This window comes from Salmo trutta, chromosome 2 (genome assembly GCF_901001165.1).
Source record: "Salmo trutta chromosome 2, fSalTru1.1, whole genome shotgun sequence".
Lineage (NCBI taxonomy): Eukaryota > Metazoa > Chordata > Actinopteri > Salmoniformes > Salmonidae > Salmo > Salmo trutta.
This window is the reverse complement of record NC_042958.1, coordinates 13912517-13984605: the sequence shown is the minus strand read 5'-3', so window position 1 is coordinate 13984605 and position 72089 is coordinate 13912517. Positions and strand designations below refer to the sequence as shown.

At 45.0% G+C, this 72089-nt stretch overlaps 1 protein-coding gene across 1 annotated transcript; it reads right to left on the bottom strand.

Annotated features, from left to right (window-relative positions):
- Positions 1-36390: 36390 nt before the first annotated feature.
- Positions 36391-69270, bottom strand: flt1 (fms related receptor tyrosine kinase 1). Its single transcript, XM_029695104.1, has 11 exons — positions 68979-69270; positions 54534-54678; positions 53679-53890; positions 50758-50882; positions 44912-45074; positions 44555-44691; positions 43060-43231; positions 42615-42732; positions 42298-42467; positions 39666-39813; positions 36391-37560 (listed from the first exon to the last, which is right to left on the bottom strand). The coding sequence occupies exons 1-11, from the start codon at positions 69034-69036 to the stop codon at positions 37539-37541; spliced, it is 1470 nt and encodes a 489-aa protein (XP_029550964.1). The 5' UTR covers positions 69037-69270; the 3' UTR covers positions 36391-37538.
- Positions 69271-72089: the final 2819 nt, after the last annotated feature.

Below are 72089 nucleotides of genomic sequence, written 5' to 3'. Positions count from 1 at the left end.
AGCTCGCATTGATGTGCCATCCTGGATGAGCTGCACTACCTGAGCCACTTGTGTGGGTTGTAGACTCCGCCTCATGCTACCACTAGAGTGAAAGCACCGCCAGCATTCAAAAGTGTCCAAAACATCAGCCAGGAAGCATAGGAACTGAGAAGTGGTCTGTGGTCACCACCTGCAGAACCACTCCTTTATTGGGGGTGTCTTGCTAATTGCCTATAATTTCCACCTGTTGTCTATTCCATTTGCACAACAGCATGTGACATTTATTGTCAATCAGTGTTGCTTCCTAAGTGGACAGTTTGATTTCACAGAAGTGTGATTGACTTGGAGTTACATTGTGTTGTTTAAGTGTTCCTTTTATTTTTTTGAGCAGTGTATATTGATTTAATGATCATTGACTGCAATTGAGCCAATATCTTCCTGCAGCCTTCCTTGACATAATCTCATGACGTTAACATATTGTAAATAAATAGCTAAAACACTAATCCATAGTTTCCAATGAATAAATTCTTCCAGCATACAAGTGTGTAGGAACATCATGGTCAACATCAGGGAATGAACATCAGGGAATGATGGAGTGATATAGACAGGGAAAAGGGAATGATGGAGTGATATAGACAGGGAAAAGGGAATGATGGAGTGATATAGACAGGGAAATGGACTGATAGAGTAGTTAGAGGGAGGGGTAAAGGACTGATAGAGTAGTTAGAGGGACGGTAAAGGACTGATAGAGTAGTTAGAGGGACGGGTAAAGGACTGATAGTGTAGTTAGAGGGAGGGGTAACGAACTGATAGAGTAGTTAGAGGGAGGGGTAAAGGACTGATAGTGTAGTTAGAGGGAGGGGTAAAGGACTGATAGAGTCCTTCCCATCCTTATCACACACAAGCAGCTGGGTGTGTGCATTCATGTGTTTGTTACCTGTTGAGCCCGTGCCTCCAGCAGATCTCCCAGTGTTTCCAGTAGGCCAGTGAAGGTGGGGCGGGCTGAGGGGTTAGCCTCCCAGCATGCCAACATGGTGCTGTAACTACAGACAAACACACACCAGTTATACTCAAGCCAAGTCTCTCTATGAGGTGAGGAACTCCGTGCCTCGAGCCACCTGTAAACTGTAGGACATGAGATTCTCCAGAAGAGGAGACTTGGAGACAACTGGAGAGAGATCAAATGATGTGTAGATATACCTTTTGGCTCGTCTCTCTCTTACCCCCCTCCTCTATACTCTTTCTGCTCCTTGAACCCTGAGCTGGTGCTGCTCTCACTGCTGGACACACCTGTGAGTGAGTGAGTGAGTGAGTGAGTGAGTGAGTGAGTGAGTGAGTGAGTGAGTGAGTGAGTGAGTGAGTGAGTGAGTGAGTGAGTGAGTGAGTGAGAGAGAGAGAGAGAGAGAGAGAGAGAGAGAGAGAGAGAGAGAGAGAGAGAGAGAGAGAGAGAGAGAGAGAGAGAGAGAGAGAGAGAGAGAGAGAGAGAGAGAGAGAGAGAGAGAGAGAGAGAGAGAGAGAGAGAGAGAGAGAGAGAGAGAGAGGAGAGAGAGAGAGAGAGAGAGAGAGAGAGAGAGAGAGGAGAGAGAAGAGAGAGAGAGAGAGAGAGAGAGAGAGAGAGAGAGAGAGAGAGAGAGTTGTGATTAGTGTGTTTTGGTAGTCAATATAGAGTGATAGTCAACTTAAGGTTCTAACGCAGTTTGTTATCCCACTGGTTGAATCAATGTTTCCACGTCATTTCAACCCCAAAAACCTATGTGATGACGTTGAATCAATGTGGAAAACTGATTGGATTTGCAAAAAGTCAGCAACATACGGGCATTTCGTCTTTTCTTCTCCCAACGTTTAACCTAAATCCAATGACATGGTGATATTTTGTTGTTGATTTCAGGATGAATTCACATCAGTTGACAACCCAACCAAATGTAAATCAAGCATGGTGTGTTTATTGGTGTAAACTAGAGTTCAGTGTGTACAGATATGGAACTGAGCTGATTCTAAAAACACACACTGTGAGTGTTTAGGACTAGATACTCAGAACTACAGATTTGAGGATAATGTCACTCTTGCTCTTATTACAGATAATACCACAGAACATACATTGATTGCAGAAGTGAGTCTATCTGTTTGCGTGCTTGAGGTTAATTTTGTAGCTCCATAAGAGGAAATAGGAGTTGGCTGTGAGATAGGTCTGTTAGTGTGACATTGACACCTTCTTCACAGCATAGAGATAGTCACAGCATAGAGATAGTCACAGCATAGAGATAGTCACTGAGTATTCAAAACATTAAGAACACCTGTTCTTTCCATGACATAGACGGACCACGTGAATCAAAATCAAAATCTAATTTTATTTGTCACATACAGGTGTTTAGCAGATGTTATTGCGGGTGTAGCGAAATGCTTGTGTTTCCAGCTTCAACAGTGCAGTAATATCTAACAATTCACAATACACACAATACATACAACCTAAAAGTAAAATAATGGAATAAAGGAATATATAAGTATTAGGATGAGCAATGTCAGAGTGGCATAGACTAAAATACAGTAGAATAGAATACAGTATATGCATATGAGATGAGAAAAGCAAAAATACACAAACATTGTTAAAGTGACTAGTGTTCCATTATTAAGTGGCCAGTGATTACAAGTCTGTGTATATGGGGCAGCAGCCTCTAAGGTGCAGGGTTACGTAACCGGGTGGAAGCCTCCTAGTGATGGCTATTTAACAGTCTGATGGCCTTGAGATAGAAGCTGTTTTTCCAGTCTCTCGGTCCCAGCTTTGATGCACCTGTACTGACCTCGCCTAATGGATGATAGCGGGGTGAACAGGCAGTGGCTCGGGTGGTTGTTGTCCTTGATGATCTTTTAGGCCTTCCTGTGACATCGGGTGTTGTAGGTGTCCTGGAGGGCAGGTCGTTTTCCCCGGTGATGCGTTGGGCAGACCGCACCACCCTCTGGAGAGCCTTGCGGTTGTGGGCAGTGCAGTTGCCTTACCAGGCTGTGATACAGCCCGATAGGATGCTCTAAATTGTGCATCTGTATGAGTTTGTGAGGGTTTTAGGTGCCAAGCCAAATTTCTTCAGCGTCCCGAGGTTGAAGAGGCGGTGTTGCGCCTTCTTCACCACACTGTCTGTGGTACAAGCTATGATCCCTTATTGATATCACTTGTTAAATCCACTTCAATCAGTGTAGATGAAGGGGAGCAGACAGGTTAAAGAATGGCGCTGGAAGAAATGGCAGCAGTTTTATGGGCGCCCAACCAATTGTGCTATTATGAGGTTTTTTTCACGTTATTTGTAACTTATTTTGTACATAATGTTTCTGCAACCGTATCTTACGGCAAAAAAGAGCTTCTGGATATCAGGACATCAATCCCTCACCTCAGATTAGATAAAGATTTTTCCTACAAGTAAGACGCTCAAGACATTCTCCAAGGACATTCTCCAATTCTCCATTCGCCGACAATTAACGGGGATGTCGACAATTCTCCATTCGCCGACATCCCCGTTATTTGCAAGAGGAAGCGACGCAGGTACAGAGGACAAAGAACCGGATGCCTGGTCAGGACCCGGAGAAGGCGACTGGGAAAGCTACCATTACCGTCAATACTACTCGCCAACGTGCAATCATTGGACAATAAACTAGACGAGGTACGATCACGAATATCCTACCAACGGGACATCAAAAACTGTAATATCCTATGTTTCACGGAATCGTGGCTGAACGACGACATGGATATTCAGCTAGCAGGATATACGCTGCACCGGCAAGATAGAACAGCACACTCCGGTAAGACGAGGGGGGGCGGTCTGTGCATATTTGTAAACAACAGCTGGTGCACAAAATCTACGAAAGTGTCTAGATTTTGCTCGCCTGAAGTAGAGTATATTGTGATAAATTGCAGGCCACACTACTTGCATAGAGTTTTCAGCTATACTTTTCGTGGCCATTTATTTACCACCACAGACAGATGCTGGCACTAAGACCGCACTCAGTCAGCTGTATAAGTAAATAAGCAAACAGGAAACCACTCACCCAGAAGCGGCGCTCCTAGTGGCCGGAGACTTTAATGCAGGGAAACTTAAATCAGTTCTACCAAATTTCTATCAACATGTTAAATGTGCAACCAGAGGGAAAAAAATTCTAGATCACCTGTACTCCACATACAGAGACGCGTACAAAGCTCTCGCTTGCCCTCCATTTGGTAAATCCGACCATAACGCTATCCTCCTGATTCCTGCTTACAAGCAAAAATTTAATCAGGAAGCATCAATGACTCGGTCTATAAAAAAGTGGTCAGATGAAGCAGATACTAAACTACAGGACTGTTTTGGAACATGTTCCGCGATTCTTCCGATGGCATTGAGGAGTACACCACATCAGTCACTGGTTTTATCAATAAGTGCATTGAGGACGTCGTCCCCACAGTGACTGTACGTACATACCCCAACCAGAAGCCATGGATTACAGGCAACATTCGCACTGAGCTAAAGGGTAGAGCTGCCGCTTTCAAGGTGCGGGACTCTAACTCGGAAGCTTACAAGAAATCCTGCTATGCCCTGCGACGAACCATCAAATAGGCAAAGCGTCAATACAGGGCTAAGATTGAATCAAACTATTACAGACTACAAAGGGAAGCACAGCCGCGAGCTGCCCAGTGACATGAGCCTACCAGACAAGCTAAATCACTTCTATGCTCGCTTCGAGGCAAGCAACACTGGATATCATAAGGTGAATGCACCAATTTGTAAGTCGCACTGGATAAGAGCGTCTGCTAAATGACTTAAATGTAAATGTAATGTAAATGCATGCATGAGAGCATCAGCTGTCCGGACGACTGTGTGATCACGCTCTCCGTAGCCGACGTGAATAAGACCTTTAAACAGGTCAACATTCACAAGGCTGCGGGGCCAGACGGATTACCAGGACGTGTGCTCCGGGCATATGCTGACCAACTGGCAGGTGTCTTCACTGACATTTTCAACATGTCCCTGACTGAGTCTGTAATACCAACATGTTTCAAGCAGACCACCATAGTCCCTGTGCCCAAGAACACAAAGGCAACCTGCTTAAATGACTACAGACCCGTAGCACTCACGTCCGTAGCCATGAAGTGCTTTGAAAGGTTGGTAATGGCTCACATCAACACCATTATCCCAGAAACCCTAGACCCACTCCAATTTGCATACCGCCCAAACAGATCCACAGATGATGCAATCTCTATTGCACTCCACACTGCCCTTTCCCACCTGGACAAAAGGAACACTTATGTGAGAATGCTAGTCATTGACGATAGCTCAGCGTTCAACACCATAGTACCCTCACTGCTCATCACTAAGCTAAGGATCCTGGGACTAAACACCTCCCTCTGCAACTGGATCCTGGACTTCCTGACAGGTCGTCCCCAGGTGGTGGTAGGTAGCAACACATCTGCCACTCTGATCCTCAACACTGGAACTCCACAGGGGTGCGTGCTCAGTCACCTCCTGTACTCTCTGTTCACCCACGACTGCATGGCCAGGCACGACTCCAACACCATCATTACGTTTGCAGACAACACAACAGTGGTAGGCCTGATCACCGACAACAACGAGACAGCCTATAGGGAGGAGGTCAGATACCTGGCCGGGTGGTGCCAGAATAACAATCTATCCCTCAACGTAACCAAGACAAAAAAGGAGATGATTGTGGACTACAGGAAAAGGAGGACCGAGCACGCCCCCATTCTCATCGACGGGGCTGTAGTGGAGCAGGTTGGCGCCCCCCCCCTTGGGTTGTGCCGTGGCGGAGATCTTTGTGGGCTATACTCAGCCTTGTCTTAGGACGGTAAGTTGGTGGTTGGAGACATCCTTCTAGTGGTGTGGGGGCTGTGCTTTGGCAAAGTGGGTGGGGTTATATCCTGCCTGTTTGGCCCCGTCCGGGGGTATCATCGGATGGGGCCACAGTGTCTTCTGATCCCTCCTGTCTCAGCCTCCAGTATTTATGCTGCAGTAGTTTATGTGTCGGGGGGCTAGGGTCAGTCTGTTACATCCGGAGTATTTCTCTTGTCTTATCCGGTGTCCTGTGTGAATTTAAATATGCTCTCTCTAATTCTCTCTTTCTCTCTTTCTTTCTTTCTTTCTCTCGGAGGGCCTGAGCCCTAGGACCATGCCTCAGGACTACCTGGCATGATGACTCCTTAATGTCCCCAGTCCACCTGGCCGTGCTGCTGCTACAGTTTCAACTGTTTTGCCTGCGGCTATGGAACCCTGACCTGTTCACCGGACGTGCTTGTTGCACCCTCGACAACTACTATGATTATTATTATTTGACCATGCTGGTCATTTATGAACATTTTAACACCTTGACCATGTTCTGTTATAATATCCACCCGGCACAGCCAGAAGAGGACTGGCCACCCCTCATAGCCTGGTTCCTCTCTAGGTTTCTTCCTAGGTTTTTGGCCTTTCTAGGGAGATTTTCCTAGGGAGTTTTTCCTAACCACCGTGCTTCTTTCACATGCATTGCTTGCTGTTTGGGGTTTTAGGCTGGGTTTCTGTACAGCACTTTGAGATATCAGCTGATGTACGAAGGGCTATATAAATAAATTTGATTTGATTTGATTTGAGAGCTTCAAGCTCCTTGGTGTCCACATCAACAACAAACTAGAATGGTCCAAACACACCAAGACAGTCGGGAAGAGGGCACAACAAAACCTATTCCCCCTCAGGAAACTAAAAAGATTTGTCATGGGTCCTGAGATTCTCATAAGGTTTCTACAGCTGCAACATCGAGAGCATCCTGACTGGTTGCATCACTGCCTGGTAAGGCAATTGCTCGGCCTCTGACCGCAAGGCACTACAGAGGGTAGTGTGTACGGCCCAGTACATCACTGAGGCTAAGCTGCCTGCCATCCAGGACCGCTACACTAGGCGGTGTCAGAGGAAGGCCCTAAAAATTGTCAAAGACCCCAGCCACCCCAGTCATAGACTGTTCTCTCTACTACCGCATGGCAAGCGGTACCGGAGTGCCAAGTCTAGGACAAAAAGGCGTCTCAACAGTTTTTACCCCCAATCCATAAGACTCCTGAACAGGTAATCAAATGGTTACCTGGACTATTTGCATTGTGTGCCCCCCTCCCCTCCTTTACGCTGCTGCTACTCTCTGTTTATCATATATGCATAGTCACTTTAACTATACATTAATGTACATACTACCTCAATTGGGCCGACCAACCAGTGCTCCCGCACATTGGCTAACCGGGCTATCTGAATTGTGTCCCGCCACCCACCACCCGCCAACCCCTCTTTTACGCTACTGCTACTCTCTGTTCATCATATATGCATAGTCACTTTAACCATATCTACATGTACATACTACCTCAATCAGCCTGACTAACCGGTGTCTGTATGTAGCCTCTCTACTTTTATAGCCTCGCTACTGTATATAGCCTGTCTTTTTACTGTTGTTTTATTTCTTTACTTACCTGTTGTTCACCTAACACCTTTTTTGCACTATTGGTTAGAGTTTGTAAGTAAGCATTTCACTGTAAGTTCTACACCTGTTGTATTCAGCGCACGTGACAAATAAACTTTGATTTGATTTGAAGAAGGATTTTAAGCCTTGAGATAATTGAGACATGGATTGTGTATGTGTGCCATTCAGAGGGCGAATGGTGTGGTGGCTAATTTCTGCATTACCAAATGAGGAGAGTTACAAACTTCACACACCAGTCAGAGTTATACTTAAAACTACATCTTTAATAATTAAGATGCTTTTGCAAAAGCACTCGACCTTCAATGATGCGCTATCTCTAATGAACCATTGAAAAAGTGATTACACAAAAGTACGAAGATCTTTTATACCCAAGATCCACCCCTCTCAACGTACATGACGAACAACAGATTTTAGGAACTGTTCACAAAGGGACCTTATGCTTTAGAAAGGAGTGTCCCTTAGCCACATAACATTCGCTATAAATTATCGTTCAGTTTGGTCCCTAATGACGAGGTTCTAATCTCGTTCCTGGTACTTCATAGTACAAAAACACCATCTCATCCAATGGCATATATCAATTGACAACTCTAGATACTCCCATCTTGACTTCACTCCTGGACAAGCTCACCGAGGGGAGTGAGCCTCTATGTCATACACTATCCCAAGATAAGTGCAACATCAAAGAGGACATACAATGGTCCAGACACGGCCATACACCTTCCCCCAATGCCAAAGGAGGAGGGAGTGACTTGCGCACAGACATTGTGGAGACAAGTAATTGGTTCCCCATTAATCACACCATCCCTTCACATGGTTTAACAGATACATTCACATATGAAGACAATGTTTCATTCTGTCCTCTTCAGGGACATGTAAAAGACAAGCCTGACCTCTCCCCTCTCTGGGCCCCAAGTGACTGAGCCCAGGCTAAGGGAAAAGTGCCACTAAAAGACACAAGAGTCCAAAGGAATATTTTCTAATGACAAGTATCTCACATAAACATATTATGCTAATAAAACATCCTAATTATCTATGTTACCCAACTAATTCTGATTCATCCGTCACAATGGAGAAGACAACATTTTGAAATACCTTTGAACCGGGTATGGTAGTAGGTGCCAGGAACCGGTTTGTGTCAAGAACTGCAATGCTGCTGGTTTTTCACGCTCAACAGTTCCCCGTGTGTATCAAGAAAGGTCCACCACCCAAAGGCCATTCAGCCAATTTGACACAACTTTGGGAAGCATTGGAGTCAACATCGGCCAGCATCCCTGTGGAACGTATTTGACACCCTGTTCGGGCCATGCCCCGATCATTTGAGGCTGTTCTGAGGGCAAAAGGGTGGGAATAGGGGGGGTGCAACTCAATATTAGGAAGGTGTTCCTAATTTCTGGTATACTCAGTGTAGACAGGATGTCTTATCAATGGAGACCTTCCCACGTGTTTCCCCTATATTCATGAAAAATTGTTGCCAACTTTGCAACAACACCGAGATGCCCTTTTAAATGGATAGTCGTTGGTTCAATGACTGGAAGTCTATGGCACAGCTAGCATGTCATTGCGCTGACGCTAGTAGCTAGTAGCAATGCACCCCCCCCCCCCCCCCGTTACCCTTTCCACCACTGCTAAAAAAAATCCTAGGGGAAACACTGATTTACCCAAAGCCCTGTGCAACTGTCCTGGACTTCCTGACGGGCAGCCCCCAGGTGGTGAAGGTAGGCAACATTACCTCCTCCACACTGATAACATTACCTCCTCGACCATGATTCTCAACGCGGGGGCCCCACAAGGGTGCATCCGCAGTTCCCGCCTATACTCCCTGTATACCCACGACGATACTCACACAGTTCCAACTACATTATCAAATTCGCTAAATGACACGACAGTATTAGGCCTGATTTCCAACAACGACGAGACGACCTACATGGAGGAGGTAGGCACTCTGATGGCGTGGTCTCAGGTAAACAACCTCTCCCTCAATGTCAGAAAAACAAAGGAGCTGATTGTGGACTTCAGGAGGAACCAGGCTGGACACGCCCTGATCCTCATCAATTGGGCCGCCGTGGAGACGGTCAAAAACTTCATCGGAGTACACATCTCTGAGGAGCTCAGCTGGTCAAACCACACAGACACCGTCGTGAAGAAGGCTCGACAGCGACTGTTCAACCTCAGGATGCTGAAGAAATTTGGCCTGTCCACGAGGGGATACTGTCGGGCTGCATCACAGCCTGGTATGGCAACTCCAGCACCCCGGACCGCAAGGCACTACAGAGAGTGGTACGCTCAGCCCAACGCACCATTGGGTGCACACTGCTTGCCCTCCAGGACACCATTGGGTGCACACTGCTTGCCCTCCAGGACACCATTGGGTGCACACTGCTTGCCCTCCAGGACACCATTGGGTGCACACTGCTTGCCCTCCAGGACACCTACAACACCAGGTGTCACAGGAAGGCCAGGAAGATCATCAGGGACCCCAGCCATCCGAACCATGAATTGTTCTCCCCTTTTCCATCACTCAGACGTGGGCAGTATAGGAGCAACATGGCAAAAACTGTAAGACGGGCCAATAGTTTCTGCCCCCAGACCATCAGGCTTCTGAATTGCCACCACTAGTCAACTACCTGCTCCCCACCCCAATGGGCATTTATCGTTGCCACATTGTTATTTCTATTTTTATCGTTATCTATTTGTATAAGTTGTATTGTTTAATTTCACTTTGCCCTGAATGTTGGTGCTCAAGAATGTCACTGTACCCTGTAATTACATGTGCAACCCTGTACATGTGACTATCAAACTCTCTAATTTAATCTAATAATCTAGAGGTCTGCAAGAAAAGGCTGTGAGTATCCTTCCCTGTAGCTCAGTTGGTAGAGCATGGTGTTTGCAACGCCAGGGTTGTGGGTTCGATTCCCATGGGGGGCCAGTACGGAAATGAAAAATAAAAATTAATAAATGTATGTATTCACTACTGTAAATTGCTCTGGATAAGAGCATCTGCTAAATGACTAAAGTGTAAATGTGCCTGCCTGTCTGTCTGAACTCACACTGTTGAGCAGGAACACCTGTCCTCTTGCTCTTCAGGTAGGTGGAGAGGTTTCCGTGCCTACAGTACTCCACTATGACCATCAGAGGCCCTGCCTTGGTGCAGGCTCACAGCAGGTTGACCACATTCATCAGAGCCTTGTGCTCACTGTGAGTAGCACCCTCTGGTGGACAGCAGTCAGGACAGTCATTATAAATACAGCACATGCCTCAGTCATTATGGTAGTAAACTACAGTCATGTTATATTCTATTCACTTCTGTATTACTCTACTCTACTCTGAATGGTCCTCATTTGTTCTTAGCAGGTACCTTTATGACTGAGGTATAATGAACATAATGAAGCATGTACCTTTATGAACATAAGAAGCAGATACCTTTATGAACATAATGAAGCATGTACCTTTATGAACAACATAAGGAAGCAGGTACAGTTGAAGTCTGAAGTTTACATACACTTAGGTTGGAGTCATTAAAACTCGTTTTTCAACCACTCCACAAATTTCTTGTTAACAAACTATAGTTTTGGCAAGTCGGTTAGGACATCTACTTTGTGCATGACACAAGTCATTTTTCCAACAATTGTTTACAGACAGATTATTTCACTTATAATTCACTGTATCACAATTCCAGTGGGTCAGAAGTTTACATACACTAAGTTGACTGTGCCTTTAAACAGCTTGGAAAATTCCAGAAAATGTCATGGCTTTAGAAGCTTCTGATAGGCTAATTGACATAATTTGAGTCGATTGGAGATGTACTTGTGGATGTATTTCAAGGCCTACCTTCAAACTCAGTGCCTTTTTGCTTGACATCATGGGAAAATCAAAAGAAATCAGCCAAGACCGCAGAAAAAAATTGTAGACCTCCACAAGTCTGCTTCATCCTTGGGAGCAATTTCCAAATGCCTGAAGGTACCACGTTCATCTGTACAAACAATAGTACGCAAGTATAAACACCATGGGACCACACAACCATCATACTGCTCGGGAAGGAGACGTGTTCTGTCTCCTAGAGATGAACGTACTTTGGTGTGAAAAGTGCAAATCAATCCCAGAACAACAGCAAAGGACCTTGTGAAGATGCTGGAGGAAACAGGTACAAAAGTATCTATATCCACAGTAAAACGAGTCCTATATCGACATAAGGTGAAAGACCACTCAGGAAGGAAGAAGCCACTGCTCCAAAACCGACATTAAAAAGCCAGACTACGGTTTGCAACGGCACATGGGGACAAAGAGCGTACTTTTTGGAGAAATGTCCTCTGGTCTGAGGGAACAAAAATATAACTTTTTGTCCATAATGACCATCGTTATGTTTTGAATAAAAAGGGGGAGGCTTACAAGCCGAAGAACACCATTCCAACCGTGAAGCACAGGGGTGGCAACATCATGTTGTGGGGGTGCTTTGCTGCAGGAGGGACTGGTGCACTTCACAAAATAGATGGCATCATGAGGACGAAAAATGTTGTGGATATATTGAAGCAACATCTCAAGACATCAGTCAGGAAGTTAAAGCTTGGTCGCAAATGGGTCTTCCAAATGGACAATGACACCAAGCATACTTCCAAAATTGTGGCAAATTGGCTTAAGGACAACAAAGTCAAGGTATTGGAGTGGCCATCACAAAGCCCTGACCTCAATCCTATAGAAAATTTGTGGGCGGAACTGAAAAAGCGTGTGTGAGCAAGGAGGCCTACAAACCTGACTGTTACACCAGCTCTGTCAGGAGGAATGGTCCAAAATTCACCCAACTTATTGTGGGAAGCTTGTTGAAGGCTACCCGAAATGTTTGACCCAAAGAAATAAAAGCTGAAATAAATCATTCTCTCTACTATTATTCTGACATTTCACATTCTTAAAATAAAGTGATGATCCTAACTGACCTAAGACAGGGAATTTTTACTAGGATTAAATGTCAGGAATTGTGAAAAACTGATTTTAAATGTATTTGGCTAAGGTGTATGTAAACTTCTGACTTCAACTGTACCTTTATGAACATAAGGAATCAGGTACCTTTATGAACATAAGGAAGCAGGTACCTTTGAGCATCTTGACAGCCACAGTTCTGCAGCCTGTAGAGTTGTCGATGCCAAAGGCAGACACCTGCATGACCTTCCCAAAGGCCTCACGGTCCAGAGGTTCCTCTGGAAGGACACAGAGACAGAATCAGAACACAATCTCCTTAGCTATTTGTTTCTCAAATGGTGGGTTGGAACCCAAAGGTGTGTCGTGGTTTAACACTGGGCGGTGGCAGTCTGGCAGAGTCAATGTTTTGTTAAATCTTTACGGTCATGAGAAAGTTCAGAAGGCTTTAGGTGGGAACCACCTAGATGTTATAAAGTTGAGTTGAAATTCAACAAGACTTTATTAGAACTACATTTTCTGTATATCCAACAAGCCCGATGAGTCAAACTCAGATCACACCCAAACCAGACCTGATTAGTTACAGTAAACACAGCTCCCACCCTTGCACAGCACAGATAATGCTGATTACATGGGACACTCCTAGTCATCTCTGAGGCAGATGAGAAAGTGATCTTATCTATCTTCAATCTTAATCATCTCCTCTTTCCTAAGTTTATACACAGGGAGTTCAGACTTATACACAAGTCTGTAACCAATCACTACACAGTGTACCAGGTCGGTAACCAATGGTGTAAAGGTATACCCAATTTGAGGCGGTCTCTGGGAACTCCCATTGGCTAGGGTTCTACTGTAGTCTATCACACTGCTCCTCCAGAGCACTGCTCCTCCCTTGTCCGGGTCCAGGATGATTGACATATACTCTGCCTTTGCCTGAGAGGAGTTTGGCTGAGAGAGAAATGGATTTATATGGTATTATCAAAAATAAGATATTTATGCAATTATATACACTCTAGTCTGCTCCATTTGTCTCACCTGTTTGAGTTTAGGGATGAAGAGAGTGATCACCTGTTTGAGTTTAGGGATGAAGAGAGTGATCACCTGTTTGAGTTTATGTATGAAGAGAGTGATCACCTGTTTGAGTATGAAGAGAGTGATCACCTGTTTGAGTTTACGTATGAAGAGAGTGATCACCTGTTTGAGTTTACGTATGAAGAGAGTGATCACCTGTTTGAGTATGAAGAGAGTGATCACCTGTTTGAGTTTACGTATGAAGAGAGTGATCACCTGTTTGAGTTTAGGGATGAAGAGAGTGATCACCTGTTTGAGTATGAAGAGAGTGATCACCTGTTTGAGTTTAGGTATGAAGAGAGTAAGCAGCAGCCGGAAGAGAGTGGCCACCAGACAGAGAGTAAGGATCTCCAGAGACAGGGCTTCTGATGAGTCTACACACAGACAGAAAGAGAGAGAAAGAGAGAGAGAGAGAAAGAGAGTGAGAAGAAGAGAGAGAAAGAGAGAGAGAGAGAGAGAGAGAGAGAGAAAAGATAGCCCAAGTTTATGGGGCAGCAGAGGAGGGTTTCTGAAGATATAGAAATAGTCCAAGTTTACAGGGCAGCAGAGTGGGTCTTCTGAAGATATAGAAATAGCCTCAGTTGACGGGGCAGCAGAGTGGGGCGCTTCCGAAAGGAAATCAAAAAGGGAGACAGCTTCCTTCCTGACTTATCAGAACACAACAACACTCAGCCACTCCTCTCCATGGTCAGGCTAGGGAGCATCCGCTGCTGCTGCCCAGGGAAGGGCCCTCCAAACGGGGTGATGACACAGAGGACTAGCCTATACTGGAAAGGGCTGGGCCAAGACTCTCTAAATGAGGAACAGAACTGTGATATAAACCTTCAAAATGTGTTCTGGGAAAATCTATCAAGACTAAGACCAAGTTAACAGTATGCAGCATTGTCTTCATACTGTATCTCACTCTGTTAGCTGAAGCTTTACGCTTCTCTCTTGTTATAATCGATTACTGTAATATGTATACATTTAATCATCTAATGGTAGGTATCACAACAATGTGTCCACAGACATAAAAATGCCCATATATGGAAGAAACCGATCTTGGATGGTTATAGAAAGAGAGAAGAGAGAGAGTTTATTGTATTCCAGAGTTACTATTGGTTAGCGGATCATTACTGTGAACTCAGATGTAGGTGGAGCCCACAGCAGAGCCTCTCTCATTGGTGGCCTGGCTGGTGTACAGACCCTGTTCCTTCACTGTGATTTGGTCAATGTGGGTCCTGCCTCCTGCTCATGAGAAACAGAACATGTCACGGTCATTTTATAGCACTAACTTCAGAGGTCAATCTCAATAGTCTGAAGAGGATCTCCTTTTCATTCAGACAGTACAGATGAAGAGGAGATGAGGAGAGGGAGTCTGAACAGTGAAAAAGGGTGGATATAATAGCACTGTGTATCTTACCTGAGTCCTGCAGAAGAGAGTGTTGGTCCTTGTACCATGTGATGAGGCGGTGTGGCACATGCCGTGGGTGGGGCAGCTGAGTGTCACTGAATCGCTGGCAGTCTGTAACAGCACCGGAGTCTTCAGTACTGTGGGGAAACACACACAATGAGTGTGTGATAGGAGGTGTGTGTGTGTGAGTGTGTGAGTAAGTGAATGTGGAGGTATGGAGGTATGTGTGTGTGTGTGTGTGTGTGTGTGTGTGTGTGTGTGTGTGTGTGTGTGTGTGTGTGTGTGTGTGTGTGTGTGTGGAGGTGTGTGTTTACGTGGAGGTGTGTGTTTACGTGGAGGTGTGTGTGTGTGTGTGTGTGTGTGTGTGTGTGTGTGTGTGTGTGTGTGTGTGTGTGTGTGTGTGTGTGTGTGTGTGTGTGTGTGTGTGTGTGTGTGTGTGTGTGTGTGTGTGTGCGTGTTGGTGTGGAGGTGTGTGTTTATGTGTTGGTGTGGAGGTGTGTGTGTGTGTGTGTGTGTGCGTGTGTGCATGCGTGTGTGAGTGAGGAGGTGTGTTGTTAATAACTCAATGGCCAATGTCCATGAGAAAAGAAGTCATCACTGCACCACATTCATAGATCATACTGTAGTCCTCTGAATAGATCATACAGCAGTCCTCTGAATAGATCCTACTGTAGTCCTCTGAATAGATCATACAGTAGTCCTCTGAATAGATCATACTGTAGTCCTCTGAATAGATCATACAGTATTCCTCTGAATAGATCATACAGTATTCCTCTGAATAGATCATACAGCAGTCCTCTGAATAGATCATACAGTATTCCTCTGAATAGATCATACAGCAGTCCTCTGAATAGATCATACAGTATTCCTCTGAATAGATCATACAGCAGTCCTCTGAATAGATCATACAGCAGTCCTCTGAATAGATCATACAGCAGTCCTCTGAATAGATCATACAGCAGTCCTCTGAATAGATCCTACTGTAGTCCTCTGAATAGATCATACAGTAGTCCTCTGAATAGATCATACAGTAGTCCTCTGAATAGATCATACAGTATTCCTCTGAATAGATCATACTGTATTCCTCTGAATAGATCCTACTGTAGTCCTCTGAATAGATCATACAGTAGTCCTCTGAATAGATCATACTGTAGTCCTCTGAATAGATCATACAGTATTCCTCTGAATAGATCATACAGCAGTCCTCTGAATAGATCATACAGTATTCCTCTGAATAGATCATACAGTAGTCCTCTGAATAGATCATACAGTATTCCTCTGAATAGATCATACAGCAGTCCTCTGAATAGATCATACAGCAGTCCTCTGAATAGATCATACAGCAGTCCTCTGAATAGATCATACAGCAGTCCTCTGAATAGATCCTACTGTAGTCCTCTGAATAGATCATACAGTAGTCCTCTGAATAGATCATACAGTAGTCCTCTGAATAGATCATACAGTATTCCTCTGAATAGATCATACTGTAGTCCTCTGAATAGATCATACAGTAGTCCTCTGAATAGATCATACTGTAGTCCTCTGAATAGATCCTACAGTAGTCCTCTGAATAGATCATACAGTAGTCCTCTGAATAGATCATACAGTAGTCCTCTGAATAGATCATACTGTAGTCCTCTGAATAGATCATACAGTAGTCCTCTGAATAGATCATACAGTAGTCCTCTGAATAGATCATACAGTAGTCCTCTGAATAGATCATACAATAGTCCTCTGAATAGATCATACAGCAGTCCTCTGAATAGAATGAGTGGCGTTTTTCCTGCAAATTGAAATGAGGGATATTTGACATCCGTCCCTGGACCCTTGCCACACTCTGATGACAATGTGTGTATTAGTAACACATTTCTGTGTGTGTGTGGCCTTAACTTCAACTTCACATCAGCTGACGTGGGTCCCTCTTGGGTTTGTAGTAGTAACCTTAAAATATCTCTTTTCCCACTGACCAAAACAATCTATCATTCATCATCAGGCCTGTTATTAGCTGTTAATAGACCATTGACCATTAGTCATAAATGGCCACTAAACGTTACTCACCACCTAGAATAGGGACATTCCCTCCCCTCTTTCTCTTTTCTCTCCCTTTTCTCTCTCTCTCTCTCTCTCATCTCTTTCTCTTTCTCTTTCTCTCCTCTCTCTCTCTGTCTCTCTCTAGTAAAAAGCCCATGGGGTCTTTCAGAGGAAGTGTACGCGTCAGGATTTGATTGTGAGCAGCAGCAGTAAAATACATGAATAAAAGGGACTTAAGTAATGTGGGACTGACTGTTGTTTCCCATATCTTCCTCCTGGACAACAATTGATGATTGTCTGTGAGTTCGTGGTCTGACAGTGTCTGATTGGCTGATTGTTCCTCTGGCCCTGTGAAGGGGCCTGTAAATGTGGCATTGTGGGAAGTGCCATTGTGTCCTCTTCCTCCTGACGAGGGAGCATTCCCACGTGAAAGAAAGACTGAGGCAGGGAGGGGCCCCAGGAAACTACAGGACCCAGTTCCCAAGCACTGATCTGACACTGTGTGTGTGTGTGTGTGTCATTGTGTGTGAAGTTGAGGGTTTATGTGCATACCAGGTGGTGATTGGTGTTATCTCCATACAATGGAAAGGGCCATAAAGGCAATGCAGATCTATTTTCTGCTGAGTTGAAATGATATTGTATGTGTGTCTATGACCCTGTTTGTCAATGGATGCGTGAATGTGTTATAGTGATGTTGATGATGATGATGATCAGAGTGATCACGTGTGAGAGGTTAGAGGGCTCTGCTGTGTCAGTCACCAGTTGCCATGACAACTTGGTGTACAGTTGTTTATTGGCTACGTAAGTGAGGTGTAGGTCTCCTCCCTCTCTTAGCTCCTCCTCCTGACTCACACTGAAGCCTCCTGGGACATCTGAGAGAGGGAGGTCGGAGAGAAAGAAGGAGGGGGGAGACAGGGAGGTGAGGAGGGAGAGAGGGAGGGAGAGCTGCAGAGATTCAGTTCCTATTCAAGCCACTTTGGTCTACACCTCCCTATCACACAACTCTGAAACCCTTGTAACACCACAACAAACCTTCCTGCCCATCTCACTAGACCTCTATCGAATTTGAGTCCACCAAGCCACCATTTTCTTAACCTTTGATGACAAAGTTGAATAACTATTGTGGGTAAAAGTAGCTTGAGGAATACGGTGAAAAGGCCTTTTATTTACTTTAGCTATTTGAAACTTCCCGTGGAAACGGCTCTAGGCTTTCCTGATGGCAGATAGTGTTTATCTGTCTCCAACACCCCCAGTTCTCTCGAAATAAAGAGGGCCTGGTGGCCCAGGGAAGTGCACCCCGCACAGGGAAGTGACCCGATAAGAGCCCAAGGTTCCTGTTTCACTCAAACACACACATATACACAGCGGACAACTCACACAGGGGTAAACACACACACACAAATACACAGCGGACAACATTCACTCACGCGCACACACACACAACAACACCAGCGCACACACACACACACACACACACACACACACACACTCTCTCTCTCTCTCTCTCTCTATCGTCACAGTGAGAGAGGGGGAGGAATTGAGAGAGAGGTAAAGGACAAGAAAAGAGAGAGAGAGAGAGAGAGAGAGAGAGAGAGGGGGGGGGGAAGAGGGGGAAAGATGGGGAGAGGCAGTGATGATTAATATAATAGTCACTCATAGCTTTTACATCATGACACACAAACACACCAACGTATGCAATAGTGCACATACTGGTAGTACTATACTGCAAGTCATAATGTAGGACGTTGTTTGGATCATGTGACTGTGTAGTGACCAGTATGTTGGTGTAATGTCGTACTGCACCTGTAATATAAAAGGACATGTCCATTTCGTTCTTGACCACAGAGTTAGAGGCAATACAGCAATACACTCCGGATACAAGCCTCAGCAACCATCAAAATCCCCACGGTCTGTGGAAAATAAACACAAACACACACACACACACATTTTCCAGCAGCCGACTGAGATAATAGGTGTCTCTGAGCCAGCACTACTACCCACCTCCAAACCACAGGGCAGCTAAACACACTACACACACTCAACTAACTAAGTGTGTGTATGTGTGTGACCTTAAAGATGAATGAGTAGTAGCATCTTTGGGTATATGATATCAGTCAAATTGTGTTTGTCACATGCTGAATACAACAGGTGTAGACCTTGCCTTGAAATACTTACAAGTCCTTAACCAACAATGCAGTTAAGAAAATATTTACTAAATAAACTAAAGTAAAAAAGTAACACAATAAAATAACAATAACAAGGCTATATACAAGGGGTACCGGTACCGAGTTAATGTGTGGGGGTACAGGTTAGTCAAAGTAATTGAGGTCATTTACAACTTGCAGACTTGTTTACGTGCTGCTGTGCGTTTTTGTTGCCGATCTTACTTTGCTACCTGACTACCTCACGGTTTTTACTTTTTCATTACCGTATATTTTTAGTTTTTCCCTCACTCAACTTTTTTTATTCAACTTTTTCACCCCGGAGGTTTTATCTGGACATGGTTCGTCAGGACTTCAAACAGCCGAAGCTAAGTAACATTAACAGGATGCCTTCTAATTGCAGTCGTTGTACTTATAATATACAGGAGAACGATCGCCTTACGGCAAGGATAGCTGTGCTGCAAGCCCAGCTTCAGACGCAATCGTTAGGCAAGGGTCATTTCAGTGTAGGAAAGGATGAAACAGCGTCTGTGCCACCAGTAAGTACAGATAGTAACGTTAGTATAAACCCCCTCGCACGGTCCCCGCAGCCGGACAACTTTCTCATGGCTTCTGGAGGGAAACGCTGTAGGAATGCTCAACCGGTGTCGCTTATTCAGCCGACAGAAACTTTCAACCGGTTCTCCCCATTAAGCGAGTCGGAGTCGGAGGCCGATCCTTCTCTGGTCTCTACTCCTCCCGTTACGGGGTCTGAGACGCTGAAGTCTCCCACCATTAGCTCTGACAAATTGAAAACCCTAGTCATTGGCGACTCCATTACCCGCAGTATTAGACTTAAAACGAATCATCCAGCGATCATACACTGTTTACCAGGGGGCAGGGCTACCGACGTTAAGGCTAATCTAAAGACGGTGCCGGCTAAAGCTAAAACTGGCGAGTGTAGAGAGTATAGAGATATTGTTATCCACGTCGGCACCAACGATGTTAGGATGAAACAGTCAGAGGTCACCAAGCGCAACATAGCTTCAGCGTGTAAATCAGCTAGAAAGATGTGTCGGCATCGATTAATTGTCTCTGGCCCCCTCCCAGTTAGGGGGAGTGATGAGCTCTACAGCAGAGTCTCACAACTCAATCGCTGGTTGAAAACTGTGTTCTGCCCCTCCCAAAAGATAGAATTTGTAGATAATTGGCCCTCTTTCTGGGACTCACCCACAAACAGGACCAAGCCTGGCCTGTTGAGGAGTGACGGACTCCATCCTAGCTGGAGGGGTGCTCTCATCTTATCTAGGAACATAGACAGGGCTCTAACTCCCCTAGCTCCACAATGAAATAGGGTGCAGGCCAGGCAGCAGGCTGTTAGCCAGCCTGCCAGCTTAGTGGAGTCTGCCACTAGCACAGTCAGTGTAGTCAGCTCAGCTTTCCCCATTGAGACTGTGTCTGTGCCTCGATCTAGGTTGGGCAAAATTAAAGATGGAGGTGTTCGCTTTAGCAATCTCACTAGTATAAAGACCTCCTCCATTCCTGCCATTATTGAAAGAGATTGTGATACCTCACATCTCAAAATTGGGTTACTTAATGTAAGATCCCTCACTTCCAAGGCAGTTATAGTCAATGAACTAATCACTGATCATAATCTTGATGTGATTGGCCTGACTGAAACATGGCTTAAGCCTGATGAATTTACTGTGTTAAATGAGGCCTCACCCCCTGGTTACACTAGTGACCATACCCCCCGTGCATCCAGCAAAGGCGGAGGTGTTGCTAACATTTACGATAGCAAATTTCAATTTACAAAAAAAAAAAAAATGACGTTTTCGTCTTTTGAGCTTCTAGTCATGAAATCTATGCAGCCTACTCAATCACTTTTTATAGCTACTGTTTACAGGCCTCCTGGGCCATATGCAGTGTTCCTCACTGAGTTCCCTGAATACATATCGGACCTTGTAGTCATTGCAGATAATATTCTAATTTTTGGTGACTTTAACATTCACATGGAAAAGTCCACAGACCCACTCCAAAAGGCTTTCGGAGCCATCATCGACTCAGTGGGTTTTGTCCAACATGTCTCTGGACCTACTCACTGCCACAGTCATACTCTGGACCTAGTTTTGTCCCATGGAATAAATGTTGTGGATCTTAATGTTTTTCCTCATAATCCTGGATTATCAGACCACCATTTTATTGCGTTTGCAATTGCAACAAATAATCTGCTCAGACCCCAACCAAGGAGCATTAAAAGTCGTGCTATAAATTCTCAGACAACCCAAAGATTCCTTGATGCCCTTCCAGACTCCCTCTGCCTACCCAAGGACGTCAGAGGACAAAAATCAGTTAACCACCTAACCGAGGAACTCAATTTAACCTTGCGCAATACCCTAGATGCAGTTGCACCCCTAAAAACAAAAAACATCTGTCATAAGAAACTAGCTCCCTGGTATACAGAAAATACACGAGCTTTGAAGCAAGCTTCCAGAAAATTGGAACGGAAATGGCGCCACACCAAACTGGAAGTCTTCCGACTAGCTTGGAAAGACAGTACCGTGCAGTATCGAAGAGCCCTCACTGCTGCTCGATCATCCTATTTTTCTAACTTAATTGAGGAAAATAAGAACAATCCGAAATTTATTTTTGATACTGTCGCAAAGCTAACTAAAAAGCAGCATTCGCAAATGGAGGATGGCTTTCACTTCAGCAGTAATAAATTTATGAACTTCTTTGAGGAAAAGATCATGATCATTAGAAAGCAAATTCCTCTTTAAATCTGCGTATTCCTCCAAAGCTCCATTGTCCTGAGTCTGCACAACTCTGCCAGGACCTAGGATCAAGGGAGATACTAAAGTGTTTTAGTACTATATCTCTTGACACAATGATGAAAATAATCATGGCCTCCAAACCGTCAAGCTGCTTACTGGACCCTACTCCAACTAAACTACTGAAAGAGCTGCTTCCTGTGCTTGGCCCTCCTATGTTGAACATAATAAATGGCTCTCTATCCACCGGATGTGTACCAAGCTCACTAAAAGTGGCAGTAATAAAGCCTCTCTTGAAAAAGCCGAATCTTGACCCAGAAATTCTAAAAAACTATCGGCCTATATCGAAACTTCCATTCCTCTCAATTTTTTTTGAAAAAGCTGTTGCGCAGCAACTCACTGCCTTCCTGAAGACAAACAATGGATACGAAACGCTTCAGTCTGGTTTTAGACCCCATCATAGCACTGAGACTGCACTTGTGAAGGTGGTAAATGACCTTTTAATGACGTCAGACCGAGGCTCTGCATCTGTCCTCGTGCTCCTAGATCTTAGTGCTGCTTTTGATACCATCGACCACCACATTATTTTGGAGAGATTGGAAACCCAAATTGGTCTACATGGACAAGTTCTGGCCTAGTTTAGATCTTATCTGTCGGAAAGATATCAGTTTGTCTCTGTGAATGGTTTGTCCTCTGACAAATCAACTGTAAATTTCGGTGTTCCTCAAGGTTCCGTTTTAGGACCACTATTGTTTTCACTATATATTTTACCTCTTGGGGATGTCATTCGAAAACATAATGTTAAATTTCACTGCTATGCGGACGACACACAGCTGTACATTTCAATGAAACATGGTGAAGCCCCAAAATTGCCCTCGCTAGAAACCTGTGTTTCAGACATAAAGAAGTGGATGGCTGCAAACTTTCTACTTTTAAACTCGGACAAAACAGAGATGCTTGTTCTAGGTCCCAAGAAACAAAGAGATCTTCTGTTGAATCTGACAATTAATCTGGATGGTTGTACAGTCGTCTCAAATAAAACTGTGAAGGACCTCGGCGTTACTCTGGACCCTGATCTCTCTTTGAAGAACATATCAAGACTGTTTCAAGGACAGCTTTTTTCCATCTACGTAACATTGCAAAAATCTGAAACTTTCTGTCCAAAAATGATACAGAAAAATTAATCCATGCTTTTGTTACTTCTAGGCTGGACTACTGCAATGCTCTACTTTCCGGCTACCCGGATAAAGCACTAAACAAACTTCAGTTAGTGCTAAATACGGCTGCTAGAATCCTGACTAGAACCAAAAAATTTGATCATATTACTCCAGTGCTAGCCTCCCTACACTGGCTTCCTGTTAAGGCAAGGGCTGATTTCAAGGTTTTACTGCTAACCTACAAAGCATTACATGGGCTTGCTCCTACCTATCTTTACGATTTGGTCCTGCCGTACATACCTACACGTACGCTACGGTCACAAGACGCAGGCCTCCTAATTGTCCCTAGAATTTCTAAGCAAACGGCTGGATGTAGGGCTTTCTCCTATAGAGCTCCATTTTTATGGAATGGTCTGCCTACCCATGTGAGAGACGCAGACTCAGTCTCAACCTTTAAGTCTTTACTGAAGACTTATCTCTTCAGTAGGTCCTATGATTGAGTATAGTCTGGCCCAGGAGTGTGAAGGTGAACGGAAAGGCTGGAGCAACGAACCGCCCTTGCTGTCTCTGCCTTGCCGGTTCCCCTCTCTCCACTGGGATTCTCTTCCTCTAACCCTATTACGGGGGCTGAGTCACTGGCTTACTGGTGTTCTTCCATGCCGTCCATGGGAGGGGTGCGTCACTTGAGTGGGTTGAGTCACCGACGTGGTCTTCCTGTCTGGGTTGGCGCCCCCCCCCCCCTTGGGTTGTGCCATGGCGGAGATCTTTGTGGGCTATACTCGGCCTTGTCTTAGGACGGTAAGTTGGTAGTTGGAGACATCCCTCTAGTGGTGTGGGGGCTGTGCTTTGGCAAAGTGGGTGGGGTTATATCCTGCCTGTTTGGCCCTGTCCGGGGTATCATCGGATGGGGCCACAGTGTCTTCTGATCCCTCCTGTCTCAGCCTCCAGTATTTATGCTGCAGTAGTTTATGTGTCGGGGGCTAGGGTCAGTCTGTTACATCTGGAGTATTTCTCTTGTCTTATCCGGTGTCCTGTGTGAATTTAAATATGCTCTCTCTAATTCTCTCTTTCTTTCTTTCTCTCGGAGGACCTGAACCCTAGGACCATGCCTCAGGACTACCTGGCATGATGACTACTTGCTGTCCCCAGTCCACCTGGCCGTGCTGCTGCTCCAGTTTCAACTGTTCTGCCTGCGGCTATGGAACCCTGACCTGTTCACCGGACGTGCTTGTTGCACCCTCGACAACTACTATGATTATTATTATTTGACCATGCTGGTCATTTATGAACATTTTAACATCTTGACCATGTTCTGTTATAATATCCACCCGGCACAGCCAGAAGAGGACTGGCCACCCCTCATAGCCTGGTTCCTCTCTAGGTTTCTTCCTAGGTTTTTGGCCTTTCTAGGGAGTTTTTCCTAGGGAGTTTTTCCTAGCCACCGTGCTTCTTTCACATGCATTGCTTGCTGTTTGGGGTTTTAGGCTGGGTTTCTGTACAGCACTTTGAGATATCAGCTGATGTACGAAGGGCTATATAAATACATTTGATTTGATTTGATTTGTACATGTAGGTCGGGGGAAAGTGACTATGCATAGATAATAAACAGAGTAGCAGCAGCATAAAACAAAAGGGGGTCAATGTAAATTGTCCAGGTGGGCATTGGATTAATTGTTCAGCAGTTTTATGGCTTGGGGGTAGAAGCTTTTAAGGAGCCTTTTGGACCTAGACTTGGCGCTTCAGTACCATGCAGTAGCAGAGAGAACAGTCTGTGACTTGGGTGACTGGAGTTTTTGACCATTTTTTGGGCCTTCCTCTGACACCTCCTGGTATAGAGGTCCTGAATGGCAGGAAGCTTGGCCCCAGTGATGTACTGACCATTACGCACAACCCTCGGTCGGACAACCTTACGGTCGGATGCCGAGCAGTTGCCATACCATGCGGTGAAGGCAACCGGTCAGGATACTCACGATGGTGCAGCTGTAGTACTTTTTGAGGATCTGGGGAACCATGCCAAGTCTTTTCAGTCTCCTGAGGTGGAATAGGCATTGTCGTGCCCTCTCGCGACTGTCTCAGTTTAGTTTAGTTCATTAATTCGACCATTTGAAAAAACAAGCACACATAAAACTTGAAAAAGCCATACATGCACATGAGTAAAATCATGGAGGATAACACACAATAACATCTGGGACTTATTTCCATTGTGGTCCTCGTGAGACAAGATGGCTAGGCAAGATCCAACACGGTTGAACACAGTATGACAGCGAGATGATAAAACATTAAAACGAAGAGGAACATCTTGTCTTGGTGTGTTCGGACCATGATTGTTTGTTGGTGATGTGGACACCAAGGAACTTGAAGCTCTTGACCAGCTCCACTACAGCCCCGTCGATGTGAAAGGGGGCATGTTCACACTCCTTTTCCTGTAGTTCACAATCAGCTCCTTTGTCTTGCTCACGTTGAGGGAGAGGTTGTTGTCCTGGCACCACACTGCCAGTTCTCTGACCTCTTCCCTATAGGCTGTCTCATCGTTGTCGGTGATCAAGCCTACCACCGTTGTGTCATCAGCAAACTTCATGATGGTGTTCATGATGGCGGAGTCAATCACCACCTTCCGGAGACACCTGAAACCCCACCTCTTTAAGGAATACCTGGGATAGGATAAAGTAATCCTTCTACCCCCCCCCCCCCTAAAATATTTAGATGCACTATTGTAAAGTGGTTGTTCCACTGGATATCATAAGGTGAATGCACCAATTTGTAAGTCGCTCTGGATAAGAGCGTCTGCTAAATGACTTAAATGTAAATGTAAATGTGTTGGAGTTGTGCCTGGCAATGAAGTCGTGGGTGACCAGGGAGTAGAGGAGGGGACTAAGCACTCACCCCTGAGGGGCCCCCGTGTTAAGGATCAGCGTGGCGGATGTGTTGTTGCCTACTCTTACCACCTGGGGTCGGCCCGTCAGGAAGTCCAGGATCCAGTTGCAGAGAGAGGTGTTTAGTCCCAGGGTCCTTAGCTTAGTGATGAGCTTTGAGGGCACTATGGTGTTGAGTACAGAGTTGTAGTCAATGAACAGCATTCTCACATAGGTGTTCTTTTTGTCCAGGTGGGAATCTTGAATTGTTTAAAGGTTTTGCTCACATCGGCTACGGAGAGCGAGATCCACATTCATCTGGGACTGCTGGTGCCTTCATGCAATCTTCAATGTTGCTTGCCTCGAAGCGAGCATAAAAGGCATTTAACCCGTCTGGTAGGATCGCGTCACTGGGCAGCTCGCGGCTATGTTTCCCTTTGTAGTCCATAATAGTTTGCATGCCCTGCCACATCCAATGAACGTCAGAGCCGGTGTAGTAGGATTCAATCTTAGTCCTGTATTGATGCTTTGCCTGTTTGATGGTGCGTCAGAGGGCGTTGCTGGATTTCTTATAAGCGTCCGGATTAGTGTACCGCTCCTTGAAACGGCAGCTCTAGCCTTTAGCTTGTTGCAGATGTTGCCTGTAATCCATGGCTTCTGGTTGGGATATGTGCGTACAGTCACTGTGGGGACGACGTTGTCAGTGCACTTATTGATGAATGCGGTGACTGAGGTGGTATACTCCTCAATGCCATTGGATGATTCACGGAACATATTCCAGTCTGTGCTAGCAAAACAGTCCTGTAGCGTAGCATCCGCTTCATCTTACCACTTCTGTACTGAGCGAGTCACTGGCACTTCCTGCTTTAGTTTTTGCTTGTAAACAGGAATTAGTAGGATAGAATTATGGTCAGATTTGCCAAATGGAGGGCGAGGGGGAGCTTTCTACGCGTCTCTTTGTGTGGAGTTAAGGTGGTCTAGAGATTTTTTTCCCTCTGGTTGCACATGTGAAATGAGGTAAAACCCATTTAAGTTCGCCTGCATTAAAGTCCCCGGCCACTAGGAGCATCGCTTCTGGATGAGCATTTTTGTGTTTACGGCCTTTTACAGCTCGTTGAGTGCGGTCTTAGTGCCATCATTGGTTTGAGGTGGTAAATAGACAGCTACGAAAAATATAGATGGAAATTCTCTTTGTAGGTAGTGTGGTCTACAGCTTATGACGAGGTACTCTATCTCAGGCAAGCAACACCTCAAGACTTCCTTAATATTAGATATCACGCACCAGACAAATAGACACACACCACCCCTTGTCTTACCGGAGGTAGCTGTTCTGTCTTGCCGATGCACAGAAAACTCAGCCAACTGTATATCATCCGTGTCATCATTCAGCCATGACTCAGTGAAACATAATATATTAAAAATTTTAATATTCAGTTGGTAGGATAACCTCGAATGGAGCTCATCCAGTTTATTCTCCAGTGATTGCACATAGGCCAATAGAAGGGATGGTAGTGACGGGTTACCTACTCGCTGACAAATTCTCACAAGCTTTAGTTTTGTGTGTGTGATAGAAAGATTAATGAGTTGTAGCGTCTTGGTGTATAAGACAGCTGTAGTCTGTGTGTGTGTGTGTGTGTGTGTGTATACAGTGCATTTGTAAAGTATTCAGACCCCTTGATTTTTTTCAACATTTTGTTTATTCTAAAATGGATTGCATTGTTTTTTCCCCTCATCAATCTTTTATTTATTTAACTAGGCAAGTCAGTTAAGAACAAATTCTTATTTTCAATGACGGCCTAGGAACAGTCCCTGCCGCTGAAAAACATCCCCACAGCATGATGCTGCCACCACCATGCTTCACCGTAGGGATGGTTTCAGATTTTCTCAAGATGTGACTCTGGGCATTCAGGCCAAAGAGTTTAACTTGGTTTCATCAGACCAGAGAATCTTGCCCTTCAGGTGCCTTTGGAAAACTCCAAGTGGGCTGTCATGTGCCTTTTACTGAAGAGTGGCTTCCGTCTGGCCACTGTACCCTAAAGGCCTGATTGGAGGAGTGCTGAAGAGATGGTTGTCTTTCTGGAAGGTTCTCCCATCTCCACAGAGGAACTCTCGAGCTCTGTCAGAGTGACCATCGGATTATTGGTTACCTCCCTGACCAAGGCCCATCTCCCCTGATTGCTCAGTTTGGCCGGGCGGCCAGCTCTACCAAGAGTCTTGGTGGTTCCAAACTTCTTCCATTTAAGAATGATGGAGGCCACTGTGTTCTTGGGGACCTTCAATGCTGCAGAAATGTTTTGGTAACCCTTCCACAGATCTGTGCCTCGACACAATCCTGTCTCGGAGCCCTACGGACAGTTCCTTCGACCTCATGGCTTGGTTTTTGCCCTGAAATGCACTGTCAACTGTGGGACCTTATACAGACAGGCGTGTGCTTTTTCAAATCATGTCCATTCAATTGAATTTACCACAGGTGGTCTCCAATCAAGTTGTAGAAACATCTCAAGGATGATCAATGGAAACAGGACGCACCTGAGCTCAATTTCGAGTCTCATAGCAAAGGGTCTGAATACTTATGTTAATTAATTAGCAAAAAATTCTAAAAACCTGTTTTCACTTTGTCATTATGGGTTATTGTGTATAGATTGTTGTGTATAGATTTGTTTTATTTAATTCATTTTAGAATAAGGCTGTAACGTAACACAATGTGGAAAACCTTCCGAATGCACTGTACATGTTTGATTAAATGTAGGGTTTCAAAACATTTGTAAAATTCCCAAAATTCCCCGGTGTTCCAGAATTCCCGGTTGGAGGACTCTGTGATTTTTCAGAATTCACGTAATGTTCTCGTCGTGATTTCAGAAAAAACGGAATCATTGGAAAGTTACTGGAATTTTGCAACCCTAATTTAAATGGTTATTGATAAGTTGGAAGTTTACATACACTTAGGTTGGAGTCATTAATACTCGTTTTTCAACCAAACCACAATTTTCTTGTTAACGAACAATAGTTTTGGCAAGTCGGTTAGGACATCTACTTTGTGCATGACACAAGTCATTTTTCCAACAATTGTTTACAGACAGATTATTTCACTTATATCTCACTGTATCACAATTCTATTGGGTCAGAAGGTGACATACTCTAAGTTGACTGTGCCTTTAAACAGCTTTGAAAATTCCAGAAAATGTCATGGCTTTAGAAGCTTCTGATTGACATAATTTGGCTAATTGACATAATTTGAGTCAATTGGAGGTGTACCTGTGGATGTATTTCAAGGCCTACCTTCAAACTCAGTGCCTCTTTGCTTAACATCATGGGAAAATCAAAAGAAATCAGGCAAGACCTCAGAATTTTGGGGGGGAGACCTCCACAAGTCTGGTTCATCCTTAGGAGCAATTACCAAACGCCTGAAGGTACCACATTCATCTGTACAAGCAATAGTATGCAAGTATAAACACCATTGGACCACACAGCCATCATACCACTCAGGAAGGAGATGCATTCTGTTTCTTAGAGATGAACGTACTTTGGTGCGAAAAGTGCAAATCAATCCCAGAACAACATCAAAGGACCTTGTGAAGATTCTGGAGGAAACAGGTACAACAGTATCTATATCCACAGTAAAATGAGTCCTATGTCGACATAAGCTGAAAGGCCGCTCAGCAAGGAAGAAGCCACTGCTCCAAAACCGCCATTAAAAAGCCAGACTACAGTTTGCAACTGCACATGGGGTCAAAGATCGTACTTTTTGGAGAAATTTCCTCTGGTCTGATGAAACAAAAATAGAACTGTTTAGCCATAATGACCACTAATGTTTGGAGGGAAAAGGGTTATGCTTGCAAGCCGAAGAACACCATCCCAACTGTGAAGCATGGGGGTGGCAGCATCATGTTGTGAGGGTGCTTTGCTGCAGGAGGGACTGGTGCACTTCACAAAATAGATGGCCTCATGAGGAAGGAAAATGTGGATATATTGAAGCAACATCAAGACATCAGTCAGGAAGTTAAAGCTTGGTCGCAAATGGGTCTTCCAAATGAACAATGACCCCACGCATATTTCCAAAGTTGCTGCAAAATGGCATAAGGACAACAAAGTCAAGGTATTGGAGTGGCAATCACTAAGCCCTGACCTCAATCCTATAGAACATTTGTGGACAGAACTGAATTAGCGTGTGCAAGCAAGGAGGCCTACAACCCTGACTCAGTTACACCAACTCTGTCAAGAGGAATGGGCCAAAATGTCAGGTGCGTCGTAAAAGCTAGACCAAGGCGCAGCGGGTATCATGCTCATCTTCTTTATTTAGTATAAGAGAACACTTAAACAAAATATAAACTAACGCCAAACAACAGTTCCGTAAGGACACAAGCACTATACGAAAAACAACCACCCACAAAACCCGAAGGAAAACAGGCTGCCTAAGTATGGCTTCCAATCAGAGACAACGAAAGACACCTGCTTCTGATTGGAAACCACACTCGGCAAACCTGGAAAACGGAACATAGAAAATGAAAACTAGAACCAAAATCCCCTAGACAAAAAAAACACAAAACACAAAACAAACACCCCCTGCCACGCCCTGACCAACTACAATGACAAATAACCCCTTTACTGGCCAGGACGTGACACAAAATTCACCCAACTTATTGTGGGAAGCTTGTGGAAGGTAACCCAAAATGTTTGACCCAAGTTAAACAATTTAAAGGCAATGCTACTAAATACTAATTGAGTGTATATAAACACTGTAAATGTGATAAAATAAATAATTATCTGCTATTATTCTGACATTTCACATTCTTAAACTAAAGTGGTGATCCTAACTGACCTAAGACAGGGATTTTTTTATTTTTACTTAAATGTCAGGAATTGTGAAAAACTGAGTTTAAATGTATTTGGCAAAGGTGTATGTGAACTTCCGACTTCAACTGTATATGATACCAGTGGCAAGAAAAAGTATGTGAACCCTTTGGAAATACCTGGATTTCTGCATAAATTGGTCATACAATTTAATATCATCTTCATCTAAGTCACAACAATAGGCAAATAGTCTGCTTAAGCTAATAACAGACAAACAATTATACGTTTTCATGTCTTTACTGAACACACCATGTAAACATTCACAGTGCAGGGTGGGAAAAGTATGTGAACCTTTGGATTTAATAACTGGTTGACCCTCCTTTGGCAGCAATAACCTCAACCAAATGTTTTCTGTAGTTGCGGATCAGACCTGCACAACAGTCAGGAGGAATTTTGGACCATTCCTCTTTACAAAACTGTTTCAGTTCAGCAATATTCTTGGGATGTCTGGTGTGAACTGCTCTCTCGAGGTCATGCCACAGCATCTCAATCAGGTTGAGGTCAGGACTAGGACTGGGCCACTCCAGAAGGCGTATTTTCTTCTTTTGAAGGCATTCTGTTGTTGATTTACTTCTGTGTTTTGGGTTGTTGTCCTGTTGCATCACCCAACTTATGTTGAGCTTCAATTGGCGGACAGAATTCTCCTGCAAAATGTCTTGATAAACTTGGGAATTCATTTTTCTGTCGATGATAGCAAGCTGTCCAGGCCCTGAGGCAGCGAAGCAGCCCCAAACCATGATGCTCCCTCCACCATACTTTACAGTTGGGATGAGGTTTTGATGTTGGTGTGCTGTGCCTTTTTTTCTCCACACATAGTGTTGTGTGTTCCTTCCAAACAACTCAACTGTAGTTTCATCTGTCCACAGACTATTTTGCCAGTAGCGCTGTAAAACATCCAGGAGCGCTTTGGCAAACTTCAGACTTGCAGCAATGTTTTTTTTTAGACAGCAGTGGCTTCTTCCGTGGTGTCCTCCCATGAACACATTACATTTACATTTAAGTCATTTAGCAGACGCTCTTATCCAGAGCGACTTACAAATTGGTGCATTCACCTTATGATATCCAGTGGAACAACCACTTTACAATAGTGCATCTAAATCTTTTAAGGGGGGGGGGGGGTTAGAAGGATTACTTTATCCTATCCCAGGTATTCCTTAAAGAGGTGGGGTTTCAGGTGTCTCCGGAAGGTGGTGATTGACTCCGCTGTCCTGGCGTCGTGAGGGAGCTTGTTCCACCATTCTTGTTTAGTGTTTTACGTATCGTAGACTCGTCAACAGAGATGTTAGCATGTTCCAGAGATTTCTGTAAGTCTTAGGCTGACATTCTTCTTAACCTCATTGAGCATTCTGCTCTGTGTTCTTGCAGTCATCTTTGCAGGATGACCACTCCTAGGGAGAGTAGCAACAGTGCTGAACTTTCTCAATTTATAGACAATTTGTCTTACCGTGGACTGATGAACATCAAGGCTTTTAGAGATACTTTTGTAACCCTTTCCAGCTTTATGCAAGTCAACAATTCTTAATCTTAGGTCTTCTGAGATCTCTTTTGTTTGAGGCATGGTTCACATCAGGCAATGCTTCTTGTGAATAGTAAACTCAAATTTTGTGAGTGTTTTTTATAGGGCTAGGCAGCTCTAGACATCTCCAATCTCATCTCATTGATTGGACTCTAGGTTAGCTGACTCCTGACTCCAATTAGCTTTTTGTAACGCCCTGGCCATAGAGAGGGTTTTTTGGTTCTTTATTTTGGTTAGGCCAGGGTGTTACATTGGGTGGGCGTTCTATGTTCTTTTTCTAGGTTTTTTGTATTTCTTGGTTTTGGGCCGTGTGTGTGGCTCCCAATCAGGCACAGCTGAAGTTCGTTGTTGTTGATTGGGAGTCACACATAAGGAGCATGTTTTTCCTTTGGGTTTTGTGGGTAATTGTATTTTGTTAGTTTTGTACCTAGCAGAACTGTAGGCTGTCGTTCATTTTCGTGTTTTGTTTAAAGTGTTTCTATTAATTAAATATTGAATATGAACACTCACTCTGCTGCGTATTGGTCCACCTTTTCCGACGATGACTTCTCTGTTTCATCTGACGACGAAGACAGCCGTTACACTTTTGGAGAAGTCCTTAGCCAAGGGTTTCACATACTTTTTCAACCTACACTGAATTTTTTAATTATGTATTCAATATAGACAAGAAAAATACAATAATTTGTGTGTTACTAGCTTAAGTGTGTGTTTGTCTATTGTTGTGACTTAGATGAAGATCAGATGGAATTTGATGACCAATTTATGCAGAAATCCAGGTAATTCCAAAGGGTTCACATACTTTTTCTTGCCACTGTCTCTCTCTCTCTCTCACTCTGTGTGTGTGTGTGTGTGTGTGTGTGTGTGTGTGTGTGTGTGTGTGTGTGTGTGTGTGTGTGTGTGTGTGTGTGTGTGTAATCCATCATGGCTGTGTCAGTGTGATACGTGTTTCTCTAGGGAATGTGTTTGTAATCCATCACAGTCCCTCCCTCTGTGTCTCAGCCTGCCCACTCCACCGGTGGTGCGCTCACCTTATTCTTCCCCTGGAGCACTTCCTGTCTGTGTGTAGGATGTGGTTCTGTGTGGACGTGCTGGGGGCCCTCTCTCTCACTGGGCTCCATAGTGAGGAGGAGGAAGAGAGGGACAGGGCTCAGCTGTGTTGACACAGTGAAGTCACGGCTAGCCAGACAGCAGGTGTGTGTTAGAGTGTGTTTGTTCCACAGCTGTGCGCTGCAGGAGGAACACCGGAACTCATCACTATTGTGATCGCTATCTTCATCTTTATCTTGGCCATCATCGTCGTCATCATCCCTATTATTGTCTCCTAACCATCCTCATCCTTATTATGACATCAGCATTATTACCACCATCATCATCATCATCATCCCTTGTTCACTGCTCAACTGCTTTCCCGATGGAGTCTTGTCAATGGTTTCAGTGTCTGTAGCAGCATGTAATCTCAGCCGACATTGTTCATTTCTGTACTGTAGGATGTAGAGGTGGTATTGTCAACTAACATCCCTCCATTTGTAAAATCATCCCACCATTCATTAATTGTCCATTCTATTGTTAAACATTCCAAGAGGATTACGGGGTTTTTCCCGGGTCATGATAAACTCCTGGCTACACCGTTACCTTTCCATATCCATCTGAAGAAAAAATAAAATCTCACTGCCTGCTTTTGAATGATATTGCGCCACCTTCAAGTAGATCATTTGAGATTTTTCTCGCAGAGCAACTCCGATTTTTATATTCCTAGACCAATATTTCAACACCTTTCATAATCTCAAATGACCACAAACTGATTATATCCCATGGCCAGGGCCCTTCCCCTCCCCTCTTCTCTCTTTCTCTCGCTCTCTGTTCTCAGGCTATCCCATACCCCTCCCTGGTTGGCTCCTCTCATCTCTCCCATCCCCCTCTCAGCCCTCTCTCTTTCTGATTGCTCTTCCTCTTGGCAGAGATAGCGAGTGCCCGTGTCCTGTAGGGGTGACCCACCCTGTGCATGACACCAAGGGCCCTGACACACACTCACACACACATACACCCACCAGCCAGCCGACTCTCCCACGCCTCCCAGGAAACACATGCACATACGTGCGCACGTACACACACACACACACACACACACACACACACACACACACACACACACACACACACACACACACACACACACACACACACACACACACACACACACACACACAGATGGTTCTACATATGTGGACACAGACAAGTTTAATTAGATGACATAACACACACACACACAGATACATTCACACTGTGTGCCTTCCCAGGGTGAGATGACTGACTGTTGGCCTGTCTATGATGTTGTCTCAGTATTTCATTTAGAGAACCTGCTAAATGAGTTACTACCTAAAAACCATGAAAAGTCAAAAAGTAGGAAGCAACACACAATTTAAAGCAACATTTAATGTAAAAAACATACATTTAATATAACATTTAAAACAATACATATGAATAGTTTTCATACAAATTTGGCCATTATTGGCAATTATCATAAGTAAGTTAGTCATATAAAATTATTAAATATTAGATTCATATATTACTCATAGAAAATCTGTATACAAAGAATGATTCACAAAGGGAGAGACCCGTAGAATGAATAAACTCAGTGTGGAAGTCTCGCTTGCTCTCACCAACACACGCACGCACGCACACACACACACACACACACACACACACACACACACACACACACACACACACACACACACACACACACACACACACACACACACACACACACACACACACACACACACACACACACACACACACACACACACACACACACACACACTACATTCTTAGATTTTTTTTTACCTTAAAGGGTTCTTTGGCTGTCCCTATAGGAGAACCCTTTGAAGAACCCCTTTGGTTTCAGGTAGAACCCTTTTGGTTTCCATGTAGAACCCTTTCCACAGAGGGTTCTACATTAAACCCAACATTCTTCTACATGGAACCAAAAAAGGGTTCTCCTATGGGACAGCCAAAGAACCATTTTGGAAGCCTACATGCACAACTATGACACTCAAACAACCCATAAAAACAGCTTCTTGTGCATATGAACAGTTTATTTCCAAAACGCTATATCCACCAATTATTCACATTTGTGTTTTTTCATCAGAAATGATTGCTTATGGGTACCTTCGTGTGTGTAAAATATAACTGTATTCAGATTTTTTATTGATAGATTTTAGATGTGAATTGTAACGTTTTTTTTTGCAAACCGCTTTATATCAATTGTTTAGCTGGAATGTTTGTATCCTGCATATTTCACTGTGATATGTGGTTGTCTCACCTAGCTATCTGAAGATGAATGCACTTACTGTAAGTCGCTCTGGATAAGAGCATCTGCTAAATGACTAAAATGTTAAATGTTTTACATACAGATCTCATATTACTGTATTGAATTATATTTATAAAGATGTTTTTAAATATTGATGTCACAAATGTATCATTTGAACAGTTATTTATTCAAAATGTAGTTATTTGTTACATTTGAATGTGTAAAACCTAGCTGGACTACCTGTTTCTCTGAGAGTGAGGCGGATATTTAGCGTTTTGCAAAAAAAAATGAAAAAATGTTTTCTCTGAAATGTAACCATCAGGTGAGAGATTTTAAACAAATACATGTCTTTCATTGAACAACCCCATGTCATGATTAGATAGTGAAACATTACACCAATCTCTTTCATAACTTTAAACAATAAAAGCTAATTTACCAACATTTCTGAAAATTGATATATAGCATTTTGGAAATAAATTCTTCATATATCACACGCAAAGACAAACTATTTTCCACACAATAAATTGCAGTATAATACATAAATTCACTCTGGATGACAAATGGTTGATATACAGTGAAACACCTTACAAATGACATAACATGACATATGACTGTCATTGACTCTGGGTCCTGGGTAACTCCTACATGGTAGGTGTTTGATGAGCAGTCCCAGAGTATCTTCCAGTAATAGAGAACTGTAGGGCATCCCAGAGTATCTTCCAGTAATAGAGAACTGTAGGGCATCCCAGAGTATCTTCCAGTAATAGAGAACTGTAGGGCATCCCAGAGTATCTTCCAGTAATAGAGAACTGTAGGGCATCCCAGAGCATACCTCCTCTCTCTCTCTCTCTCTCTCTCTCTCTCTCTCTCTCTCTCTCTCTCTCTCTCTCTCTCTCTCTCTCTCTCTCTCTCTCTCTCTCTCTCTCTCTCTCTCTCTCTCTCTCTCTCTCTCTCTCTCTCTCTCTCTCTCTCTCTCTCTCTCTCTCTCTGTCTCTGTCTCCCGCACGCCCATCTGAGATGTAGCAACTTACTTATAAGGTATATGATTTACAGTCAGAACTCACAGCTTTTGTGGATGTCAGAACTACAACAGGATGGCAGGGCTCGGGGCTGGGGACAGGCTCATGTACCCATTATAGTACCACTCTAGGAACACAAGAAGCAAAAGCAGCTCCAGAAAAACGTGGCTTAGTGGATGGATGGAAGGGCACTTCTTTCTGGCTCAAAATGTCTGAGAAAAGTAACAACGTAAAAAAAAAATGCCAGAAAAGGGGTGTAAAAATGCAACCTGGGAAATAAATAAATACATCTAATAATAACCACTAAAAGCAGATCATTGTCCTCAGTGTGGTGTGACCTCTCACTCCTCTTCTTGCTCATCCTCCTCTTTAACAGTGTACCAGGTCACTGTCCTGCCCCCCCCCCTGCCCTCCAACCCCAAGATCCCAGTGGGGTTGCTGGGTGGCTGTAATGTCTGTCATTGAAGGTGCCGGCTGCCTTGGAAACAGCCTTGCTGAGTGTGGTGGAGGTGTGGAGGGGCTGATGGTGGTGGTGGTGGTGGGGTGGGGGGGGATTTTAATGAAGTGAAACGAAGGTTTGGGGATGAGGGGCAGAGCTGGCGAGGGAGGGAAGGCTAGGGGAGGGGGGAATGAGGAGGGGAGAGGGGGGTCTCAAGAATAGATCAAGCCCTTGAGGAAGCAGGACTCTGCCACGTTTGAAGACGGAGGGACAATCACGCTGCTGGGAAGCGTCTCGCGTCGGGGAGGAAGCCAAACAAGGAGAGGAAAAGCGCTCTGATTTTCGCACAGGAAACCCGGCGAGCCTCCTGCCCGGGCCAGATAAGAGCGCTGCGGTTCCCAGGGCCCAGGACAAGACCAAGGATCCACGACTGGACCCGGGGACACATCCAGCACCAAGGACCCAGACCTAGGACATAAGGGTGGATCCAGGCCCCAGACCCAGGTCCAAGGATCCAGGGCCAGAAACAGGCTCTAGACCCACACCTTACCCTGAGGATCCAGGTCCCTATCAGCCTGGCCCAGCCTGGCCCACTGTCGCTGGGCCTCCTCCGGCGCGGCATCAGGCCCGTGTTCCGCCAGAGCTACAAAGAACAAGGGCCTGGTCAGGACGAATCATAATCTATTCACATTCTGAATCATTACTCTAGAACTCTAGAACCAGAGCAGAATGCTAGAGCTCTCAGTGCTTTACAGCGTAAACAAACAAGAAGGAAATCACATTCAAAGAAATCTAATTACACAAGTCTGAACCCCAAATCTCTTGCACCTGTCTGAATACCTCATTTGTAATGAAAGCTACTTAAATGGATAACTCTTTGCGGGTAGTGACAGTGGCCAACGGGGACTATCAATACGCATGCAAGACTCAACATAGGCTATAATTGATGACTTGTCACAGCTCCTCTGTGCACGGAAAGCATCTTCTTGTTAAGCTGTGTAAGCCTCATTAGACCTTTCTGGACTGTGAGGTGTCACACTTTCTCCTGGCTGGCTTGCCAATTCATAATCATTGAAAATGTCATTTCTACCAGAGTTTTACCAGGTAAAGCCATCCATGTTGAGGTAGGAACACGAGTCACTGCTCATTGGTTCAGTGAAGTTATGTGATGTTGCTATGGCAATTTAATGTGGAGATGTGACAATAAAGACTTTCCACAAGCATTGGAAGTAGGCAGTGTGTCTCAGTAGGGGAATATAACATGGGCGGTAGCTTAGTCTGGAAGCCATGATGTTCAGGTAACGGTTAACCTCTTTGACCTGAACACAACCAACACAATAGTGTCTGACCTCCAAGACCAACCCAAGTCATGTTTTTGCCAAGTGTGTGTGCGTGTGCGTGTGCGTGTGTGTGTGTGTGTGTGTGTGTGTGTGTGTGTGTGTGTGTGTGTGTGTGTGTGTGTGTGTGTGTGTGTGTGTGTGTGTGTGTGTGTGTGTGTGTGTGTGTGTCAATGACAGTTGATTGCTGGGCAGGGCCACTTCTCATGAGAACTTAAAAATGTGTGTATGGTAAGATCAGTGTGTGTGTTGGAATATCATTGCTGATTGTTGGGCAGGGCTGTTTCTTACAAGACCTTTCAAAAAACGTGTGTGTCCGTGTATGAGTGTGTGTTTTGTGAGAGTGGTTTGAAAGTGTGTGTGTGTGTCATATTAGAAAAGGCATCAAAGAATGCAGTGTGCAATCACAATAATAAACATCTCACCCTGCGTTCTGGACAGGAAGTTCATTAAATCATAGCGTTTGATTTAGAAAACAACCAATCTTGACTGAGAACACAGAACAGACCTCTATTTAAGTGACTGAGAACACAGAACAGGCCTCTATTGAAGTGACTGAGAGCACAGAACAGGCCTCTATTGAAGTGACTGAGAGCACAGAACAGGCCTCTAATGAAGTGACTGAGAACACAGAACAGGCCCCTATTGAAGTGACTGAGAACACAGAACAGGCCTCTATTGAAGTGACTGAGAACACAGAACAGGCCTCTATTGAAGTGGGGTTTTACTACTCTGCTCTTTAAGTCTGAGTTACATTGTACTGTGTCTGTGAATGTACCAGGCACACACACGGACGGACAGACGACAGACGTATACACACGGACATGGACACGGTAACATATAGGCAGTGACAGAAACATATGGTAAAAGACTCAGACAAAGACATGATGAAACACACAGACACACAGACACACACACATTCACACACTCACAGACATGAAAGGCTTCAAAAGGCATCTGTTCTGGTTGCAAAGAGGAAACCCTGTCTGAACACTTGCTGAAATAGACCAAACATGTCTCCCTTCACAAACAAACTCACAGACATTCTCCATTCACACCCTAAACCAGGCCCTCATGTTATAGTCACAGACACCTTTCTGTCCCAGTTCTAAGTTAGGAACAATATGTCTAAAATACATGACGTATGTAATGCCTACCAGGTTTTAAGAACATTACTTAAACGCTGACATGGTTTGTTCTGTGCACAGTATTGGGAGACTGTGGGCATAGTGACGGTGTGCGTGTATACATGATTATAGATACACAGTATGCAAGTATGTTAATTGAATATGTATTGGCAAGGGTGTCAGGACTGTAGGTGTGTTTGTGTAAAGGAGAACTTATACACCGTTAGGAAGACGTGTGTTTCTGTGCTACTGCGTGTGACAATGTGAACACCAGGTGTACTTACAGGCCTTTGGGGGGGCAGGGGTGCCAGAGCCAGGCGATGTGAGGAGGGGGGACTCCGTGGGAGCTGCAGTGTAGGGCTTGTCTGCTGCCCTGCGGGACACTACCTGGGTCCTGCAATGACACCGCCTTCTCCCCTATCCCAGGACTCACTGGAGGAAAACAGACAGAGACAAAGACTAGTGGTGTAGAGGTCTGCTGTTTGTTCACCCACCCGCAACCAGCCGACTAAACACTGAGTGTCCAAAACATTAAGAACACCTTCCTAATATTGAGTTGCCCCCCCCCCCTTTTCCCCCTCAGAACAAGCTCAATTTGTAAGGGGCATGGACTCCACAAGGTGTTGAAAGCATTCCACAGGGATGCTGGCCCATGTTGACTCCAATGCTTCACGCAGTTGTGTCAAGTTGGCTGGATGTCCTTTGGCTGGTGGACCATTCTTGATACACACAAACTGTGTGAAAAACCCAGCAGCGTAGCATGTTCTTGACACAAACAGAGGCCCCGGGCACCTACTACCATACCCCGTTCAAAGGCAATTAATAAAATGCAATAAAATGCACAAAAACCCCCCCAGGTTTGACAGTTTTAAGGAAATGAAAAGCTGTTAAATCAACCCATCATGTTTTTTTGATAAGATTTCAGTTTGGTTTGGATGCATATTTTATGTGGTTGAAATACAATTAGCTTTGATGACGCTGATAAAGATAAAAGCTTTACACACGGTCCCTAACCACAAATTCATTCTCTCAAGATGCTGAAATAAATAAATCATACTTCACTCCTGTTCCTGAGTCAACATTTACATTTGGTGTATAATTTTACTGCAAGAAATGCTTCATTCTGCAGGAGTTAATATTATATTAGGCTATGTGGGAGGTTATAGACCTGCAGTCAGTCCAGATTTCAGTCAGGCTACTAATTCCAATTAACTCATCTGAACAGTACAGTTCCTTGACGGGCCATTTGGAAGTCCCCGTCCTGTGACTGTAGAATTTGTATAGCGCCTCACAATCATCACACGTAACATAGTTAGCACTGCTATCATCCTCTTTTACCACTTCACCAAATCTTTCCCAAACATTAGACTACTGTTCTGGCCCTCCTATTTATTTTCAAATCTCTATTTCGCAGCTTTTCTCTTATTGAATTAAACTTCGACATTGTCCTTCTTCCCTCAGTGGATTGACATGAACCTTTTCTGATATGAAATGCACAAGAATTATACATTTATGGATTTTTAATGCATTGTTTTCTCTTTATTCAACCAGGCCGACACCCACCCGCCCTTCATCCACACAATATCTAAAGACCCTAAACCCACCTGCCCCATGGGAGATAACCTACGCTTCACTATCAACAGACCATGAGCACAGAGAGAGAGAGAAAGGACAGACCATGAGCACAGAGAGGGAGAGAGAGAGAGAGGACAGACCATGAGCACAGAGAGGGAGCGAGAGAGAGAGGACAGACCATGAGCACAGAGAGAGAGAGAGAGGACAGACCATGAGCACAGAGAGGGAGAGAGAGAGAGAGGACAGACCATGAGCACAGAGAGGGAGAGAGAGAGGACAGACCATGAGCACAGAGAGAGAGAGAGAGAGAGAGAGAGAGAGAGAGAGAGAGAGAGAGGACAGACCATGAGCACAGAGAGGGAGAGAGAGAGAGAGGACAGACCATGAGCACAGAGAGGGAGAGAGAGAGAGAGGACAGACCATGAGCACAGAGAGGGAGAGAGAGAGGACAGACCATGAGCACAGAGAGAGAGAGAGGACAGACCATGAGCACAGAGAGGGAGAGAGAGAGAGAGGACAGACCATGAGCACAGAGAGGGAGAGAGAGAGAGAGGACAGACCATGAGCACAGAGAGGGAGTGAGAGAGGACAGACCATGAGCACAGAGAGGGAGAGAGAGAGGACAGACCATGAGCACAGAGAGGGAGAGAGAGAGGACAGACCATTAGCACAGAGAGAGAGAGAGAGAGGACAGACCATGAGCACAGAGAGGGAGAGAGAGAGGACAGACCATGAGCACAGAGAGAGAGAGAGGGAGAGAGAGAGGACAGACCATGAGCACAGAGAGGGAGAGAGAGAGGACAGACCATGAGCACAGAGAGAGAGAGAGGGAGAGAGAGAGGACAGACCATGAGCACAGAGAGAGAGAGAGAGAGGACAGACCATGAGCACAGAGAGAGAGAGGACAGACCATGAGCACAGAGAGGGAGAGAGAGAGGACAGACCATGAGCACAGAGAGAGAGAGAGAGAGAGAGGACAGACCATGAGCACAGAGAGGGAGAGAGAGAGGACAGACCATGAGCACAGAGAGAGAGAGAGAGAGAGGACAGACCATGAGCACAGAGAGCGAGAGAGAGAGAGGACAGACCATGAGCACAGAGAGCGAGATAGTGTGAATGAAAGAGAAAGGTTGAGAAGAAGAGAGAGAAAAATAACAAATAAAAGAGATGGGGAGAAAGAGATAGAAAGGGTGAGAATGAGTGAAGCAAGGGGGGACAATGTGGAACAGAATAATAGGTTGGAGGCACAACGTGGGCACAGAGCTAAAGAGAGGGTGTATGAAGATGAAAAAAAGACCAAGCGATGGAGGGTAACGAGAGGAGGGAAGACTTGGTCCTCACCGTTGACAACCAGAGATAGCGTTAGGTTCTGGTAGAGTCTGTGCTCCTGGATTCCCACCAGGATAGTGTACTTCCCTGCATCCTCCTCCGCCACATCCCGGATCACCAGGGAATTCCCGTCCACATGGTAACGGGAACACTGTTCTGCTGCTACCTTCCCATCCTTCAACCTAACACGGAAAAACATACAGGAAATTCCTCAATTAACTTAAAGAACAATCAAATTAAGAATGATACAATGTCATATACAGTATCTGTATTTGTCTCTCTGATAGTGTAGGCTGGTGTAAGATAGTGTGCAGGCTAGCTGATCTTACCAGATGATCTCTGGGGCAGGGAAGGCCCGTAGTTTGGGGGAGAGTCGGTAGGACTTCTGTCCTGCATGAGCCTCCACTATAGCCCCTTGTCTGGGTGTCAGACGGATATACGGACGGTCTGGGACGATACACAGAAACAGACAGACAGACAGACAGACAGACAGACAGACAGACAGACAGACAGACAGACAGACAGACAGACAGACAGACAGACAGACAGACAGACAGACAGACAGACAGACAGAAATGCACGAACACACATACACACACAGAGAAAATACAACGCATTAATGACATATTACAGAGAGTTACACAGACTGTGGTTGTGGTTAAAAGTATTATTGTAAAAGGGGGTGTTAACCATCAATGAATTTGCTCATCAATTAATTTGACACAGATGTGGGTGTAGTCGGAGGTGAGAAGTAGAACGTTTATTTTGACTCACCGTAGACTGTGACAGACACGTTAGTCTCTCGGCTGACAGGTCCACTGGTCACTCGGCAGATATAGAGCCCTCTGTCAGAGCGGTGGAGTTTAGGGATGGACAGAATACTGTAGAACACCATGTGAGTTTTACTGGCCATGATACGCCTACTAATTATGGCTGCCCTGTTTACCTGAGGGGAGAGAGAGAGGGAGGGGGAGAGACGGAGAGAAAGGGAGAGATATTATTTTGATAGTAAAAGTCTTCCAAACAGGTAGGCAGATGTTGAAGTTGTTAACTACTAAGTAATATATATATATATATATATATATATATATATATATATATATATATATATATATACAGTTGAAGTCGGAAGTTTACATACACCTTAGCCAAATACATTTAAACTCAGTATTTCACAATTCCTGACATATAATCCTAGTAAACATTCCCTGTCTTAGGTCAGTTAGTATCACCACTTTATTTTAAGAATGTGAAATGTCAGAATAGTAGAGAGAATGATTTATTTCATAGTTTATTTCTTTCATCACATTCGCAGTGGGTCAGAAGTTTACATACACTCAATTAGTATTTGGTAGCATTGCCTTTAAATTGTTTAACTTGGGTCAAACGTTTCGGGTAGCCTTCCACGAGTCGCCTCTTCACTGTTGACGTTGAGAGGTGTTTTGCAGGTACTATTTAATGAAGCTGCCAGATGAGGACTTGTGAGGCGTCTGTTTATCAAACTTGTCCTCTTGTTCAGTTGTGCACCGGGGCCTCCCACTCCTCTTTCTATTCTGGTTAGAGCCAGTTTGCACTGTTCTGTGAAGGGAGTAGTACACAACGTTGTACGAGATCTTCAGTTTCTTGGCAATTTCTCGCATGGAATAGCCTTCATTTCTCAGAACAAGAATAGACTGACGAGTTTCAGAAGAAAGTTATTTGTTTCTGGCCATTTTGAGCCTGTAATCGAACCCACAAATGCTGATGCTCCAGATACTCAACTAGTCTAAAGAAGGCCAGTTTTATTGCTTCTTTAATCAGAACAACAGTTTTCAGCTGTGCTGACATAATTGCAAAAGGGTTTTCGAATGATCAATTAGCCTTTTAAAATGATAATCTTGGATTAGCTAACACAATGTGCCATTGGAACACAGGAGGGATGATTGCTGATAATGGGCATCTGTACGCCTATGTAGATATTCCATAAAAATATATATTTCAAGAACTTTGACAAAGCTGTCATCAACGAAAAGGGTGGCTGCTTTGAAGAATCTCAAATATAAAATATATTTTGATTTGTTTAACACTTTTTTGGTTACTTCATGATTCCATATGTGTCATTTCATAGTTTTTTTAAATTAAGAAAAATCCTTGAATGAGTAGATGTGTTCAAACTTTTGACTGGTACTGTATAAATACTTCGAAGTTATTCTACATACAGCACTACATAACATAGTGTACTTCATTGTAGTGTACTTCATAATTGTAGTGTACTTCATATGTTTCTCACCTGCCCAGGGTAGTCCCAGCTGATGGACACTCTGCTGTTCCACTCTGCAGTGACAGTACAGTTGATGGCCAGACTGTCCCCCTGTAAAGTCTGGACTGGACTGGTACTGTTCAGATATACCTCCAGAATCTTATTCACTGGAGAGGACAGGATGAGGGGAAGAGACATTCATTTAATTCCAGCAATATATTAAATCTGCAAGATCAATTGAGATGCTTGGCTCACCTGGTCTATAGGTGTGTCATGTAAGTGTGTGTGTGTGTGTTTGTTTGTGTGTGTGTGTGTGTGTGTGTATGAGTGTGTGCACGTGCATGTGTGTAAATATGTGTCTGTGTGTGTGTGTGTGTGTGTGCTCACCTTGTCTGTGTGTGAGGTAACTGAGGGAGTGTGTGGTCCCGTTGACAGAGGTCTTGCAGGAGAACAGGCCGATGTAGAAGTAGGTGGGACTGCGGATGAGGAAGCCCTGTCTGCTGTTCCACACTATGTTCCTCTGGTCTGGGGTCAACTCACGGTCAGGGAACTGGAGGCATGAACACACACGGTCATGACCACAACCACAACTGTAAAAATAGTCTAATAAAATCAATGTCACACAAAATGAAATATCTGGTTCCGGTTAGGGATTAGAAAATATGGTCAACAACCATAGCCCCACCATTAACTCAACACAACCACAACCATTTTGTGAACTCAACCACCAACCAATCTTGAACTCAACCCAGCCATGCCATGAGTTATTCAGAACCATGACCACATCCTGAACACAACACAACCATACTTACAGTCACACAAAAGCAACACTACACACATTCACAACTCCTGAGCAAATCATGAACATCACAACCACACAGAACAGTATGGGGGCTATTAATGACTCAAATGAGGCCACATTGACAATACGCATGATGCATATCATTATTATTACTACATAACACAAAACAATTAGTAAAAAATCTGTGTTACAGTAGAGACAGGGTCTTGTGTTACTGTAAAGACAGTCTTGTGTTACTGTAGAGAGAGAGTCTTGTTACTGTAAAGACAGTCTTGTGTTACTGTAGAGAGAGAGTCTTGTTACTGTAAAGACAGTCTTGTGTTACTGTAGAGAGAGAGTCTTGTTACTGTAAAGACAGTCTTGTGTTACTGTGGAAAGAGAGTGTTGTTACTGTAAAGACAGTCTTGTGTTACCGTAGAGATAGAGTCTTGTTACTGTAAAGATTGTCTTGTGTTACCGTGGAGAGAGAGTCTTGTTACTGTAAAGACAGTCTTGTGTTACTGTGGAAAGAGAGTGTTGTTACTGTAAAGACAGTCTTGTGTTACTGTGGAGAGAGAGTCTTGTTACTCTAGAGACAGAATCCTGTCTTACCGTGGAGAGAAAGAGTCTTTTGTTACTGTAAAGAGAGAGTATTTTTACTGTAGACACAGAGTCTTGTGTTACTGTAGATACAGAGTCTTGTGCTATTGTAGAGCCAGAGTCTTGTGTTACTGTAGAGCCAGAGTCTTGCATACTGTAGAGCCAGAGTCTTGTGTTACTGTAGAGACAGAGTCTTGTGTTACTGTAGAGACAGAGTCTTGTGTTATTGTAGAGACAGAGTCTTGTGTTACTGTAGAGACCGAGTCTTGTGTTACTGTAGAGTCAGAGTCTTGTGTTACTGTAGAGACAGAGTCTTGTGTTACTGTAGAGACAGAGTCTTGTGTTACTGTAGAGACAGAGTCTTGTGTAAAAGGGTTGTTTTCTTGGAGGAGGCAGACTCAAGGAAATGTTTACTAGAGTTTCAGTGACATGGTGGAAGCATCCCGCCCTCTCTCAGGGGAAAATGTGGACCCCCCACCTCGCCCCCCTCACCCCCAGTGTTAACTGGCTGAAAGCCTTTCACCCCAGTGTTAACTGTCTGATAGCCCCCTCACCCCTTCACCCCCAGTGTTACCTGGCTGATAGACCCCTCATCCCCAGTGTTAACTGGCTGATAGCCCCCCCCATCCGCAGTGTTAACAGGCTGATAGCCCCCTTCACCCCCAGTGTTAACAGGCTGATAGCCCCCTCATCCCCAGTGTTAACTGTCGATATCCCACTTCACCCCCAGTGTTAACTGGCTGATAGCCCCCTCATCCCCAGTGTTAACTGGCTGATAGCCCCCTCATCCCCAGTGTTAACTGGCTGATAGCCCCCTCATCCCCAGTGTTAACTGGCTGATAGCCCCCCCCCATCCCCAGTGTTAACAGGCTGATAGCCCCCTCATCCCCAGTGTTAACTGTCGATATCCCACTTCACCCCCAGTGTTAACTGGCTGATAGCCCCCTCATCCCCAGTGTTAACTGGCTGATAGCCCCCTCATCCCCAGTGTTAACTATCGATATCCCCCTTCACCCCCAGTGTTAACTGTCGATATCCCCCTTCACCCCCAGTGTTAACTGGCTGATAGCCCCCTCATCCCCAGTGTTAACTGTCGATATCCCCCTTCACCCCCAGTGTTAACTGGCTGATATCCCCCTTCACCCCCAGTGTTAACTGGCTGATATCCCCCTTCACCCCCAGTGTTAACTGGCTGATAGCTGCCTTCACCCCCAGTGTTAACTGTCTGATACATTTAACATTTACATTTAAGTCATTTAGCAGACGCTCTTATCCAGAGCGACTTACAAATTGATAGACCCCTCATCCCCAGTGTTAACTGACTGACATCCCCCCTCATCCCCAGTGTTAACTGGCTGATAGCCCCCTCTTCCCCAGTGTTAACTGACTGACATCCCCCCTCATCCCCAGTGTTAACTGTCTGATAGACCCCTCATCCCCAGTGTTAACTGTCTAATAGCCCCCATCATCCCCAGTGTTAACTGGGTAATAGACCCCTCATCCCCAGTGTTAATTGTTTGATAGACCCCATCATCCCCAGTGTTAACGAGCTGATAGCCCCCATCATCCCCAGTGTTAACTGTCTGATAGCCCCCTCATCCCCAGTGTTAACTGGCTGATAGCCCCCTCATCCCCAGTGTTAACTGTCTGATAGCCCCCTCTTCCCCAGTGTTAACTGTCTCATAGACCCCTCATCCCCAGTGTTAACTGTCTGATAGCCCCCATCATCCCCAGTGTTAACTGTCTGATAGACCCCTCATCCCCAGTGTTACCTGGCTGATAGACCCCTCATCCCCAGTGTTACCTGGCTGATAGACCCCTCTTCCCCAGTGTTACCTGGCTGATAGATCCCTCTTCCCCAGTGTTACCTGGCTGATAGACCCCTCTTCCCCAGTGTTACCTGGCTGATAGATCCCTCTTCCCCAGTGTTACCTGGCTGATAGACCCCTCATCCCCAGTGTTAACTAGCTGATAGCCCCCATCATCCCCAGTGTTAACTGTCTGATAGACCCCTCTTCCCCAGTGTTAACTGGCTGATAGCCCCCTCATTCCCAGTGTTAACTGTCTGATAGACCCCTCATCCCCAGTGTTACCTGGCTGATAGACCCCTCTTCCCCAGTGTTACCTGGCTGATAGACCCCTCTTCCCCAGTGTTACCTGGCTGATAGACCCCTCTTCCCCAGTGTTACCTGGCTGATAGACCCCTCTTCCCCAGTGTTACCTGGCTGATAGACCCCTCTTCCACAGTGTTAACTGGCTGATAGCTGCCCTCATCCCCAGTGTTAACTGTCTGATAGACCCCTCATCCCCAGTGTTAACTGTCTCATAGGCCCCTCATCCCCAGTGTTAACTAACTGATATCCCCCCTCATCCCCAGTGTTAACTGTCTGATATCCCCCCTCATCCCCAGTGTTAACTGTCTGATAGCCCCCATCATCCCCAGTGTTAACTGTCTGATAGTCCCCCTCATCCCCAGTGTTAACTAGCTGATAGCCCCCATCATCCCCAGTGTTAACTGACTGATATCCCCCCTCATCCCCAGTGTTAACTGTCTGATATCCCCCCTCATCCCCAGTGTTAACTGTCTGATAGCCCCCATCATCCCCAGTGTTAACTGTCTGATAGCCCCCATCATCCCCAGTGTTAACTGTCTGATAGACCCCTCATCCCCAGTGTTAACTGTCTGATAGCCCCCATCATCCCCAGTGTTAATTGTCTGATAGCCCCCATCATCCCCAGTGTTAACTGGCTGATAGACCCCTCATCCCCAGTGTTAATTGTCTGATAGCCCCCATCATCCCCAGTGTTAACTGTCTGATAGACCCCTCATCCCCAGTGTTAACTGGCTGATAGACCCCTCATCCCCAGTGTTAATTGTCTGATAGCCCCCATCATCCCCAGTGTTAATTGTCTGATAGCCCCACATCATCCCCAGTGTTAACTGTCTGATAGCCCCCATCATCCCCAGTGTTAACTGTCTGATAGACCCCTCATCCCCAGTGTTAACTGTCTGATAGCCCCCATCATCCCCAGTGTTAACTGTCTCATAGACCCCTCATCCCCAGTGTTAACTGTCTGATAGACCCCTCATCCCCAGTGTTAACTGGCTGATAGACCCCTCATCCCCAGTGTTAACTGGCTGATAGACCCCTCTTCCCCAGTGTTACCTGGCTGATAGCCCCCCTCATCCCTTGTCCAACCTTAAGACGCCTATTTTCCCTCCTATTTCCCTCTGCTTTACTACACAATAGTAAATGCCTCTATGTCTCCTCTGTCTCGTTAGGCCCCTGTGAATGCCCTTAGTGCTCCCCTCCATCCCACCCCCTGGTAGCTGAATCCTGGGAGGTGAGGATTTAGAGGATGTTGGGGACGGAGGCGGGTTGGAGGGGGGTGTAGGTGGGTGTAAGGGGGTCGGAAGGGGGTGCAGGTGGGTGTAAGGGGGTCGGAAGGGGGTGCAGGTGGGTGTAAGGGGATCGGAAGGGGGTGCAGGTGGGTTGCAAGGTGAGAGAGAAGTTAGGACGTGGGAAACGTGTCTCCAGTCCATCTGTTCACATCCTGTAACTACAGGATGGAGACTGGACTGGGACCCTAGGTCATGCTACACCACCCCCTTCCGCTTGCCTCCACTCCTCGCCCCACTGGGTGACTTTCACGGTGGCAGCGAGAGGGACTAGCCCCCTTGGTATTGTTCCCTGCTGAGAGGTGGGACAACAAATTAAAGATCCAGGCAGAGTGCAAAATCCTTCCAGGAAAAAAACACTCCAGAGTGTGTGACAGTGTTTGTGTGTGGAGTGGACTCCAGGTTCGGAATGCTGGGCCAGGCCGGGGCGGATGTGAGAGAGTGAAAGAACAGGGGGTATTTTTAGAAGAATTACATTTGTGGCTCTAGGCTGGACGTTTGTGTGGAGATAGGAGCAAGACATAAACACAGAGAGCCAACAGAAGTGAAGTGTGTGTGTGAGAATGTGTGTGTTGTGCAATGCTTCGTTTCGGGGTCCGCGTCACATCCTGAAGGGAGAGCCAGGGACAAGAGGAGAGATGACTGAGGGGTTAATTTTGTTCTTTCGCTCTTTTTCAGTTTCCTGAAACTCTCTTTGGAAATTCCAATCTCTTAAGAAAAGACAATTCCTTCATTCACCTGATAAAGTACCAGTAGCCCACTTCTCTCACCTGGATGTTATTGCGTTGTAAAGGTCAAACTGTGTAGTCTCTGCACACAGTAGACGCTACCTACATACAATACCACTGTTAACAGATCTGCCTGAAGGGCATGCCTTGCCCTGCTATCACCAGTCAGTCCTGGCCAGCCCATTCCTCCTGGCATCTCATCGTCCTCTGGCCAGACGGCCGGCTGGTTAAGGAATCAGGAGGAGTTTGGCAGCCAGATCGGAGGATAGGGGTGTGTGGGGGGGGCCTCCAGACCCCACATCCTGTCTCCGGGGGTAACAACAGTGCCAACAGAGGAAACTGCGGGCGCCGCTCACTCGGAACATGGCAGTAAAAAATAGGTATCACTGACACACTGAGACGTTGCCACAAACAAACGGACACACACACTGCACTTCATTGCACTTACGTACACTCACTCACCACTCAGGCAGCAACACTCACAAACACATCCACACACTTCCACACACTTCCACACACACATCCGCAGACTGACACAAACAAACGGACACACACTCCAAGGCAGAACGGTTGCCAAGATAAGAACAATGTGTTGAATGATCTGTACTAGCAGAAACAACATGACTGTGTACAGATGGGAGTGCTGATGGAGAAACAGAGAGAAGTGTTTTGTTCTAAGATGTAGTCAGGAGTGCTAGTAGTGGAAATAGTGAAGGGAACTCACCTTGACCAATGACACGGTGGCGTCAGGGTTGGTGACCCTACAGGGGAAGACCAGTGGCTGGCTCTCCTTGATATACACCAAATCTGGACTTTTATTCTGCTCCTCCACAAATGGCCGCTGTCTGTCTGAAACCACAACACTGAGGTTAGGGATAGGTACACACACACACACACACACACACACACACACACACACACACACACACACACACACACACACATACTTACTTAATACCTATTCAGCAAATAGTCTCCTGGAGTCAATAATAAACACACAGATTGTTTCGAGGTAATCAAACAGCCTGTGATCCTTCCAGGTACATTACCCCCTCCACACCCACCCTCTAATATTCCTGTGCCATTGAAAGGCGTGGGCGGGTGGAGCTCACCTCATTGTTTGTCAGCTACTGTACTGTGTTATTCAAGGAAAGTATAATCTCTGAACATTTTAACAAAAGTACCCCAAGGACTAGTGGCCTGGACCGCAGGGCTTCCTCCTGCTGCTTTGATTACATATGAAGGAGCTAGCGAGGGGGCAGGAGGGTGAGAGCAGAGAGGGGCAGGAGGGTGAGAGCAGAGAGGGGCAGGAGGGTGAGAGCAGAGAGGGGCAGAGAGGGGCAGGAGGGTGAGAGCAGAGAGGGGCAGGAGGGGCAGGAGCGTGAGAGCAGAGAGGGGCAGGGGGTGAGAGCAGAGAGGGGCAGGAGGGTGAGAGCAGAGAGGGGCAGGAGGGTGAGAGCAGAGAGGGGCAGGAGGAGCAGGAGGGTGAGAGCAGAGAGGGGCAGGAGGGTGAGAGCAGAGAGGGGCAGGAGGAGCAGGAGGGTGAGAGCAGAGAGGTGCAGGAGGGTGAGAGCAGAGAGGTGCAGGAGGGGCAGGAGGGTGAGAGCAGAGAGGGGCAGGAGGGGCAGGAGGGACAGGAGGGTGAGAGCAGAGAGGGGCAGGAGGGGCAGGAGGGTGAGAGCAGAGAGGGGCAGGAGGGTGAGAGCAGAGAGGGGCAGGAGGGTGAGAGCAGAAAGGGGCAGGAGGAGCAGGACGATGAGAGCAGAGAGGGGCAGGAGGGTGAGAGCAGAGAGGGAGAGGAGGGGCAGGAGGGTGAGAGCAGAGAGGGGCAGGAGGGGCAGGAGGGTGAGAGCAGAGAGGGGCAGGAGGGTGAGAGCAGAGAGGAGCAGGAGGGTGAGAGCAGAGAGGGGCAGGAGGGGCAGGAGGGTGAGAGCAGAGAGGGGCAGGAGGGTGAGAGCAGAGAGGGACAGGAGGGTGAAAGCAGAGAGGGGCAGGAGGAGCAGGACGGTGAGAGCAGAGAGGGGCAGGAGGGTGAAAGCAGAGAGGGGCAGGAGGAGCAGGATGGTGAGAGCAGAGAGGGGCAGGAGGGGCAGGAGGGTGAGAGCAGAGAGGGGCAGGAGGGTGAGAGCAGAGAGGAGCAGGAGGGTGAGAGCAGAGAGGGGCAGGAGGGGCAGGAGGGTGAGAGCAGAGAGGGGCAGGAGGGGCAGGAGGGTGAGAGCAAATAGGGGCAGGAGGGTGAGAGCAGAGAGGGGCAGGACGGTGAGAGCAGAGAGGGGCAGGAGAGTGAGAGCAGAGCGGGGCAGGAGAGTGAGAGCAGAGAGGGGCAGGAGAGTGAGAGCAGAGAGGGGCAGGAGGGGCAGGAGGGTGAGAGCAGAGAGGGGCAGGAGAGTGAGAGCAGAGAGGGGCAGGAGAGTGAGAGCAGAGCGGGTGATGGAGTCAGACGCCTAATGGACTTGGCAGCCAGAGCGATTGATGGGCCCCAGGGGTCCTATTGGCCAAACAGTAGCCCCACCCTGTGACCCTGGCTCCTCTGGCGCCGTTATCTCCTCTGGCCCCTGGCCCAGCTCCATGCCCAGCCAGCCTCTACCCAGGACAGGGAAAGGCAGAGTGAGGCAGACAGGGCTGTCACGGTGCCTCCTCTGCCCTTGGATGCCCCTGAATCCTGAATCCTGCCTGGCCTTCATCCTATTTCACCCCCCTTACCCTCCCACCTTCCACTCACGCCACGTTTGAACAGAACCAGAGACACCCACCCCCACCCTCCCCTGTCTATAGACCTCCAGCTCCCCTCCCACCTCCACCCCCCGCGGCCTCCTCCCGTCCCCAAGCACAGGATGCTGTGAGCAGGGCTGAGGGGAGCAGATAAGCCTGGTGCCCTGGGAAACTCTGCCCAAACCTGAGCCTTTCAGCAGCTGGGCTATTCCTGGCCCCGAGGACTAAGGTAGCACGTAAATGAAAGTAAAAAGCTTTTATATATAGACCTGGTAGAGGGAGGGAGGGAGGGAGGCTGAGAAAAGAGACATGCTAAGGGGGAGAAACTGAGCCAGAGTCATTAGGATGTGTTGTTGGTACAAACCGTGTTGAGATATACATTTCTCTCTGGTATTGGTGTGTATTTAGCACCCACTGCCACTATATTTTGTTTAATCTAAGCATATAAACAATGAGACAGAGTGAGCAAGAGATTGACTGACCATTCCATCAGAGAGGGGGGATATATATATATATATATATAGAGAGAGAGAGAGAGAGAGAGAGAGAGAGAGAGAGAGAGAGAGAGAGAGAGAGAGAGAGAGAGAGAGAGAGAGAGAGAGAGACCACTCCATCAATTGGGAAGAGAGAGAGAGAGTGGGGGGGAGAGAGAGGGGGGAGGAGGGAGAGAGGGGGAGAGATAAAGAGAGAGGGTGAGAGAGAAAGTGTCATTGAGAAAGAGAGCGAGCAAGAGGGAGAGAGAGCGAGACAGAGAGAGTTTAACAGAGAGAGTCCATCAGTGAGAAAGAGGTGGACAGATGATTCATTTCCTAAACCTTATTTCCATTTCCTGAGCTCTAGCATTTGTGACAGAGTGGCTCTGACAGGGACTTGGGAGTACAGGGCACTGTAATGAGTAAATCCCAGAGTGAGATGGTAGTTGTTAAATGTTACCTGTGACATAGATGTAGACAGCACTCTGCTTGCGGGTCCGATGGCTGTACCGACACCGGAACGATCCTGTGTGCTGGGCCTGGGCTGAGCTAATAATCAGTTGGCTGCAGTAATGCTGGCTCTGCCTCCCACAGCGAGAATCCTCCAATTGCACAATCTCCTTATCTCTGGCCACACCTCCAGGGAACACCCACGACAGCTCCCACCGACCCCTGATTGGTCAAAGGTAGATTGCTGTAAAACATTCCATCTCTCTCATTGCATCACAACTTCTGAAAGCTGACCATAAAAAGGTGTATTTAAAAGGTGTATTTAAAAGGTGTATATAAAAGGTGTATTTAAAAGGTGTATATAAAAGGTGTATTTAAAAGGTGTATATAAAAGGTGTATAAAAGGTGTATATAAAAGGTGTATATAAAAGCTGTATTTAAAGGTGTATATAAAAGGTGTATACAAAAGGTGTATTTAAAAGGTGTATATAAAAGGTGTATATAAAAGGTGTATATAAAAGGTGTATTTAAAAGGTGTATATAAAAGGTGTATTTAAAAGGTGTATATAAAAGGTGTATATAAAAGGTGTATATAAAAGGTGTATATAAAAGGTGTATTTAAAAGGTGTATATAAAAACTGTATTTAAAGGTGTATATAAAAGCTAATCTGATCAGTGAATAAGTCTAGGCAGACAATCTTTCCTTTATCTTGACATTTCCCACTTGACCCCTTTCACTAACCTACAACCCCCCCACCCTGACCCCCAACCAGCGCTCACTGATCTGCGCTGACCGCCTGCCCGCCCACCCACCCCCTTCACCTATCACCTCTGACCTCTAACCTTTGACTCCAGAGAGACTCACCTGCAGTGGATCGTCAGCGTCTGGTTGGCCTCCAGGACCAACTGTCGACTCTTCACATCCAGAACAGGAACACTGAACTTCCCCTTAGGCTCTCTCACCACTTTACCTGGGAGAGAGAACAGAGATGATGTCTTATTGGCTTTACCTGGGAGAGAGAACAGAGGTGATGTCTTATTGGCTTTACCTGGGAGAGAGAACAGAGATGATGTCTTATTGGCTTTACCTGGGAGAGAGAACAGAGGTGATGTCTTATTGGCTTTACCTGGGAGAGAGAACAGAGATGATGTCTTATTGGCTTTACCTGGGAGAGAGAACAGAGGTGATGTCTTATTGGCTTTACCTGGGAGAGAGAATAGAGATGATGTCTTATTGGCTTTACCTGGGAGAGAGAACAGAGATGATGTCTTATTGGCTTTACCTGGGAGAGAGAACAGAGATGTCTTATTGGCTTTACCTGGGAGAGAGAACAGAGATGATGTCTTATTGGCTTTACCTGGGAGAGAGAACAGAGATGATGTCTTATTGGCTTTACCTGGGAGAGAGAACAGAGATGATGTGTTATTGGCTTTACCTGGGAGAGAGAACAGAGATGTCTTATTGGCTTTACCTGGGAGAGAGAACAGAGATGATGTCTTATTGGCTTTACCTGGGAGAGAGAACAGAGATGTCTTATTGGCTTTACCTGGGAGAGAGAACAGAGATGATGTCTTATTGGCTTTACCTGGGAGAGAGAACAGAGGTGATGTCTTATTGGCTTTACCTGGGAGAGAGAACAGATATGTCTTATTGGCTTTACCTGGGAGAGAGAACAGAGATGATGTCTTATTGGCTTTACCTGGGAGAGAGAACAGAGATGATGTCTTATTGGCTTTACCTGGAAGAGAGAACAGAGATGATGTCTTATTGGCTTTACCTGGGAGAGAGAACAGAGATGTCTTATTGGCTTTACCTGGGAGAGAGAACAGAGGTGATGTCTTATTGGCTTTACCTGGGAGAGAGAACAGAGATGATGTCTTATTGGCTTTACCTGGGAGAGAGAACAGAGATGATGTCTTATTGGCTTTACCTGGGAGAGAGAACAGAGGTGATGTCTTATTGGCTTTACCTGGGAGAGAGAACAGAGATGATGTCTTATTGGCTTTACCTGGGAGAGAGAACAGAGGTGATGTCTTATTGGCTTTACCTGGGAGAGAGAATAGAGATGATGTCTTATTGGCTTTACCTGGGAGAGAGAACAGAGATGATGTCTTATTGGCTTTACCTGGGAGAGAGAACAGAGATGTCTTATTGGCTTTACCTGGGAGAGAGAACAGAGATGATGTCTTATTGGCTTTACCTGGGAGAGAGAACAGAGATGATGTCTTATTGGCTTTACCTGGGAGAGAGAACAGAGATGATGTGTTATTGGCTTTACCTGGGAGAGAGAACAGAGATGTCTTATTGGCTTTACCTGGGAGAGAGAACAGAGATGATGTCTTATTGGCTTTACCTGGGAGAGAGAACAGAGATGTCTTATTGGCTTTACCTGGGAGAGAGAACAGAGATGATGTCTTATTGGCTTTACCTGGGAGAGAGAACAGAGGTGATGTCTTATTGGCTTTACCTGGGAGAGAGAACAGAGGTGATGTCTTATTGGCTTTACCTGGGAGAGAGAACAGATATGTCTTATTGGCTTTACCTGGGAGAGAGAACAGAGATGATGTCTTATTGGCTTTACCTGGGAGAGAGAACAGAGATGATGTCTTATTGGCTTTACCTGGAAGAGAGAACAGAGATGATGTCTTATTGGCTTTACCTGGGAGAGAGAACAGAGATGTCTTATTGGCTTTACCTGGGAGAGAGAACAGAGATGATGTCTTATTGGCTTTACCTGGGAGAGAGAACAGAGATGTCTTATTGGCTTTACCTGGGAGAGAGAACAGAGATGATGTCTTATTGGCTTTACCTGGGAGAGAGAACAGAGAGAGAACAGAGATGAGAACAGAGATGTCTTAACAGTCTGGTCCAGAGCTATGCTGGCCACAACAACATGAACCAATAAATACCAGAGAACAATACAACAACTGACCACAACACTAGGGGTGTTGACAGATCAACTGACAGCGTCATCACAGACACTCCCAGGCAGAAACACCACTGACCCTCGTCACCTCCTCGTTCCCATGCCACTAAACCACTTGAGGACCAAAGTGGAAATGCGTAAGCAGTGTCACTTTTGTTTATGAAATAAAAGCAACGCTCTACTCCATGGTAAGTGAGGTTTATTAATGAGAGATAAATGGCTCTGTCCATCCACCCTTCCTTCCTCTCAGTCCAAAGGGAAACATTCACACAGACACGTCCTTAAACCAGCCAACTTATAAATGGAACCTAATTCACACTGTTGGGTCCTATTGGAACATACACAAACCTAATTCACACTGTTGGAACATACACAAACCTAATTCACACTGTTGGGTCCTATTGGAACATACACAAACCTAATTCACACTGTTGGATCCTATTGGAACATACACAAACCTAATTCACACTGTTGGAACATACACAAACCTAATTCACACTGTTGGGTCCTATTGGAACATACACAAACCTAATTCACACTGTTGGATCCTATTGGAACATACATAAACCTAATTCACACTGTTGGAACATACACAAACCTAATTCACACTGTTGGGTCCTATTGGAACATACACAAACCTAATTCACACTGTTGGGTCCTATTGGAACATACACAAACCTAATTCACACTGTTGGATCCTATTGGAACATACACAAACCTAATTCACACTGTTGGATCCTATTGGAACATACACAAGCCTAATTCACACTGTTGGGTCCTATTGGAACATACACAAACCTAATTCACACTGTTGGGTCCTATTGGAACATACACAAACCTAATTCACACTGTTGGAACATACACAAACCCAATTCACACTGTTGGATCCTATTGGAACATACACAAACCTAATTCACACTGTTGGGTCCTATTGGAACATACACAAACCTAATTCACACTGTTGGGTCCTATTGGAACATACACAAACCTAATTCACACTGTTGGATCCTATTGGAACATACACAAACCTCATTCACACTGTTGGATCCTATTGGAACATACACAAACCTAATTCACACTGTTGGAACGTACACAAACCTAATTCACACTGTTGGAACATACACAAACCTAATTCACACTGTTGAGTCCTATTGGAACATACACAAACCTAATTCACACTGTTGGATCCTATTGGAACATACACAAACCTAATTCACACTGTTGGAACATACACAAACCTAATTCACACTGTTGGGTCCTATTGGAACATACACAAACCTAATTCACACTGTTGGATCCTATTGGAACATACATAAACCTAATTCACACTGTTGGAACATACACAAACCTAATTCACACTGTTGGGTCCTATTGGAACATACACAAACCTAATTCACACTGTTGGATCCTATTGGAACATACACAAACCTAATTCACACTGTTGGGTCCTATTGGAACATACACAAACCTAATTCACACTGTTGGGTCCTATTGGAACCTACATAAACCTAATTCACACTGTTGGAAAAAACACAAACCTAATTCACACTGTTGGATCCTATTGGAACATACACAAACCTAATTCACACTGTTGGGTCCTATTGGAACATACACAAACCTAATTCACACTGTTGGGTCCTATTGGAACATACACAAACCTAATTCACACTGTTGGGTCCTATTGGAACATACACAAACCTAATTCACACTGTTGGGTCCTATTGGAACATACGCAAACCTAATTCACACTGTTGGAACATACACAAACCTAATTCACACTGTTGGATCCTATTGGAACATACACAAACCTAATTCACACTGTTGGGTCCTATTGGAACATACACAAACCTAATTCACACTGTTGGATCCTATTGGAACATACACAAACCTAATTCACACTGTTGGGTCCTATTGGAACATTCACAAGCCTAATTCACACTGTTGGGTCCTATTGGAACATACACAAACCTAATTCACACTGTTGGGTCCTATTGGAACATACACAAACCTAATTCACACTGTTGGAACATACACAAACCCAATTCACACTGTTGGATCCTATTGGAACATACACAAACCTAATTCACACTGTTGGGTCCTATTGGAACATACACAAACCTAATTCACACTGTTGGGTCCTATTGGAACATACACAAACCTAATTCACACTGTTGGATCCTATTGGAACATACACAAACCTAATTCACACTGTTGGATCCTATTGGAACATACACAAACCTAATTCACACTGTTGGGTCCTATTGGAACATACACAAACCTAATTCACACTGTTGGATCCTATTGGAACATACACAAACCTAATTCACACTGTTGGGTCCTATTGGAACATTCACAAGCCTAATTCACACTGTTGGGTCCTATTGGAACATACACAAACCTAATTCACACTGTTGGGTCCTATTGGAACATACACAAACCTAATTCACACTGTTGGAACATACACAAACCCAATTCACACTGTTGGATCCTATTGGAACATACACAAACCTAATTCACACTGTTGGGTCCTATTGGAACATACACAAACCTAATTCACACTGTTGGGTCCTATTGGAACATACACAAACCTAATTCACACTGTTGGATCCTATTGGAACATACACAAACCTAATTCACACTGTTGGATCCTATTGGAACATACACAAACCTAATTCACACTGTTGGAACGTACACAAACCTAATTCACACTGTTGGAACATACACAAACCTAATTCACACTGTTGAGTCCTATTGGAACATACACAAACCTAATTCACACTGTTGGATCCTATTGGAACATACACAAACCTAATTCACACTGTTGGAACATACACAAACCTAATTCACACTGTTGGGTCCTATTGGAACATACACAAACCTAATTCACACTGTTGGATCCTATTGGAACATACACAAACCTAATTCACAATGTTGGAACATACACAAACCTAATTCACACTGTTGGGTCCTATTGGAACATACACAAACCTAATTCACACTGTTGGATCCTATTGGAACATACACAAACCTAATTCACACTGTTGGGTCCTATTGGAACATACACAAACCTAATTCACACTGTTGGGTCCTATTGGAACATACATAAACCTAATTCACACTGTTGGAACATACACAAACCTAATTCACACTGTTGGATCCTATTGGAACATACACACACCTAATTCACACTGTTGGGTCCTATTGGAACATACACAAACCTAATTCACACTGTTGGGTCCTATTGGAACATACACAAACCTAATTCACACTGTTGGGTCCTATTGGAACATACACAAACCTAATTCACACTGTTGGGTCCTATTGGAACATACACAAACCTAATTCACACTGTTGGAACATACACAAACCTAATTCACACTGTTGGATCCTATTGGAACATACACAAACCTAATTCACACTGTTGGGTCCTATTGGAACATACACAAACCTAATTCACACTGTTGGGTCCTATTGGAACATACACAAACCTAATTCACACTGTTGGGTCCTATTGGAACATACACAAACCTAATTCACACTGTTGGATCCTATTGGAACATACACAAACCTAATTCACACTGTTGGATCCTATTGGAACATACACAAACCTAATTCACACTGTTGGAACGTACACAAACCTAATTCACACTGTTGGAACATACACAAACCTAATTCACACTGTTGAGTCCTATTGGAACATACACAAACCTAATTCACACTGTTGGGTCCTATTGGAACATACACAAACCTAATTCACACTGTTGGATCCTATTGGAACATACATAAACCTAATTCACACTGTTGGAACATACACAAACCTAATTCACACTGTTGGGTCCTATTGGAACATACACAAACCTAATTCACACTGTTGGATCCTATTGGAACATACACAAACCTAATTCACACTGTTGGGTCCTATTGGAACATACACAAACCTAATTCACACTGTTGGGTCCTATTGGAACATACATAAACCTAATTCACACTGTTGGAACATACACAAACCTAATTCACACTGTTGGATCCTATTGGAACATACACAAACCTAATTCACACTGTTGGGTCCTATTGGAACATACACAAACCTAATTCACACTGTTGGGTCCTATTGGAACATACACAAACCTAATTCACACTGTTGGGTCCTATTGGAACATACACAAACCTAATTCACACTGTTGGGTCCTATTGGAACATACACAAACCTAATTCACACTGTTGGAACATACACAAACCTAATTCACACTGTTGGATCCTATTGGAACATACACAAACCTAATTCACACTGTTGGGTCCTATTGGAACATACACAAACCTAATTCACACTGTTGGGTCCTATTGGAACATACACAAACCTAATTCACACTGTTGGGTCCTATTGGAACATACACAAACCTAATTCACACTGTTGGATCCTATTGGAACATACACAAACCTAATTCACACTGTTGGATCCTATTGGAACATACACAAACCTAATTCACACTGTTGGAACGTACACAAACCTAATTCACACTGTTGGAACATACACAAACCTAATTCACACTGTTGAGTCCTATTGGAACATACACAAACCTAATTCACACTGTTGGATCCTATTGGAACATACACAAACCTAATTCACACTGTTGGAACATACACAAACCTAATTCACACCGTTGGGTCCTATTGGAACATACACAAACCTAATTCACACTGTTGGATCCTATTGGAACATACATAAACCTAATTCACACTGTTGGAACATACACAAACCTAATTCACACTGTTGGGTCCTATTGGAACATACACAAACCTAATTCACACTGTTGGATCCTATTGGAACATACACAAACCTAATTCACACTGTTGGGTCCTATTGGAACATACACAAACCTAATTCACACTGTTGGGTCCTATTGGAACATACATAAACCTAATTCACACTGTTGGAACATACACAAACCTAATTCACACTGTTGGATCCTATTGGAACATACACAAACCTAATTCACACTGTTGGGTCCTATTGGAACATACACAAACCTAATTCACACTGTTGGGTCCTATTGGAACATACACAAACCTAATTCACACTGTTGGGTCCTATTGGAACATACACAAACCTAATTCACACTGTTGGGTCCTATTGGAACATACACAAACCTAATTCACACTGTTGGAACATACACAAACCTAATTCACACTGTTGGATCCTATTGGAACATACACAAACCTAATTCACACTGTTGGGTCCTATTGGAACACACACAAACCTAATTCACACTGTTGGGTCCTATTGGAACATACACAAACCTAATTCACACTGTTGGAACATACACAAACCTAATTCACACTGTTGGATCCTATTGGAACATACACAAACCTAATTCACACTGTTGGGTCCTATTGGAACATACACAAACCTAATTCACTATACTGTGCACTTTATTAAATTGATATAGCTATAACAGGAAAAAATGAAATTATGCGTAGCAATGTATTGAGTGATCTAAAAACCTATTTCCAGGAAATCAAGTGTGTTTTTACTGTTGCAGCCATTATTTAAAGGAGATGATTTATGTGTTACAAATGACCAATGAGTTGTGGCTTGAGCCAACAGCAGGGTATTGATGACTGATATGTGGTTTATAACTCTTCATAGTACTGCAGACTGGGTGTGACTTCCCAGGTCCTCAGGGCTTCTAACAGTCATTTCACACTCCTGCTTTGAGTAAAGCCTTTCTTTGGGTCCTCCACGTCATGTCAAGCATTTCCAATTTACCAAAAGTGTGCCAGTATGCTATCCTCTCTGCTATCCTCTCTACTATCCTCCTGATCAAACACATCATTGCTCTACGACCATTATCTGACCCCTCAGTCACTAGCAACCCTCAAATGAGGTTGACCTTATGATGATGCATGAGTTGAGTTCCACCTCAGCTGGACAATTTGAATGCAACCCCATTACTACTATTCATTGTCTTGGTTACCAGTGGATGCTCTAATTTTACTCACTCTGGTAATGTTTCCTCTGCTTCCACTCTGAGTCATACACACACACGCACGCACGCACGCACACACGCACACACGCACACACGCACGCACGCACGCACGCACGCACGCACGCACGCACGCACGCACGCACGCACACACACACACACACACACACACACACACACACACACACACACACACACACACACACACACACACAAACACACACACACACACACACACCTAGAGTCCTGAAGCAGAGTCTATATGTCGGGGTAAATAGTTTAAAGGAGGAAGTCAAGTCTCTCTCAGCACAGGCCCAAGGGGCATTTCAACAGGTTGTGAATTGGACAGAAAGTCCCATCCCATTTCACTCAATACAGCTGGAGCTTTCATCCAACAAACCCTAGTGTAGGATCTCATGCACTTCAAGGACATGACCGTCTGAAACCCCAGAACGTGCCTGCACGACAGGAATAAGTTCATGAGCTGAATGTAGATTACAATAAAAAAAATTGACATGTTTTTCTCATGTGTTGTACATGTTATTCCAATTATGTAAACCACAAAAGTTATTTTACAAAGTGTGGGGACATTTGCATATCATTAGAGGGAAATAATAAGGCTTGACCTTTGATATCTTGTGTTCACATGGTACAATTCATTCTTTTCAGATCCTTATCTGGGGTGGCAGGTAACCTAGTGGTTAGAGTGTTGGGCCAGTAACCAAAAAGTTGCTGGATCGAATCCCTGAGCTGACAAGGTAAAAATCTGTCATTCTGCCCCTGAACAAGTTGGTTAACCCACTGTTCCCCTGTAGGCTGTCATTGTAAATAAAAATGACTTGCCTAGTTAAATACTGACTTGCCTAGTTAAATACTGACTTGCCTAGTTAAATACTGACTTGCCTAGTTAAATACTGACTTGCCTAGTTAAATACTGACTTGCCTAGTTAAATACTGACTTGCCTAGTTAAATACTGACTTGCCTAGTTAAATACTGACTTGCCTAGTTAAATACTGACTTGCCTAGTTAAATACTGACTTGCCTAGTTAAATACTGACTTGCCTAGTTAAATACTGACTTGCCTAGTTAAATACTGACTTGCCTAGTTAAATACTGACTTGCCTAGTTAAATACTGACTTGCCTAGTTAAATACTGACTTGCCTAGTTAAATACTGACTTGCCTAGTTAAATACTGACTTGCCTAGTTAAATACTGACTTGCCTAGTTAAATACTGACTTGCCTAGTTAAATACTGACTTGCCTAGTTAAATACTGACTTGCCTAGTTAAATACAGACTTGCCTAGTTAAATACAGAAGAAAAAAAAGTCTGGCACACAAAATGTATAAATAGAAACCGTATGGTAAATCCCAACTAGCACATTTGGTTCCTTGGAAGTTGTGGGAGCGTAAGTCATTGGTTTCCCATTGGTTCTGGGAACGAAGCCATAAAAGTTGTTTCCTGACCGTAAAAACTGAAAGTTCTATGATTCCCTAAAAGTTTTCCTGGGAACTTTTATCAACGCTCTGAGAAATGATATTATAGGTTATTTGAATGTAATTAAATAAAGTTCTGAGAGCATGTTGCAATAAGACTTTTAATAACATGGCTAGCTTAGCAAACTGTTTGGAACTCCAAGCACAGATAGGACACATGGTAACTAATTTGCTTAGGCATTAATTACTCAAACACATTTACTTTTTATTGTGGCATGGAGTCAGTGAGATTCAAACCAACACACCTGAACACACTTAACAAGATAAAGAATAGAGAGAGTATTTTCTCCGCTGAGAACAGAATGTATGTTCTTAAATAACATTGTTAGAACATTCTTTGAATGTTACACATTTTTTCTTGTGGTTTTAATACAAAGTTTTCTTAATGTTCTGAGAACCTCACTTTAAAGAGAACCATGAGGAAACCCGTAGAAAACATTATGCTGAAGTACTGAAATTCCCACAGAAGAACGTTGTTTCTTAACATTCTTGGAACAATTTCAGATCATTACTTTAAATAGAACCATGAAGAAACCTGTAGGAAACGCTACGCTAAAGTACTGGAATTCCATAGAGATAGATAGAGGACTCATCTTTATATCTGTGACATTATAGCATATGTGACAGCATGGGCAGTGCCATTGAGGCTACAACCCTTAGGAATCCCCACCTAGTTGACTACTTTTAAATGGTGGATGCTTGGTGGAAGCCCATGCGAAAACGGCCTTTTGGCCACCAGAGGCCTCAATCATTCTCTATGTGAAATTCCCACCTAAGAAACATATAGTTCTCAGAACATTATATGCTACATGGGTACCCCATTCCCATTCAAATATTGTGCATTAAAATGTGTATTTAAATTAGATAAAACAAATGTGATTTAATTATTGTGGACCTTATTTTGTTCCTTGATTATGCTAATAAATACACTGCTCAAAAAAATAAAGGGAACACTAAAATAACACATCCTAGATCTGAATGAATGAAATAATCTTATTAAATACTTTTTTCTTTACATAGTTGAATGTGCTGACAACAAAATCACACAAAAATAATCAATGGAAATCCAATTTATCAACCCATGGAGGTCTGGATTTGGAGTCACACTCAAAATTAAAGTGGAAAACCACACTACAGGCTGATCCAACTTTGATGTAATGTCCTTAAAACAAGTCAAAATGAGGCTCAGTAGTGTGTGTGGCCTCCACGTGCCTGTATGACCTCCCTACAATGCCTGGGCATGCTCCTGATGAGGTGGCGGATGGTCTCCTGAGGGATCTCCTCCCAGACCTGGACTAAAGCATCCGCCAACTCCTGGACAGTCTGTGGTGCAACGTGGCGTTGGTGGATGGAGCGAGACATGATGTCCCAGATGTGCTCAATTGGATTCAGGTCTGGGGAACGGGCGGGCCAGTCCATAGCATCAATGCCTTCCTCTTGCAGGAACTGCTGACACACTCCAGCCACATGAGGTCTAGCATTGTCTTGCATTAGGAGGAACCCAGGGCCAACCGCACCAGCATATGGTCTCACAAGGGGTCTGAGGATCTCATCTCGGTACCTAATGGCAGTCAGGCTACCTCTGGCGAGCACATGGAGGGCTGTGCGGCCACCCAAAGAAATGCCACCCCACACCATGACTGACCCACCGCCAAACCGGTCATGCTGGAGGATGTTGCAGGCAGCAGAACGTTCTCCACGGCGTCTCCAGACTGTCACGTCTGTCACATGTGCTCAGTGTGAACCTGCTTTCATCTGTGAAGAGCACAGGGCGCCAGTGGCGAATTTGCCAATCTTGGTGTTCTCTGGCAAATGCCAAACGTCCTGCACGGTGTTGGTCTGTAAGCACAACCCCCACCTGTGGACGTCGGGCCCTCATACCACCCTCATGGAGTCTGTTTCTGACAGTTTGAGCAGACACATGCACATTTGTGGCCTGCTGGAGGTCATTTTGCAGGGCTCTGGCAGTGCTCCTCCTGCTCCTCCTTGCACAAAGGCGGAGGTAGCGGTCCTGCTGCTCGGTTGTTGCCCTCCTACGGCCTCCTCCACGTCTCCTGATGTACTGGCCTGTCTCCTGGTAGTGCCTCCATGCTCTGGACACTACGCTGACAGACACAGCAAACCTTCTTGCCACAGCTCGCATTGATGTGCCATCCTGGATGAGCTGCACTACCTGAGCCACTTGTGTGGGTTGTAGACTCCGTCTCATGCTACCACTAGAGTGAAAGCACCGCCAGCGTTCAAAAGTGACCAAAACATCAGCCAGGAAGCATAGGAACTGAGAAGTGGTCTGTGGTTACCACCTGCAGAACCACTCCTTTATTGGGGGTGTCTTGCTAATTGCCTATAATTTCCACCTGTTGTCTATTCCATTTGCACAACAGCATGTGACATTTATTGTCAATCAGTGTTGCTTCCTAAGTGGACAATTTGATGTCACAGAAGTGTGATTGACTTGGAGTTACATTGTGTTGTTTAAGTGTTCCCTTTATTTTTTTGAGCAGTATATATACAGGAAGAGGACAATAGTAACAATATATCAGGTTATGCAAGACAAGAAAACTTGGTCCACATACACTGAACAAACATATAAATGCAACATGTAAAGTGTTGGTCCCATGTTTCATGAGCTGAAATAAAATATCCCTGAAATGTTCTATATGCACAAAAAGCTTATTTCTCTAAAATGTTTTGCACAAATGTGTTTACATTCATGTTGGTGAGCATTTCTCCTTTGCCAAGATAATCCATCCACCTGAAAGGTTTGGCATACCAAGAATCTGATTAAATAGCATGATCATTACACAGGTGCACCTTGTGCTGGGGGCAATAAAAGGCCACTTTAAAATGTATAGTTTTGTCACACAACACAATGCCACAGATGTCTCAAGTTTTAAGGAAGCTACAATTGGCATGTTGACAGCAGGAATGTCCACCAGAGCGGTTGTCAAACAATTGAATGTTCATTTATCTACCAAATGCCGCCTTCAACATAGTTTGGAAGAATTTGGACATCCAACTGGCCTCACAAACACTGACCACATGTATGGTGTCATGTGGGTGTAACAGTGTAGGCTCCGTCCCTCTCTTCGCCCCAACCCGGGCTCGAACCAGGGACCCTTGCACACATCAACAACTGACACCCACCGAAGCAATGTTACCCATCGCGCCACAAGAGCCACGGCCCTTGCAACGCAAGGGGAAACCCTACTTCAAGTCTCAGAGAGAGTGACGTCACCGATTGAAACACTATTAGCGCGCACCATCGCTAACTAAGTAGCCATTTCACATCGGTTACACTCACCCCCCCTTTGACCTCCTCCTTTTCCGCAGCAACCAATGATCCGGGTCACGGCACCAATGTAACAGTGTAGGCTCCGTCCCTCTCTTCGCCCCAACCCGGGCTCAAACCAGGGACCCTTGCACACATCAACAACTGACACCCACCGAAGCAACGTTACCCATCGCGCCACAAGAGCCACGGCCCTTGCAACGCAAGGGGAAACCCTACTTCAAGTCTCAGAGAGAGTGACGTCACCGATTGAAACGCTATTAGCGCGCACCACCGCTAACTAACTAGCCATTTCACATCGGTTACATGGGCGAGCGGTTTGCTGATGTCAACGTTGTGAACAGAGTGCCCCATGGTGGCACTGGGGTTATGGTATGGGCAGGCATAAGCTACGGACAACAAACACAATAGCATTTGATCGGTGGCAAGTTCAATGCACAAAAATACCGTAACGAGATCCTAAGGCCCATTGTGAGGCCCATTTTTTAAGGTATCTGTGACCAACAGATGCAGATCTGTATTCCCAGTCATGTGAAATCCATAAATTAGGGCCTAATGAATGTATTTCTATTGACTGATTTCCTCATATGAACTGTAACTCAGTAAAATCTTTGACATTTTTGCAATTAATTAAATTGTTGCATGTTGCGTTTATATTTTTGTTCCGTATAGTATAAAGTTGTTGACCAATAACCATATGCGCTGCGTCCATACGTTACGCACACAGGAGCCAGTTCGAGCCAGTTCACCTCAGTTTCCTCTCCGTGCGTCTGTTTTAGCCATAAGCGCTGATTAGCGCCAGTTCCTGCGCTCTAGAAAGTTTCCTTGCGCTGGTCATGACCCCACACTCATTTATATTACAACTTCCATTTCACAAACTCATCAGCGTCAGGAAGTAGCCCTGTGTGTGCCGATTCAACCCGGGTCAAAGAGCGCACAGAGCAGGGCCACAGAGGTCTCCGTTATCCAAACAACTATCCCACAAGACAAGGCTTATCTACTAACAACAGTTAGCTGTAAAAGAAGCGCACTTCTTTAACCACCCGTGCTATATGACCACACTGATATCTCGATGGGCCAATTAATGAGACAGTCGACGGAATAGCGCCAAGAAGCCTTGGCCTGTTATGTTCAAAGCTCGGGATGCTGGCTAAACCGTCTGCCGAGTGCCAAGTGTTTGAAGAATGTTCCCCTGGCGTCAATACTATCTCTTTACTGTGACAGTACGCACGTTCCTCCTGATTATGTGGCAATCCATCTTCCATGGTCTTGCACAATAGGACTACTACTAAAAGATGGCAAGTTGGCAACCTAGGAGCACATCCTGCGTCAAGCATTTAGACAATAATTACGCATCATGCCTCAATGTGTCCATAATAAGTTGATGAAGAAATATTTATATTTAATTGGATATTATTATGAACTATTGATATTTATTTAAAACAGTAACACATTAAATCATAAATATAAGTACACTTGAATATGGAATAATTTGTGTGATTTGTCCGTAGGCGACTGAATAGGGATGGTGAGCGTGCGCCCCATGGGGAGCGGGCTGTTGCATATCCGTGCAGTTGATAGTTTCATCAATCAGTGAACTCTCTACTTACCTTTTGCGAGCGCACTGCCAGACAATCCACATAGAACCACGAATATAAAGCAAATCATGTTGTCTGTCTTCCCCGTTGCACTGATGAGCTATGCAAGAAGAAACGTGTAACACAGAGTTTAGTCCTTATTCTCCAGAGAACAGAAAGCTATAGACCGCACAGCATCAGCGCGCTTATCGCTGCTGATTCGCATTGATTCTGAGTAGGAGAGGTTTTCCAAATAGAGGAAAGGAGAGCCGTGGGAGACGCTACAGAACACCGAGCATCAACTCCAGTAAACTTGTTTTCCCATTGTAAGCGTGGGCACCGGTTTTATACAGTTCCCATAGCAAGCGGATAACGGGCCTTCCCGTGACGTCCCATCGCCACACCCATGGCGCGTAAAAGCTGAGTCCCACCCGTACAGTACCCATTCTTACACAGTCACTCTAGACTAATTGAAACAATGAAGATGACGTACTGATACTGATACCCTGTCTGACCCACAAACATCAGATAACCATATGAAACAGTGAGTAAATAAGCATACCCAAGCAATTACGCGCCACTGCTGCCTAAATCGCAGTGACCTGGGTGGCTGCGGAAAAGTGGCTTTCTTGAGACAATTACCAGCTTTTGATTGGACCAACAATATCCTATAAAACACCCCCAATGTCTATCTACAGTATCTCCCCCACCCAGGTCCCCTATGACAGTGGTGGGTGTACGGCCCATGGCATCACCTGACCTGGTGTCAGGGACGTACATCATTCATTCACTTATTCATGGCAACAGCATGACAGTAGGGGTGGCAAGAGCTTTGACTAGATGGTACACAGCTACGGACTGAAGTGATCTTTCATATCATATCATACGCAGCAGGTTAGGATAATGAACCTAGCTGGTCAGGATAATTAGGTTTTAAGGTTAGGAAAAAGGTTAGGGTGGTTAGGGCTGGCTAAAATGCTATCCTAACCTGCTATGAAAAGTCACTTCCGTCCATAGCTGTATACCATCTAGCCACAAATGGACCACTTGGTCTATAAAAAGTGGTCAGATTGAGCAGATGCTAAACTACAGGACAGTTTTGCGAACACAGACTGGAACATGTTCCGGGATTCTTCCGATGGCATTGAGGAGTACACCACATCAGTCACTGGCTTTATCAATAAGGGCATCGAGGACGTCGTCCCCACAGTGACTGTATGTACACATCCAACCAGAAGCCATGGATTACAGGCAGCATTCGCACTGAGCTAAATGGGAGAGCTGCAGCTTTCAAGGAGCGGGACTCTAACCCAGAAGTTTATAAGAAATCTCACTATGCCCTCCGACAAACCATCAAACAGGCAAAGCATCAATACAGGACTAAGATCGAATCGTACTTCACCGGCTCCGACGATCATCGGATGTGGCATGGCCTGCAAGCTATTACAGACTACAAAGGGAAGCACAGCCGAGAGCTGCCCAGTGCCACGAGCCCGACGAGCTAAATTACTTCTATGCTCTCGTCGAGGCAGGTAACACTGAGACATGCATGAGAATATCAGCTGTTCCGGACGACTGTGAGATCACGCTCTCCGCTGCCGATGTAAGACCTTTAAACAGGATTACCAGGATGTGTACTACGAGCATGCGCTGACCAACTGGCAAGTGTCTTCACTGATATTTTCAACCTCTCCCTGACTGAGTCTGTAATACCAACATGTTTCAAGCATACCACCATAGTCCTGGTGCCCAAGAACACTAAAGTAACCTGCCTAAATGACTACCGACCCGTAGCACTCACATCTGTAGCCATGAAGTGCTTGAAAGGCTGGTCATTGCTCACATCAACACCATTATGCCAGAAACCCTAGACCCACTCCAATTTGCATAGATCCACAGATGATGCAATATCTATTGCACTCCACACTGCTCTTTCACACCTGGACAAAAGGAACACCTACGTGAGAATGCTATTCATTGACTACAGCTCAGCATTCAACACCATAGTGCCCTCAAAGCTCATCACTAAGCTAAGGACCCTGGGACTAAACACCTCCCTCTGCAACTGGATCCTGGGCTTCCTGACGGTCCGCCCCCAGGTGGTGAGGGTAAGTAACAACACATCCGCCACGCTGATCCTCAACACGGGGCCCCTCAGGAGTGGATGCTCAGTCCCCTCCTGTACTCACTGTTCACTCATGACTGCACGGCCAGGCACGACTCCAACACCATCATGAAGTTTGCTGATGACACAACAGTGGTAGGACTGATCACTGACAACGAAGAGAGAGCCAATAGGGAGAAGGTCAGAGACCTGGCCGTGTGGTGCAAGGACAACAACCTCTCCCTCAACGTGATCAAGACAAAGGAGATGATTGTGGACTACAGGAAAAGGAGGACCGAGCACACCCCCATTCTCATCAACAGGGCTGTAGTGGAGCAGGTTGAGAGCTTCAAGTTCCTTGGCGGCCACATCACCAACAAACTAACACGGTCCAAGCACACCAAGACAGTCGGGAAGAGGGCACGACAAAACCTATTCCCCCTCAGGAGACTGAAAAGATTTGGCATGGGTCCTCAGATCCTCAAAAGGTTCTACAGCTGCACCATTGAGAGCATCCTGACGGGTTGCATCACCGCCTGGTATGGCCACTGCTCGGTCTCTGACCGCAAGGCACTAAAGAGGGTAGTGTGTACTGCCCAGTACATCACCGGGGCCTAGCTTCTTGCCATCCAGGGCTTCTATACCAGGCGGTGTCAGAGGAAGGCCCTAAAAATGGTTAAATACTTTTTTGCCCCCCCACTGCTGCTACTCTCTGTTATTGTCTATGCATAGTCACTTTAACAACACTACATACTTGTAAGTATAACCTCAATGACCTCGACACCGGTGCCCCTGCACATTGACTCTGTACCGGTACCCCATGTATAAAGCCCCGCTATTGTTATTTACAGCTGCTCTTTAATCATTTGTTATTCTTATCTCTTACTTTTTTTTAGGTATTTTTCTTAAAACTGCATTGTTGGTTAAGGGCTTGTAAGTAAGCACTTCACTGTAAGGTATTTGTATTTGTTGTATGTGACAAATACAATTTGATTTGATTTGAGTGCTCATAGTAAAAGTGTGCACGAGTCACGGTGTAC

What these genes read in the sequence shown, in the direction of transcription:
- flt1 (XM_029695104.1), bottom strand. Translation starts at nt 69,036, where the DNA reads ATGATTTGCTTTATATTCGTGGTTCTATGTGGATTGTCTGGCAGTGCG. An exon ending in TGGCAGTGCGCTCGCAAAAG is followed by an intron (nt 54,679 to 68,978) that starts GTAAGTAGAGAG and finishes TCTCTCTCCCAG; the next exon opens with GTAAAGCCAATAAGACATCA. An exon ending in TGTCTACATCTATGTCACAG is followed by an intron (nt 50,883 to 53,678) that starts GTAACATTTAAC and finishes TTGTGGTTTCAG; the next exon opens with ACAGACAGCGGCCATTTGTG.